We start from the raw sequence: 72089 nt of genomic DNA on the forward strand, positions 1-72089 counted from the left end.
GGTGGTCGCTGAGTACTGCCTCTTCCTTTTTTCATTAGTAGAAAAGTTGATCCAACCTACTATTTAAAATTTCCAGTTAAAAAATCACTGGAATTTGCTTTTAAGCAGGTGCTTAGAGGATGCCAGGACACGGTTCTAATTTACTGTGAAATAGTAAATTAAGTGTTAACATTTATTTAGGCTACAGAGCATTTCAAGTGTACAAAGTGTGTTATGTATGTCGCCATAGTAATCCTTAAAGCAGCCGTGCAGGTAGCCCAATATTATCCCCAAATTGCAGATGGGAGACTGAAGCTGAGAAAACAGTGGCTTGACTAAGGCCATCCAGTGAGATCATGAAAAATGAGATTTTATCTTTGCGCTTCCTGATCCTAGCAATCAAACATGCAATCTATTGTAGATTTCAGCGTATTAATCTCCCCATTTGTTTAATTAATACTTCCCAGATGGATGGTGTATATGTGATTTTAGGTCATTGTCAATCTTTGTTTATATTCCAAATAATACAGTCCTTTGCAGAAGAGCCAAGGAGCCCCCCAGATAATTGCTTTTGTTCAATTAGAAGGGTTTCAAATGGAGAGATACCTTCTAATTGATTTTACCTGCCACCATCGGGCACTTGGCAACCATAAGTATTGCAGTTCTATAGCAATATACTTACCAACAATAACAAAAGCCAAACACACTGCCAGTGATGGGGGTGGGGGGTGGGATAGCTGTTTGGTGCTAGGAGGTGTGAAAATCCATCTCTTCCTTCCACACTTACCAAGCCTACTATGAGTATGGTCTTTCAGGAAAGAGTGTATTAAGCAGATTTAGGAAACTATGCAGCAGAACTAGGGAAAACCCACAGTATTAACAATTGCTTGCCAATATTGCTGCAGATTGGGGGAAGAGCTGTTGGAGCCAACACTTCTGTGTGGAAGCATCTTAAAATCCATGTGGCTAATTAACAAACTTTTACTTTAATAGGGCAACAGCTTCAGTGGAAGGGTATATTTATTTATCTGATGCTGTCATTATTGAGCCATGTAGCTTGTGCTTAATGCAACAAGAAATATGCTTGCCGCATTAAAAATGGTGGTTGGGTGAGAACCAGCTCTTGATCAACTTTGATACAATTTTAAGCAGACGAACTCATGCAGAAAGAACTGTTGTTTATCATTACAGGAATGAGCTGGGGGATGCCCAGGTTTGTGCACTCTTGACTTTCCCTTTACACATGGCTTAATGATGAAAAATTTCTGCTTTGATGTGTAATGATAGTTTGGTTCAGAAGCAACTACACAAAAGTATAGTTTGTCTCCTCTTTCCAAATCAGGGTTTTGAATTCTCACTTCATTCTGGTTTGAAGGGGAGAGTTCTACAGGAATAGTCACAAACTGTAGTTACCTAGAAAAATGGAGCTCTCATCACTGAGTGCAAAGGGGAGGGTGGCACGCAAACCTGAATATCCCCTGACCTTGTTCCCCTAATGTCAGACTGTGACTTGTTACAGATGAACCATGTCAGGGTGTATGTGTGCTTGTGAAGCTTACTTGTAAGCTAAATTCAAGCTCTTGATGTGTTGAGAATTCTGTTGCATTTGACACATTTTGTTTCAAGACAGAGTCATATAACCTCATTCAATACTTCTTATTTCCCCCCGGGTGGGAACAGTAACCAACATTCTTTACCAGTATGAAAAGTCCTTATTCCCTCAAGTTGTCTGAAGGTATCTGAAGAAGTGAAATGTAATTCATGAAAGCTCATCCCCTGCCAGAAATTTTGTTAGTCTTTAACTACTGGATTCTTGTTCTTTTCTGCTGCTACAGACAGACTAACACGGCTACCCATCGTGATGTATCACCTGTACACATGTGGAACGTAACATGAGAATTATTGAACAAGTGTATAAAGAAAAATCAAGTGTTTAGTGTACATAGGTTGTTTGTGCATTCATTGCAACTTGGACTCACACCTTAATGTGGTGAGAGGGTTTGTGTGTGTCAGCAAAGCTGAGAGTAATACCGTAAGGGGCTTAGACTCTGTCAAGAGGCTAAACTCCTAGCAAAGTCACTCAAGGTGGAAGGGTCACAGCTGAGACACCAGACTGGTATGCAGCCACCCCCTTCAGGGATCAACAGCTACATCAGCAGAAGAGAACAGACAGTTCCAAAGGTGTTGGGGGCAGAGGAATCCTTGAAGAGTAGCCACTGGGCAGCAGCAGCAGTAGGGGAAGGTGACATTGGAGGAGGATCTATCATAGAGAATGGCAGTGCCGCTTCAGCTAACCCTGGTAAATACTAAACAGAAGAAGAAGGCAATGGTAAACACCCCTTACCTCAAAAAACCGTATGATGAGATGAGACAACCCAAAATGAACTCCCTCAAGTTGTGTTAACAGAGCTTTCTTTTCCCCTGAAGAATGTCTCTGAAACAGTTTATCCTGTCCTTCCATTCAAAATGGTCTCTGTCATCCCACACACATCTGGTGTTTGTATCTGTGAGCCTGCTTTGCAGAAGCCTGGGTATTTTTGTACTGTGATATCCACATTACAATGCAGTGCTAGGAAAATAATTTCTTGCAATGTATGAAGCCTTTTTTTAAAGGGGCAACAGTCACCGTTAAGTCTGTCTCGACTATGAGGTTCCATGAGCAGAAGTGTTACAGAATTAGGTTTGAGTCAAAATACCACAAGTTGGAGGTTCACTCACACATTAGAATTTTCCTGTCTTCTCTTTTCTACTGCAGCCCCCTGCACCTCTGGAAATGCTGTCCTTGGGGGTGCATGCTCCCCCCAGGAGCAACACTGGGTGCATTGTAGGAGTCTGCAGTGAGAGGGAGGAAATTATGAAAATCTCCCTTCCCCAGCTGCCAGTGAAAATAGCCATTGACAGGCAGAAAATTAGGTTTGGACCCAGCTATTGTCAATAGACCAGTGAACAAGTAGATAAAGCAACAACAATTTTTTTAAAAGGTGTTTGTATGTAACAGGTATCTTGAGCCACAAATATGATAAGCTAATTGCAAAAAGAAGTTTGGTATGAAACAGTAAAATAGCATTTTAAGAATTCAGCTATCCAAATGTGAACAATTCACTATGTTTCTTCTTTGGCTTTACTGTGGAGCCCACCTCTGACAAGTGGTTTGTCCACAGGAGCTGCCACCTCTGGGCATTTTTTCATCCTTACCCTCAAGTATACATTCAGAATTGATTATTTAGTATGTTAAACTGAGGTGACAGAGTTCTTGGGCATAGAGATTGATTCCGTGCAGTTATTTTTTGGTGATTTAAATAATCGCACACATTTCAGCTTACAAAGAAAACTAAGAAGGAAAACAAAGAAGAAATGCTTCCCTTAATTTGAACTATAACTGCTGTACCTAAGAATTCTGTATTCAAATGCAGACATCCTATATTCATCTACTTTTCTGGTCCATGACCGTAATGAATTGAATTGAGAGCCAGTGAGTGTCAGACCAGGATCGGGAAGACCTGGGCTTGAATCCCCACTCTGCCAGGGTCATCTAGTCCAACCCCCTGCCCAATGTAGGAATTTCACAACTACTTCCCCCACACACCGACAGTGTCCCCTACTCCATGCCCAGAAGATGGCCAAGATGGCTAACTTGCTGGATGACATTGGGCCAGTCAGATACTCTTCGCATAAACGACCTTAGGACATTGTGAGCAGGGGTCGACTGTCCATTTAGTATATAGGGAGACTTCCTGGTGGGCCACTGGAGGCAGGTGAAAGCAACAGCCAAGCATCAGCAACTCTTCCTGCGCCTCAAAAGCTACTTGGGCTCTAGTTATTGGCAAGAGTAATGTGTGTCAACTCGCCCATTGGTTCCTGGACTGCTGTCAGTTCGAAAGAGAAACCAATGAATGAGCTAACGCCTGCTGCTAATGCCGCTGAACTGCGTTGCCCTGCTGGGCTGGCTTGTAGTGCCACAAGGGCTGCTCATTTTGGCTTGTTCCTGATCCATTTTCTCTTCCCGGTCCGCTCCTGGTTGTAAGGATAAAATGGAAGAGAAGAGACTGATCGAAGCAGCTTCGAGTCCCCGTTGGGTAGAAAGGCAAGGTATAAATGAAGCAAGTAAATAAATCTGTATATAGACCATATAGTCTTTCTTCAACTGCTTTCTTTTCTAGGTCTCTTCCCCACCAATTTTTTCACTGCCTCTTCAATCTGACTCTGACTTAATAACTCTGGAATTTCTTTGAACTTCCCACCAATCTTGCCTTCGGCTTGCCTACCCGGCCAATCACAGCCCAGCCAAACGGTAACCAATCCCCTTTAAGTTCCAAACCTTTTTCAGCCAATAGGAAAATAACTGCTCTAAACCTTTTTCTTTTGAAAGCACAGCTAGGTGTGGCACAATGGGGATTCATTTTAGAGCTTCATGCAGGTGATCCCAAAAAGCACCTGGCCGTCCTCCCACCTGCCTTTTCAAATGCCAGAACAGCTGTGGGGGAGGGGGGCTCGCCGCACTTTTAAATTGCTCGTGTTAATCTACACACTGGCGGTGGCATTTCCAGGTTGGCCCTGGGAACGCTAACACGTCTACTTTGTTCCCTTAGGTCTCTTCCTAAACTGTATTTTTTCTTTTAACTTTGAAGTCTAGTATTTGAACCCAAACCTTTTTAGACACACAACCTACAAGAAAAAATGTTTTAAAAGGAAAAATCTGTATGTGTTTTACCCAGCAGAGCAAATACTGTATTTTCCCAAGAGGGAAGAGTAGAGTGTTTTTTTTTACAGGTGTGCCACCAAGAAGAAAAAGGTGTGTGTGAATGTGTCTTAGATTCAGGTACAAGTTATATACAATAATAGCTTTTGTGTGTATAATATGACACCCCCACCCCATCTCATGATCTGGGTTGTCTGTCTTTTGAGTAAATACGATACTTCCAGAAAAGGGGAAGAGATCCGGAAAAAATGGTATTGGGGAGAGGAACAGCTAGCCCAACCTTCCCAGAACCATGGCTCTAGTTCAGTTTGTGGTGCCCCCATAACTGCTTTTGCATAACATAAATGATGTCAGGAGATCTGAGGATGGGAGATCTGTTTCGTTGTGCACTTTTGTTCTAACATGAATTCTTTTGGCTAAGAACTGTGTTTTCATTTTCCTTTCTGCTTAGCAGCATTCCATGCTATCTGTTAGGTGCATTCATTTGGAAAAACTGGGAAAAGTGTTACAATTGACATACCAAGTGTGATTACTAACGTAGAAACTGCACAGTCTGCCCAAGTTCTATACTTGCCATGTGCATGTGATGTAAAGGTGGTGAGGCAGGAATTCCCTTTATAGATGCCTTGCTGATTTTCCCTTAGCAGGCTTTGTTCCTCTATCTTTGATTAGTTTCTGTAAGTGACCTGGGGACAGATGTTCGGCTGACTGGCCTGTAATTTCCTGGTACCCCTTTGGACCCTTTTTAAAAATTGGTGTGAAGCATTTACTAATGTCCAGTCCTCTGGTACAGAGGCCAATTTTTAATGACAAGTTGTGGTTGTAGAACGGTGGTTGTGGAGCGGTGGAGTCTGATCTGGAGAACCGGGTTTGATTCCCCACTCCTCCACATGAGGGGCAGAGGCTAATCTGGTGAACTGGATTTGTTTCCCCACTCCTACACACAAAGCCAACTGGGTGACCTTGGGCTAGTCACACTCTCTCAGCCCCACCTACCTCACAGGGTTTCTGTTGTGGGGAAGGGAAGGTGATTGCAAGCCGGTTTGATTCTCACTTAAGTGGCAGAGAAAGTCAGCATATAAAAACCAACTCTTCTTCTTCAAGTTACATGTACTGATTAATAGATCAACAGTTTCGCATTTAATTTTTTTAAGAGCCTTTAGGTACATGCTGTGGGCCAGGAGACTTATTGGTTTTTAATTTGCCCAGTAATCCTAGAACTTCATCTCTCATCACATAAATTTGACTCAGTTCTTCAAGACTCCCTTCCTGAGTAGCTCTGGTGACTGGCATGTAGCGGAACCAACTGAGATACATGGAATGTGGAGGTTTAGTGTGCACTATAAACATACCCAGTCACTAAGTGCAGAATGATCAATGTAAGAAAAGTTATTTGCCTCTTTTCAATTGGTGCAATAAAAGAAAAGGATTTCTAACATTTCCTATTTAAAATGTTACCCTGCTGCTTGTCTGTACGGTTGGAATCTTTCAAATGTATGAAGTTCTAGTTGTAATGATAGCAAATCAGCCTTAATGCAGCTGGCCACAGCAAAAGTCATCCAGTCATTTTAGCAGCATTCAGGAAGGATGTTAAAAGCTCTCTAACAACAGATAATAATTGTAATTTAGCAGGCCTATAAAATGAGCACCAGGATACAGCTTTGAAGCTGGCATGCTCAACAAGCGGCATGAAGTGTAGGGCGATCTTGCAATTTGGGTTTCTACTATGTTGCCCTGCAGTTGGAGTGCCATTCCTGTCCCTATGAAAGAGGCTTTAAAAGGGTGCTTTAAAAGTGGGAAATTTCAGTAGCTCACAACATGCCTTGGATATTGTCCCTACACAGAGTGTAGAATGCTATTTGCCTGTTTTAAATCAGCTCTACATGCTGTGTCTAGATGGGAGAGAGTGCGCCCCCCCCCCAAATCACATACGCCACCATCGTGGGATATTTTTGCCAGCCCAAACAGCATGGGACAGCTCTAGACTAAATATGGCTGGGGATTAGGGTTGCCAACCTCCAGGTACTTGGAGACCTCCTGCTATTACAACTGACCTCCAGCTGATAGGGATCAGTTTACCTGGAGAAAATGGCCGCTTTGGCAATTGGACTCTATGGCATTGAAGTCCCTACCCTCCCCAAACCCCACCCTCCTCAGGCGCCGCCCCCCAAAATCTCCCGCCGGTGGCGAAGAGGGAGCTGGCAACTCTACTGGGGATCCACGTGTATTTATTTATTTGTTCTGCTGTTCATTTGTGCAGCAGTTGAAGAGCAACAGTCTGCTACTGTTCTTAATTATTTTATTTATACACACACACCTCTGCATAAAATGCGGTGTGCAAATTGGGGCCTGACCCCCTCCCTGTATCTTGCTGCACTCCATTATTTTGAAACATTTCAGCTCAGGTCTGTACTAGGCTGGAAAGGGGTGTGGGGAAGGCAACAAGGCACAGAAAGGCAGGAGGAAGCCACAATTTAGATTTCCTGTAGTGTTGGTTCAAGATGTTTTGGTACCCCAAGCAGCACCGCGGAGCTTGTTACATGCCTAGTTGAATGCAGTGTGGGGTTAGGAGGCAATCACAGGTGCCGCCTGCCTGTCTCATCCTGTGCTGCTGGGAGGGACCTGAGTCTCTGCTGGGCTGCCAAGGACACTTAGGACTCAGCCGATGGCATGGGACTGAGAGTTGACGGTAGGCATAACCCATGCCTGTTAACTCATCTCATGCTGCCAGCCAGGAGCAAAGTAAGCCTCTCCAAAGTGTTGGAGGCCTTCCAATGGTGCTGCCCAAGGAACTGCTGGATTGCTTGGCTGCATAACCAGCTCTGAACACCTCAACCAGAGGCTGTTGTTTTTTTAAAAAAAAAAGAATTATACAACAGGGGTGTCAAACTCAATCGTTACGAGGGCCTGTTATGACATAAATGTCACTTGGTTGGGCCGGGTCATGCCTCGCCAGCCCAGATTCAAAGTGGGGGAGGGTGGCTGCCTCGGCTGGCTCACAGACAAGATAAGAGCTCTCAAGGGGCCAGATTGGGCCCTTGGGCCTTATGTTTGACACCCCTGTGTTACAAGGCTGATTTGTGATCTTTGGTTTTCTGTTGCAGGACCAGTAGTTCCTTCCACAAGTGGGAATGTTTTTGCAAGTGCTGATGTGGTAAGATTTTTATGTGTTTGTTAAGTCACTTCTTGGGGAAGGCACTGGCAAACCACCCCGTAAGCAAAGTCTGCCTAGTAAACGTCGGGATGTGACGTCACCCCATGGGTCAGGAATGACCTGGTGCTTGCACAGGGGACCTTTACCTAAGTCACTTCTATCTAGTCAGCATGGTGTAGTGGTTAAGAGCAGCAGACTCTAATCTGGAGAACAGAGTTCGATTCCCCACTCCTCCACATGAAGCCTGCTGGGTGACCCTGGGCCAGTCACAGTTCTCTCAGAACTCTCTCAGCTCATGAGGCAGGCGATGGCAAACCACCTCTGAACATCTCTTGCCTTGAAAACCCTACGGGGTCGCCATAAGTCAGCTCTGACTTGATGGCGCTCACCACCATCTGTCGCACCACCATCTGTCTGTCTCTGCAGACTTTACAAAGACTTTACAAAGATGGTAGAAAATGAGTAAGAGAAGGCTGCCTAATCTAGAAAATGTTTGCTATTCCCTTTAAAGAGAGTTGTGCATTTGCTAGATGAAATTTCTGCTTGGTTAGAGAGATTAAAAAAATATTCTCAGCAGGGGAGTACTAGTTGGGAAGGCCTGAAGGGTAAAAGAGCCCACATTTAAGGACTGCCACAATACATGAACATAAATCTGATGCCAGCTATCTGTAACAGGGAGCCACAACTAAATCTGGCTCTTTGAGGAATTGCAGGGTCAGCCCTGGTTAGTGTTTGGATGGGAGACCACCAAGGAATACCAGGGTTGCTGTGCAGAGGAAGGCACTGGCAAACCACCTCTGTTAGTCTCTTGCCACGAAAACCCCCCAAAAAGGGGTCTCCATAAGTCGGCTGCGACTTGACGGCACTTTAAACATACATTTGTCATATTCACTGTGTATTTTTAGGTGTACAGGAAAAGGTCCTAAGCTTCAGAACTTGGTGTGGTTTGCCAGGTTGGGTTTGGTTGGAAGGAGTCTAATGTTCAAATCCGTGTCCAGTTACAAGGTTCCTTGAGTAGGTGTAGGCAAGGTATAGTTAGGGATGTTGAGGGAATAAAATGGGGAGGGGTCTAACATCCAAATCACAAGATGTCATAGTCCTGCTGTACACCACATTGGTCAGGCCTCACCTGGAGTTCTGTGTGCAGTTCTGGAGGCCTCATTTAAAAAAGGATGTGGATAGAATGGAGTGGGTGCAGAGGAGAGTGACGAGGATGATCAGGGGCCTGGAGACCAAGCCCTACTGGCAGTCTTCAAGCAGCAGCTGGATAAACACTTTTCAGGGATGCTTTATGCTGATCCTACATTGAGCAGGGCCTTATAGCCCCTTCCAATTCTGATTCTATGTGGAAGTGCTGTAGATATAATGACTGCTGCTTTCTTCCTGCACTACTTGGGGAAAGTGTCTCACTTGTTGATATATGCAATTTCTTTACTTGCTAATATTTATTTACTAAAATATTTGTACTCCACCTTTCCCTTGTGGTGCAAAGCAGATTACCATTCTTGAATTAAGATCAAATAAGAAGATAGAAAACCACATGGCCCTTCAGCTGTTGCACACAAAACAAAAGACCATCTTCTGTATGTAAAGGAGTAGTTTACATGACATGGCAGAACAATGGCTTGTCAGGAGTTCCGAAAGGAAACATATTGGTGGCATTTTCATTGTCCCCAGCAAGGAACAAGGGCTGTTCTCTTTCCTATCCTGAATGTTTCTCCAGCTTTCTGCTCTTCAGGAACCTCTGCAGAACTTACAGATGACCTGTACTGTGCCATCAGCCAAGAGAAAAGTAGTGTTGTGTTGCAATGATACTACTTCCTTTTTCTTGCTGAATTTGCAAGTTGACTTAAGAGATTACACACTAGTTGCTGAGAACTGCCCCTTGTTTTAGTCAGTTAGTGTGAACTGTTACAGAAAAAGGCTAGATTAATTGCTTTTTAAGAATGGTGATTGGCCTTCTTATCTTGCTGTATCAGATGATCTCATATGCACTTGTTGATTGGCTATTTGCACTTATGGTACTTATCTCTTATTTCATGATAACCAATCAGATATCTAGAAATAACCACATGATTGTGATTAATCAAATTTAGAGAACAAGATTGATATTTTTCTATAAATATATACTCCTGTGACAAGTAAATCAGATTTCCTTGGCTGGAAGTCTCAGAGGAATAAGAGGAGAGATCTCTTGGTGAAATTTGGGGTACCCTGGGCTTTTTTGATAATCCTTGAAAGCAGAGAGACAAAGGCTGAAACCTGATTTGTTTTAAAACTATCAATAGCTATAATACGATTAAGCAATGCTAGGAATGCTGATAATTTTAGTACTCATTTCAACAATACTTTTTGGGTTAAATCTTTTTTGTCTTTATTTTTTCGGTCTTGCTCAATAAAAATAATCTTTTCTTTGTTCAATAAAAGATAAAAGTTTATGCAGGTGTCTTGTCTGGCTTGCTAATAATTCAAGAGAAAAGAACGGGCTCATTCCCAAAAACTTTTGTGCTGTCAGAGTTAGAGGCAGAAATTTTTCTCTAACGTGATAAACCCTGGAGAGCTCTGTGGCTAATCAGTTTTTACACAAGCAAAGCCTTGAAACTGTCTAGTACAGAATCTCTATTAGGGTACAGGGGGATAATAGTACGCTATAGTAGGATGGGTTGGTTGGGGGTGTGAGAACCTGATGATTTGAACCACAGTACACTTCTCTTTTAGATGGGATCGGTACAGACACATAGCTTGTTTGAGTCCTATGCTGCCATTTGTCCAAAGAGCTCTAGGTACTCAGTCCCTCCTTCCCCATTTTATTTTGTGAAGTATCTTAGAGTTGGAGAGTGTGACTAGCCGAGGGTTTACCAGTAGATGTTATGGGAGAGTCAAGTCATGGCAGGTTTGAAACCATGTCTCTCCAACTGTAACCCACCTCTTTGTGTGCAAGTAGTACTTTTAAAATGATGGTTAACAGTCAAACTGCATAGTTAATTCGGTTCTTATTTGATTGGTCTTTTGGATATGAAACTGACTTTCCTCCTTTCAGGACCTGTCAGTACATTTATTCTGATTTTAATAATTGGAGACTGGAATTCAATATATTTGTAGCTCAACATTAAAATAAATGCGGCTTGGACCGGATGGCTTTTGCTTAATGTCAACCAATATGCATGTTGTGGTACTTTAGCATGGGATAGGGTCATGTTACTTTATTTTCCCTTGCAAAATTTCTGGATTTCTGATTTCATCATTTGTATGCTGTTACATCATCTTGCAGAGACTTTAAAAGAGGCTGCTTTTCTGAAGTAGGTACTTGGCTTTCGTTGCTGTATTTCTTCCTGACATTTAATCATGTATTTAAGTATTGGTTTCCTTTCTAATAGTTGTTAAATCTACAAACCTTTCAGTATGAATTTGCATTTGCTACTTTGCAGTTATTTCAGGTATATAATAATACAAACACATATATACGTTGCTGAAGATATTTAAGTCTTTTGCAGGAAGGCCTGTAATCTAAACTGTCTGGTCTCATAATAGCTCTTTCTGCACTGCAATATCCTGTTCCTATGATATTTCTACAACTTGCCATCTCTGAGACAAAGCCTGTACCATAGTCCCTAGAGTTTTTGTTAGTTGCCTTTTTCCTCTAGACTGACTGGAGACTTTACCATACACTTATGTTAACACAGAATTGAATTAAGATCCCATATTATGTAAGGCTAGTGGAATTAGATAAGTTTGCCCTTTTATAATGTGCAATGTGCGAAACTGTTAAACTAAGTATAGGCAGTACATTGAATAATTTACCCAAAAAAATCAGGTGGCCTGTTCAGATACATAATAAGGGCGGCCAGAGCTATAATGGCAATGAAATGGAGAGCAGAAGAAAGCCCTACTATAGCAGAACGGGAGAGCAAACTGGCCAAATATGTACCTATGGCAAAACTCACAAATTACCGTATATACTCGGGTATAAGCTGACCCGAGTATAAGCCGAGGTGCCTAATTTCACCCCCAAAATGGGGAAAAATTAGTCACCCGCGTATAAGCCAAGGGTGGGAAAGGAGGCCCTTCTCCCCCCCCCCCCCCCCGCAGGCTTACCTTACCGGGCCACCCCCACCTGCCCACGCGCCTTCCCCGCAGGCCAGGAGCGGCCCTCGGGGCCGCCTGAAGGCGTGTGGGGGGGGAACAGATCTGCGCCTGCCAGCTGGCAGGCGCAGATCTGTTTAAAAAGCCCGCACGCCCCGCACGCCTTCAGGGAAGCCCCCTGAAGGCGCCCGGGGTGGGGTGGGGGACAGATCTGCGCCTGCCAGCTGTGGCTCTCAAGCAAAGTGGCTCTCAAGCAAAGCTAGTTGCAGGCCATGGCTGTGCTAGCATGCTTCAAGGGACAGTCTTGCTGCGTCTAAAAATGGTTCATTGTCTGTCTGCTGACTAGTTCCCTTGTGCAGCCAGCTCTGCGTTGCATCCACCAAAGCAATTTGTTGCTGGATAACCGAAGGATGAAAGTGGCATTTGTTTAGTGGTCACACAGCTGTGTGAGCTCTGTGAGAGAAAAATTAGAGGAGATTTTAGGGAAAAAGTGGAGTGAGTGTAGTCTAAAGTGGGGATGAACACCTGATTGTGAGAGAAGAAGCTCCTCACTTGGGCGTAGGTCCTTCTGAGATGATAAACCGGCATCTGGGCTATGTGGTGAAACAGACCCGGCAAAGATACATCCTGGTATGTGAGCTCATACCTGCTGACTCAAATGGTACAATCAAGATAGTTAGTGAGTATTTTTCAAAGCATTAACTTTACAAGAACTAAAAGCTCAATTGATATTATTCTATACAAAAATAAAATAATATATAAAACAATTATATTTTAAATTTAAATTTCTGTCCTGCATCTTTTGCATGCAGTGACTGTTTTGGGTCTCCCATTGGGGTGACAGTATATACTGAAAGACTACAGGCAGTGAGCAGATGGAAATAATCTATTTGACAGTTTATTGACAGCTGTAGTCACATGACTGTAAAAAGATGGTCAGAACAGGCCTGAACAGGTTGAGAATGATGACTCAGCAGCTGCCAGTTGATTGGTTAAATGACTAGGCAGAATTGTATATAACTGTACAAAGGATGTATGTATTCACTCTGCTACAAATAGAGTGTCTGGCGGAGCACTTTGTCGGAGTATGCCAGAACTTGCTTGTATGTATTTATTGCACCTGTAAGTAAATGTAAATAGCACTTATTCAAACTGTGCTGACTCTGCTGTCCTCACTTGAGCCTGGGGTGCCAGCCAACCTAAACTACAGAAGCCGTCATGGGGATGCAGAGGGGAAGGTTGGCATGAGCTCTCCTCTCCCAGAAGAGACCAGCTGGGCAAGAAAATTGAGCAAAAAAGAAATGTGGAGCAGACCTGGCAGGAATCTTAGCACTCTTCCTTTTGTACCAGGCAGCAGTGACAATGGAGACTGCCCGGGATCAATTAAGGGGACAGCGTTAGGCATGCAAAAGCTATCCCCACTATTAGTCTGTTTTCTCCATTCACTTGATGGCTCCTCTCCACAGACTCCTAAGGTGTAAGATCCTTGTGTGCTCTTTTGTTAGCTGCACGGCGATTATCAGTTACCTGTAGAAAGAAGGAGCCATACAAGAGGTAATTGTTGTGTTTTATTGTGTTTTTAGACTGTGTAAGCCGCTCTGAGCCCGACCTTCGGGTTGGGGAGAGCGGGGTAGAAATGTAATAAATAATAATTAATAATAATAATAATGACTGCTGCATGAGGAGAGGAAATTACCAGTTGTGGAGGGAGAGAAAAAAGCTCTGTGCCATGGGAACTAGAAAATATGTTGGCCCTATGTTTATGGGGTGGTTTGCCATTGCCTTCCTCAGTCATCTACACTTTACCCCCAGCAACCTGGATACTCATTTTACTGACCTCGGAAGGATGGAAGGCTGAGTCAACCTTGAGCCAGCTACCTGAAACGAACTTCCGTCTGGATCAAACTCAGGTCATGAGCAGAGCTCTTGACTGCAGTACTGCAGCTAACCACTCTACACCTTGGGGCTCTTCAAGACAAAGTTAGGTCATCCCTAATTTAATGCTGTTAATACTGTTGTTATTCAAGGACTGCATCAGCATACCCTGAGGTGGGACAACTGCTGGGGCTCAAGATTTCTGGGAGGGCCCCACCCCACCCGCATTCCTCCCCTGCCAACCATCCACAAGCCGTTCCCTCCTCCACTCATGAGTATTCTGCCCGTGTTCCTGGCTGAACATGTTGCCCAGCGCCATTAAGGAAAGGCTGGAGGTGGTGCCAGTGGCTATGAGCATGGTTGGTGGAAGGGCTTGGAAGCAGAAGGGCACAGGCTGGAGGGGCATGTGGGTGGATGGATAGCAGAAAGAGAAGGATAAACAATAGTGCGGAATGAAAGGGGGCCCCTGTGCAGCCTCTCCCCCAAGCCTACACCCATATGAACTTACCTGACCACCATAATCACCTTCAGGGGCCCTTCTTTTGGGTTCCCTCACCATCTGAGGCTAAATGGGTACCTGGAACCACTCCTGTTGGTATTATTAGAACTCTCAGATTCTGTTAGTAGTTTATTTAAATACATCACTCTTAAAAGAAAGGGAAAGTCTTTGTGATTGAATACAAATGGACTTCAGGAGTTGGTTTTCCCTCTGGGTTCTTGATATACCCTAAATGGTATTTGTATACACAGGGTATCTTTTAAATTTTGCCATAGTTAAGTGTTTTGTGAACTTACTTACAAACTTACTTGCAATGCTGAATCCCCATTGTATATTATTGCTAGTCTATACAAAATACTTGAAGTTCAGTTGAACAGATCCAGGAGGTCAAAAATAGATAGGCTATCTTAAGCTCATTCCTTGAAAGAGAATATCTATTGTCTTTGCTTTATCAGAATGGTCTGGGGACCTTAAAGGAATGCATATGTAGAAGGTTGTTTGTATTGCTAGAGCTATACAGAGGTGTGAGTGGTTTTGAGCACTTTTAACATACTTTTCTCTGATCAGTGTGGCTCAAAGTGGCTTACAATATTAAAAAAAAAAAGAGCAAGAGCAGATCAGTTCTGCAAGAAATGTAAACACAAATAACCGAACAGATCTGTCACCTACAAACTAATCTGCGGGATGGAAATGGGAGCAGAGCAGGTGGTGATAGCTCTGCCCTTGATGGAAACAGTCTTTCTGCAAACATATAGGCAGGCACTGGTGCCCTTCCAGCAAGCAGGTCATTAAGGATCACGTATGTAGTTTTTAAAAACAAGCAGTATACGCTGCAATCATATTTGCACTGATAGTCTGTTTTCATATATGCCTAAATAATGGCTGCCACATGGTTGTGTAGCTGGCTAACTTTGCCTTTCAGAAAAGAAAGAAGTGAGTTGTGGGGAGACCGCCCTCTGACCCTTTAATGGGATTCAATGCAGAGCTCACAAGGGGCCCCTTGGGAACTAAAATTTGAGTTGTAGCTTAGTAAAGTTCTGTTAATCTGTATCAGTGTGTGTGTGTGTGGGGGGGCTCCTTAGTTACCACATGGAGATTGTGCGTTTACAGTTTTCACTTGTGCCTTTCAGTCATGATTAGGCTATGGAAAGCAACCATCAGTTCTAGGCACGGCTTTATTCCTTGGAGGTGTTTTCATTGACAGATTTTATTGTCCAGTCCCAGTTTTGATGCAGTTGGTGCTTGGCAGTTCATTTATCTTTTCTTTATATTTAAACTGGGTTTTTAAATATTCGAACCGAGTGACATTTTGTAAATGAAACAGCTGCCTAGTCATTTTTCATAGGGAACCCTTCAAAGAGCAATGCAGTCTACCATAGCAGCTTCTGGAGTACGTTGGCAGTAAATCAACTATGTTTTGCGTGAATGTTATTTTGAACAAAGTTAAGCTTGACATTTGCAAAATCTAACAAATACATGCATGTGTTTGCTGCTAGCATAAGCAGAGGTCCCATAGGATTTACCCAGGATTTTATTTCCTTTGATAGTGTTTCACTTTCTTGTTTTTGTGCTTTGTTCATGTGTCCCTTAATGTGGAGGCTGTCAGTCATGTTCCTGTGTTCCCGTCTTAATGTGCCTTCCTATTTTCCTTGTACTTTTTAGGATATAACTTGCTCACATCATTTCCCCCAGCAAACTGTTTCTCAGACTTTCTGACTTCAGGAAGCCCATGTGAAGCATCTGCTAAGAAACACCTGAATCTCTGCTATGGAAATGGCAAGCATTGCAGAGGATTTTGAGGCATGTTCTAGGAGGAGCACTTGGTTTGTTGAACCTCTACTTTGACTTTGTGAATTGAGTAGGCCTTAAGAGTATATCCAGTACTTTAATAATGACATGAATGATATCACTGATCACCTCCCTGTACTTAATGCCACAGTTGTGTTAGTCGGTTCACACTTAATAGAGCTGTACTGCAGTTGCATTAAATACTTTTTTTAAAAAGCTACAAACCAGTACTGGGGAGAGGGACAGGATAACAAAGAAAGTATAGGGATGCAGTAGTTTGGGAGGGAAATAGTTTGGATTCTCAGCAATGAGTGAATAGTGTCTATCAGAGTGAGGCTAATATGAAAGCACCTGCTGTTAAGGAAGATAAGGCTCAAGGTATTATGTGAAGTGTGGTCTTGAGGCATCTGTTGTGGAAATGACTACTTGTTATGGTAGTAAACAGTGTCTAGAAAATCTGTAGGTGTGTCCCAAGAAGTGGCACTCTGGGAAATAAGGGAAGCAGATTCAATAATCTTGGAAGAAAGAGGAGACAGCGGTGGGTGAACTGGGGCCTGATGTGGGCCAGCCCCCTCAATTGTAGAGAAAAACTAAAAGAAACTGTTTGAAAGCGAGGATCTTCATAAATTCACCAGATTATTGGTTCTGCCTTCGAACTGTAACTTCAGAAGAAGAGAAGCATCCTTCTTTACATTTTAAATCCTCCTTCAGAAGCCACTTCAGTTGAAGGGAGGCTCCAAACCTTGTTAACTGGAGTACTAGGATACATCCCACCATGTACAAAATCAAACAACACATCTAGTATAACATGATTCCTCTACCACCTCTGGATGTAGGAAAGGGGGCCTTGGCTACAGCATGACCAAACTATTTTTTTTCACCTTGTAGTGTGGTGGGTGGTAAAGGTATTTAGTGGAAGCAGTCCCCACTGTTACATATGTGAGATGTGATAACAAAATCAATTTATTCTTACATGCTGTTTTGTATGTCAGCTACCACTGAGGAAAGCAGCTAGGTTTACTTAGAAGGTGATAGATAATAGAATTTTGTATTAATGTCTTAGAATCATAGTGAGAAGGAACAAAGAACTCATTCAGTTCCCGATTTTGCATATCAGTTCCACTGTATTTTTAAAATGTTATTAAAATAAACAGATACAAAAGATTTGGCTATTTTTTGTAAACAAATACATATTGCTTCATGTTATATGGTCAGTTCCATGGGGAAAAAACCCCAAAATTGTACTGACAGTTTTACAGGCCATGTAAATCTGTGTGCCCAGCAGTTCTAGCAAGTTTCATAAATAATTGCTTAAATATTGAGCTTTGTATTACGACCTTCAGTAGGTGTAACTAAGAATAATTTAGATTCCTTATCCTCAGACTGTTGGATGAGATATATGTAGTGCTTATAAACAACTAAACCAAATCCTAGATGATATTAATTTCAAATGTCTGAAACAATATCACCTTTCTGTGCATTGTTTGAACATCTGGATTGATAATACGTTCAACAGTTAAATGTTCATTCCTTTTCTACTGTCCTCGAATTTTCTTTGTAACATTTTGGTTACAACAGCCCCACTTTACATCAGTCTACCTAATCCAGGAATTAGTAAGTGAGACTTGGAGAGCAAGTTTGTCACATTATGCATGCAGGATCCTGTGCTGTAAGCAACTTGGCCAAACCACATTCTACAAGGAAAGGTAATAAAGGAAGAAAAACCCTGTTCAGTCCTTGATGTGTTAACTTGACACCTTTGATGTTAAATGGGAGGGGGGACCATATCCTTACTCAGGTGTCTGTATCTTCTTATGTTCCCCTCAAATGTTTGAAAACAAAATATCCTTTATAGACCCTCAAGCCTTGGAACTGGGATTCCATCCAGCTCAGTAGTCATGGTGTTCTGTTGTGACCAAAGTTCTGTTTCAAGAGAATGGAGGACTATTCATGACTACATTCTCAGTCATTTAGTGCTGCACTTTTCTCACTCGTTCTCTTTGGGCTCTTTCACATATGCTGAATGATGCACGTTCAATCCACTTTAACGATCATTTGCAATTGGATTTTGCCATTTCACACAGCAAAATCCAGCTGCAAAGTGGATTGAAAGTTCATTATTCAGCATGTGTGAAAGCAGCCTTTGAGATCTTCCATTTAAACCCAGATGGACGAAATAGGAAGATGGAGCTGTCATCATAGGACCCATTCCACAAATGCATAAGTAGTTTGCTTTCAATAGGCAAATTAATTCCTAGTATCTGGGACTAATGTTCCTTTTACCGATTATAGACATAACAGCTCGGTATAACGCTTTTCGCCAACATATACTGTATATGGCTACCTTTGATAACCTCATGGTGACTTTGTCATTATTCTTGTTCCACATGTGACGGTGAACACATGTCCATCATGCATGTTCATCCATATATATGTTTTTAAGGAACAGCCAGTGTATGGTCACTTTGCAACTGAGACTGGGGATCAGTAGCTGCATAAATGTGAGGTTTGTGTCACAAGTACATTTAATATAACAAAGAATTACTGGATGTATGTATTTAAAAAAAATCAAGTGTCCACTGTGTGCAGATTGTACATGTGTTCACTGTAACTTGTGAACAGGACTATTGAGTCTTAGGGAATCACTATCTCAGCCTTATCCACAGGACATGAGCTTCTTCTCTGTAGATTGGGAAAGAGTAGTGAACAATTTATTTCTAAAATCCTCTATCAGCAACAAAGACAGATGTTCTCTAATAATTGTCGGATGGAGTGATATGACTGGAAGATTATTGCTTAGTTTAGAGCTTCTTGGAAAGCTTTTGGGGGCTATTTATGGTCTGTAAAGAATTGAATCATTCCAGAAGCCTTTTCCGTGTTGTGCTACACACAAAGGCCCTATTCAGCAAATTTTGGAAATGATGGTATAACCTGTGTTCCACATGGGTGTTTGAAATATCCTGGGCTGCTGTTAAATTCTGCAGTGTTGAGCCAAATTCTTATATAGTCCTGTAGCTATCTTTTTCAGTACTGACATTCTATAGGAACTTCCCGGGGGTATTATTCTGTTCGTTCATCAACGTGACTGTTTTGCCTTTTTGACGGTAGGTAGCTTCTGCACTGTGTGAAAAATACATGTCTTTTGGGGGAGGAAAAAGCATGAATTACACTTCTTTTGTGACCATGCTGTATTTTAAAAACAGCCAAGTTTGTAAATATCTTGAAATGGGAGATAGTATTAATGATATTTTGAGAATACCAACACATTAAAATTTGAGGCTTTATTGCATCTGAAGAAGTGGGTCTAGTCCATGAAAGTTTATGCTGGAATAAAATGTTGGACACATGGACACATAAAGCTGCCATATACTGAATCAGACCACTGGCCTATCACAGTCAGTATTGTCTACTCAGACTGGCAATAACTAACTGTCCAGGGTCTCAGGCAAAAGTCTTCCACATTACCTCCTACCTGGTCTTTTCAATGGGAGATGCCAAGGATTGAACTTGGGACCTTCTGCATTCCAAGCAGATGCTCTACCACTGAGCCACAGCCCCTCCCCAATATTGTTAGGGTGCAACACAACTTGCTTTATGCAGGGCCACCCTTGAAGCTGCTCTGGAAACTCCAGCTGGTCCAGAATGTAGCGGCGAGGGCCTTACAGGGACCCCTTGGAGAGCACATGTTCAACCAATGCTCCACCAGCTGCACTGGCTCCAGTTTGAGTACCAGATCAGGTTCAAGGTTTTGGTATTAACTTTTAAAGTCCTAAATGGTCTGGGACCATCATACCTGCTTGACCACCTCTTCCAATACACCCTTCCTCAAAGAGTGTTATGCTCAACTGGTAACAACTTATTGGTGGTCCCTGGCCCAAGAAGTGTCTGGTTGTCCTCAACCAGAGCCTCAGCCTTTACAGCTTGGTGGAACTTTCTGTCAAATGAATCAGGCCCTGTGAGATTTGGCTCAATTCTGCAGGACTGAGATGTTCTGTGGTTGAGGACAGCGACGGTTTTTCATCTTAGCTGGCCTCCCTACTACCACCCTCATGCCTGTAGTTGCTCCTGTCCCTTCCCCTTTTTCTCCCCTCCCCTTTTTTTAACTGGTTGTTCTTGATTGGTCATCTCTGGAATCATAATTAAGGCTTAAAGGCGCTACCTGGAATTTTAAAATAAGGTTTTTTTTAAGTACAACTTACATAGTGTGGCGTTTTAATTTTATTGTAGTTATGGCTGTTAGCCGCCCTGAGCCTGACTGCGGTTGGGGAGGGGTGGGATAGAAATAGAAAAATAAAGAAATACATAAAACATGCTGATGCCAAGCTGTGCTGGGTTGATTTAGTGTCTGTTTAGAATTGAATGGCATCAAGGGTGTGCTGTGGGTAGAACAGGCCTTTCCAGCTCCAGAGGCAGCTTGGATACCAGCAGTGTTACACCACTGAAACTCCTGGCTTATCTTTACAACATCCCATATCTGCCAGTGGCAGTGAAAAAAGAAGTGTCCTACCCCGAAGCCTTTGGCTGCATACTTTATCAGTATCCTATCACAGTGAACATTGGTTGATTTTAACAAGGGCAGTATCTGTGATGGGAGGGGTGTATAACCACATTGGGGAAACCTTTTTTTAAGACTTGAAGCCAGCTACAGGATGACCCACCCTGGTCACTTAAATTCAAAATCTGTCTGGTGTGATGACTTTTTTGCTCTTTATGATGCTACAGATAATCCTTCCCAAGAAATCCAGATTTGTATTCCAAAGTTGCACTCAGGGCATAGAGAAAAGGTCACATGAACACATGTAGCTGACTTATACTGAATCAGACCATTGGTCCATCAAAATCAGTATTTTTTACTCAGACTGGCAGAGGCTATTCAGGGTCTTGGCTCAGTTCCTTTGCATCACCAGCCGCCTTGTCCTTTTTAAAAAATTTGAGATGCTGGGGATTGAACCAGTGACCTTTCTGCAAGGAACGTAGATGCTCTGCCACTGAGCCAAAGGCCCTCCCGAAGATCCCACTTTAAGCCAACTATGTTGTTAACATTAGCACACTTCAGTCTTCCTCATTTAAAGAAGATGTGTAAAAGCTACTAGAAATGTTATGGTAGGTTTTAATGAAAAAGCCTATCATATGCTGAGTATTGAGAATTTTTGAAGTCAAACAGCAAGCAGACTTTGTGGTGGGATGGAGTACCTGTTGCACATGTGAAGTTGTCTTCATATGATGAAGGTGGTAGCAGTGGCAGCAGCATTGCATTATTATTTACTTTGCAAAATTGTTCCTTCCTGGCATGTGAGTAGAAATAACAATGAGAAAAGAAGCAAATTGTGGGAATTTTGCTACCATACTGATGGAATATTTTAATCCTTCATAGCAAAACTGGCATCTGCTTGGAGATGCAAATTTTACATGGATTTTAAAGTTCTGGCTTTGACAGTGGATAGAAAATCTACGTTTTACTCTTTTGTGTAACCTTAATACAATCAGTGAGAACAACCCCACAAAGATATGTAAAAAAGGGATGAGCAAAAAAAGTGGTATTTTTCAGATTTGGTTATATTGGAGCTGAAAAGTATTGGTATTCCTGAATTCCAATATCAATATGGTATTCAGATTCAGTCCTCCCACCCACCCACCCACCCCCAGGAATCTGATTTTTTTCGGGTCCATTATTCCCTATGGGGAAACTTTCCAGGTGGCTGGAGGCGGTTGTTTTTGAAGGTACAGGCACCAAAGTTGCAGCAGAGCTGCAGGTGCCTGTCCTTTAAATAATCTCCAGATTTCAAGTAGATTGGACCAAGTGGCCCAGTTCTATGGCCCCCCCTGAACAGTTTGCCTCCAGCCATTCTCCATTATTTCCTATAGAGAGAAAAAACAACAACCTCCAAGCTGCTTCGAGGCAAAAGCCATGCCTGCAAGCAGCAATCATGGGTCAAATCATGCCTCCCATGGAAGAACCAACACAACCTACTCAACAGAACCATTGCAGAACCTAGTAATTCCAGTAGAACTAGCCAATTTGCCAAGCCAAACAGAACCTAATTCAAACCAGAGACTCTCTGCAGTGGAAACTCCAGGTGGCGGGCACTTTTGTAAGCCGAGCAGAATGAATGGCAGTGTACAGAATGCCCAGCAGAACCCAGTGCCAGTCTAGTAGTACAAGCTCAACAGGACTAATGTCAAACCAGAGAACAAAAAATCTGAGCAGTGAGCAACACTATAAAACCCCAGAAGGGAACACAAAACAACTCTTGCAAAGAAAAAAAACCCTCGTGTAATTGAGGGGAGGAAGGAAAAAACAGTCCCCGGGAGCCTGCAAACGCTGGCTCCCAATCTTCTTGGTAAATCCAAAATATTCCCAGGGTTTTTCTAGACCATTTTTTGGGTTTCCAGGAAAATCCTAAATATATTTGATACTCTGAATATACTCATATGTTTTCAGGTAGGATGTATCCGAATGCACACCCCTAGTGTAAAACATCAAAATGATAGAAAGTGAAATGATACGGACTTGCTGGTCACAGCATACTCTTCCTGTTTTCTAGGTGCTAAGGAGGTGGCCAGGTAGCTGTTTTTCACATTTTGGGATAATTCTGCTTCCTGATCAGCTAAAAAAACTCATCCTGCAACATTTTAGTCACCTCCCACACATTTACTGTGTGTATGTCTATTAACAATGTAGCATTCCAAAAATACAGGTATGGTGAAGCCAGGTTAACTGAATACACAATCGCATCAGTGCCATGGGATTACCTTCTGCCATTAAAAACCAGCCTAAATAAAGACATCATTTAAAAATTCTTGTGGTCTAGAGGCTGTGGTCTGCTTGATGTAGCGGCTGCCATTTTACATTGCCCCAGACTCCATCTGGGTGGCTAGCCTGTACGGTTGTCATTTATGTTTCCCCAGAACTTTAAGTTACAGATTCTATCCTTTTTTTTGAAGTCTCAAATTATTAGCAGCAGAATTGTGGACATCCCAGTCTGGTTCATGATATCAGTACTGACTTACTGGGTTATAAGGAAGCTGAAGTCTTGGAATTATGGTCTGTTATGATGGTAGGAAGGTTTTTAAGAGAGTTGGGGTGGTACCTCCCTCTCCCATGTCTGTTTACTTAACACACGGCTCAGCTGAATTTGCTCCTGAGCCCAGAGATCTTATGACCAATGCCATTTTGGTCCCTTTGAATGTCCGGGAACAAAGAACTTCCAAGATGTATGTATGTACGTGTGTGTGTGGGGGGGATATTCCTAAGTAGTGAAGAATGGTATCAGCCCAAGTAATCTTGTGTTTCTTTTTGTTTTGAACTCCCAGTGATCTCAGTATCTAAAACTTATGAAGCAATTTTTAATCTGTTCTTTAAATTGCCTCTGGGTTTGAACTTCTGTACTAGTCTATTCTTACTTTTAAAAATCTATCCTTTTGCTAAAACATATTTTGATTGTATCTGAGAAAAATGAGGCACTCTCCAAATTCCTGGAAGTTTAATGAGAAAGTAGGAAGGTACATTTAGTGCGGTGACTATTACTTAGGGAAATGATGGAAGGTACATGTTGGGGTTTGTTTTTGTTTTAAACCTATTTGGCCCTGTCTTTCTCAAACTTGGTATCTGAAGAGCCTTAGATTGTCACAGATGTAAGGGAAGTTGTGATCTTCTCACTATGTAATTCTCCAACTGCTCAGGGTCCCTGTGATTAAGCTCGGTATGGCTATAAAAACATTGACATAATCTGTTTTCTGAAAGGACAGCTGCAGTCTATACCAGCCGAAACATCTGAGTAACTTTTAGGAGTAACCTACCACAGAAGAGCCAAATCCAACAAAGAAGTCACAGCTTTTCCCACTAGCTGAAGTTGTGCATAGAGTGGTCATGGCCAGAAGCAATCTGAGCTCAGAATATCTTATGCCTGTAAACTTGAGAGGCTGCAGCAGAAGCTCATCAGTGATGGGAATCCATCTCTCTCTCTCTCTCTCTGCTTCCTTGTGAGAGAGGTGGGCTGAGAGGGAGGACTGGCAGAACAAGGCTACCCAGTAGGCTTTGTGAATGGATCTCCCATGTCTCAGGCCACCATAGCATTGGTTAACTCTTTGGCCTTCTAAGAGTTGCTGTGTTTGTTTGTTTTTTAATTATTTTTACTCTTTGCAAAATAACTTGCCACTTGAGGGGAAATATTGATGTGTATGTAGTTCTAACAGTGTAGCTAGGGATGGAGAAATTGAGCTGTGCTTAGAAAATTATATGGTGGAATTTGCAGCAGACTCTTACCTGTAGCTTATTACATAATTTATCATGTACTTCCTTCAAGCAATTCAAGCGGGCTACCTATTGTTTTCAGTAGTCTCCTACCTAGGCACAGCTCTGGCCCACACTCCTTTAACCTCAAATAACCTCAAATAGTTGAACACTCTGTGCCTTCAGACCATTCATTGGACCCTGCTTATAAGGATACTGGAAGAAATTCTGAACCTTCCTCTGAAAACGTTGGTTGAATCATGTGTGGTATATTGTCTTATGAATACGTGTGTGTGTGTGTGTGTGTGTGTGTGTAAAGTGCCATCAAGTCGCAGCCGACTTATGGCGACCCCTTTTGGGGGTTTTCATGGCAAGAGACTAACAGAGGTTGTTTGTCAGTGCCTTCCTCTGCACAGCAACCCTGGTATTCCTCGGTGGTCTCCCATCCAAATACTAACCAGGGCTGACCTTCCTTAGCTTCTGAGATCTGACGAGATCAGGCTAGCCTGGGCCATCCAGGTCAGGGCTATGAATACTTACAGCTCTGTAGATAGTTGGAAAGGTCAATACAGTTTTGGGAACCATAGAAAGAGAGTTTTAGCAAACAGGCAAAGGTTTGTAAATGTCAAACAAATGTTTACAATTGTAAGGTTGTAATTTTGTACTTTTGCAGATGTGTCACTTAAGGGCTTACTGACAGTGGCTGGTAAATCTGGAAGTTCATCCGGAAGAGCTGACTTCCTTCCAAGGCAAGCCCCCCAAGATGTGGACAGCTATTCTGTTTTTCCTGCTGATTTCCTTCTGCATATCTGAAAACAGGGATTCCATCTTAAAACAGAGCGGGGCCCAAGTTGCATGGATAAATCTACTCAGTAGTGAAAAACATTGCAAGCAAGCTTGTAGAGGCACAACGGTTTCAGGTAAGTCAGCTTGCTTTAGATGTTTTCCACTGAAGAACAGAGTTCCGTCTGCATTTTCTCGGTGTTTATAAATACAGCTTATGGAAGCAGTAGCTAAACAATTTCACAGTTTTATTTTGAACTGAAAAAAAGAGCATCAGTTTCCTAGGCACTGGCTTTATTTATACAAAGCAGTGAGCATGGAAGACTCTTTGTGCGTGCTGCCAGTATAGAAATTGTTATAGTACTGCTCCAAAACCAGGTGTCTCTACATCTGGTGATGTTCTACATTCTTGGGTGTCTTTGTTGGCTTGTGGTCTTGGAAAGTATTTAGAATCAAATTTGAAATGATCTTCAAGAGTCACATAATCCAGCCCCCTCAATTGTATAGCTTTAAATCTTCTCCCACAGAGGCCCATCCATTCCTCTCTTTGAAAGCATTCAAGGAAGGAGCTCTCGTGTTTTTTAAGCTGCAGCTTTTTACATTGCCTGGCTCAGGTCTGCATTGTTGTAACTTGGACTGACTGCTTTTTTTTTTTTTTTTGCCCAGTATTGCCAATTAGTTACTTCAGTAACTGTGCTTCATGCCACCCAGCCCCAATCTTCTTTGAGGTAAACATGCCTAGTTTTTCCTCTCTTCATCCCATGACATGAGTTTCATTCCCATCCCTTTGCCACTTTTTGTTTGTGTCATAAGATGCCTAACACAAGCCACTAGTGCCATCTAGCCCAGTGCTTCGTACTCTGGCAGGCAACAGTTCTCCAGGATCCCAGACAGTTGTCATTCCCAGCCTCACTGCTTGAGATCCCTGTAACTGGAGAATCTCCCACACACACACTGCCTCTTGCTATTTTCTCTTGAAATTTAAAACAGAAGGGTGCACCTTCTAGCTTTGCAAAATTATCTTATGGTAGATTATACTACATTGGGACCATTTTGCTGAAATGAGAAATATGATCTCCCTCCCTGTGTGGTGTTCTAGGTAATCGCTACTGCTGGTCAGTGCTTTATCAAAACCGCTGTGTCCTCCTGCGCTGTCCTCAACTGAAAGCATGTCAGAATGCCAGCACACAGGACATCAGAGAACTAATGGGAGGTAATGTGGACTCTGTGGAAGGGCTCTTGGCAATATTCAGTGGGCTCATTTCCATGGTAAACTTCTCTTTTCCTACTTGCCTTCCAGAAGTTATGTTTTAAAGGAGGCTCCAACAGAGGTTTTAGCAGAGAGATTATGGGTCCTAGAGGCTTGTGATTGCAAGATAGTTTGTGAGTAACTATACTCCCAAACATGGAGGGAGCTGAGCCAGCAGGAAAATTAATTAGTGAAGGGGTTATAGGGTTTGGAAGACAAACAAGGTACTACAAAGAGTTGCTTGTTTATCCTTGGTTATACTAAGGGTCTCTGATTAAGGGTTAAGAATGAAACATCTGGCGAACTGAACTTGCAGCAAAGGCTTCCCCTTTTAAGGCTGCAGGCTAGAGCCTGACTAAATTTTTCAATGTCAGTAATGCCTCTCTCCTCCGTGAAATGCTGCTCCTGAAGGATAGGAGACCCTGAAGAATAGCATGGGGAGAGTCTGCAGTGGGAAGGAGGGGATTGTTGGAAATCACCGATTTAGTCTGGACCCAAGCCATGTCTGGCCAACTAGTCACCCTGGAAAAGGACAGCTCAGATGAACAGCGAATCTTGTAGTGTTTATGGAAGGAATGGGGTCCTGACACTATGGTCCATGCATGTACCTGGCAAGATCTGGATCCTGCAAGGGATAATTGATGCTTGACAGGCCCACTAAACTAAGATCTTGAGGCTGTCCCATAATCTACTCTCTGGTGCTGGGAGATAAGCAGGAAGAATAGATGAATGCTTATGGCAGTGAGCTGCTGGGGAGCTGAAAGTCTATTGCATTGGAGCAGCAGTAGTTATGCATGCCTCTTGCCAAACCTGGAGGCATTCACGTCTAGCATGGGGGACTCTAGTGCCCCTTTTTTCCCCATTTGGAAATCTGTCGTGAAGAAAATGGAATTATGTGATTCTGAAAAACAATTTGGTTCAGGTTGTCCGCATTTTAAAAGTGGCTGTGCCCTTCCTCTTGTGCACTATTGTGTCTTTTTTGGTTTTGTATTTATTCTTATACCCATATCTTCCTGAAAGACGTCTAGGCATTGGTTGGCTGCCAAGACAGAAACTTAAGTTTGGATGTGAATCAGTAGGGTTTTAGCACCTGGTGCTATGGCGATGAATTTAAAAACCGCAGGGCCTTCTGTCCTAGTTAAAAGTGACCCTGTAATAAAATAGAGCAAGTTAGGGACTGTGGAAACAGACTTGTAAAGGGTGTGTGAGAAGTGAACTGTACATGTGTTTGTTTTAAAGGGCAACTTTTCATGGCGGCCCTCAAAGGCTTTTTTCAGGGATTTGGCAGTCCTGCTAAGCTGAACAGGGTCTTACAGCCATGTGTTATGTATTTATTTATATGTTTAATTACATTTCTACCCTGCCCTCCCCAGTCAAAGGCCGGGCTCAGAGCAGCTCACAAGAATACCTCATATAATGTGTGTGTTAAGTGCCGTCAAGTCGCTTCTGACTCATGGCGACCCTACCTCATATAATAAAAACAGAATAAAATTTTTTTTTAAAGGTAAATGTCCCCTGTGCAAGCACCGGGTCATTCTTGACCCATGGGGTGACGTCACATCCCGATGTTTCCTAGGCAGACTTTTGTTTATGGGGTGGTTTGCCAGTGCCTTCCCCAGTCATCTTCCCTTTACCCCCAGCAAGCTGGGTACTCATTTTACCGACCTCAGAAGGATGGAAGGCTGAGTCAACCTTGAGCCGGCCACCTGAAACCAACGTCCGTAGGGATCAAACTCAGGTAATGAGCAGAGCTTGGACTGCAGAACTGCAACTTACCACTCTGTGCTACAGGGCTCTTAAAAAAACAATAAAACTACAATTAAAATAGCCCAATACAGTCTAATAAATAAGGGCAAAAATGCCCGATGGTGCCGAAAAACTAATATCCGTCTGCAGCTGTGCGAGCAGATGAACAAGCCCCAAGATGGTATAAAACAAAAAGGGGGACTCAGCAGTCCTCAACCTTAAGCCCAGCAGAATAGTTCCGTCTCGCAGGCCCTGCAGAATTCTTGAAGATCCCACAGGGCCCTGATCTCACTGGGGAGACTATTCCACCAGGCAGGGGCCAGGGCAGAGAAAGCCCTGGCCCTGGTTGAGGCCAGCCAGATGCTCCTTGGGACCACCAGTAGATTGTTATTACATGAACGAAGATTTCTCTGGAGAACATACCAGGAGATTACCAGTATTTGTAGTACTGATGAGTAATATGTTCCAGTAATATGTTCCAGCATTCTAACTTAGTGGGGAGGTTGTTTTTTTATTTAAATATTTGAGAGAGTTGAAGTGTGTGTATGTGTGGTGGGGTGTTAAAAAGGCTTTTCAGATGTATTTTGAAGTTGGATCGCAGAGACAGGTAATTGATAGCCTGGGGCCACAATCCAGTCCCTGGGGGTTTCCTATGTAGTCTCCAGAATATACCCTGATCCCAAGCTTTCCACTGAATTACACCTCTTGATCACTGTCTATTGTACAAGTAGAGGCACAGGCTAACGGATCTTGCGTTCCTCAGGTGTGAATGGCAGACATTTTAGCAAAGCTATCCTCTTGCATACCTCAGCTGTACTTTGTGAGCGAGTGAGGTATACAGGGAGAGGAATTCCAATACTGTTGTTGTTCACACTGCAGAGGAGGCGGGTAGGAGATCCATCTTAGCTGGCATGAGGGTCAATGGGTAGAACCAATATTACTGCTTCAGCCCTTGCTGTTAAAAATGTGTTACCAGTCAGCTGTGCCCAAGTATGGTAGATTGGAACATAAGCAGCACAGGTGATGTTACAGCACTAGAGTTGTTCACTTCTATTTTGCGCAGTGGAGTTGTTGCCTCTTGTAGAGGTAGAATATAACTAGCCTGGAAGAGCTGTGTAGCCGATGCCATTCCTTTACTACAAGTGGCATACCATTGACCATGGAGTCACAAACCAGAAGCCAAGCGAAACAGCGTGTTCTCAGAAGGATGCTATATGCAAGATGGCGGTTCTAAAACAGATCAGGGGTCCCCAACCTTTTAGAGCCTGTGGGCACCTTTGAATTCTGAAACACCATGGTGGGCAGAGCCACAAAAATTTGGAAAACAAATAAATGAAATGGCTGCCGCGGGAGGCACACAAAATGGCTGCTGCAGCTTGCCTGCAGTCACACAGTGGGGATCCTTGTGCTACGATGACAGCCACTGCCAAAGTCCTGTTTTTAAAAATCTGTACGGCCAATAAAAACTCCAGTGGATAATCAGAAGCCTTACTGGTCAAAAGCCCTACTTGGCCCCATCTATTTTCTAAAGACATTTGGGAGGTGCCAACAGGTGCCACGGCGCTCACAGTTACCACTTGGAGATCCTTGAATTAGATGCTGACTGTGTAACTTTTCTTTCAATCACTGTAAGTAAATTGAAGGTTGTCCCATAACAGTAAATTGCCCTCATGGACCACTACCAGTTTTTTGAGTCCTGGTCATTATTCAGGATGGACAAAAGGAAATACTTCTTTACACACTGAAGATTAGAATGTAGAATTTGTTGCTAGATGGCCACTAGCATAGAAGGCTTTAAAAGGGGATTATACAGATTCATGGTCTAGCCATGGTGATTAAAGAAAACCTCCACGCTCATAGGCAGTATGAATCCCAGTGCCAGGAGGCAACATCAGGGGAAGGCCTCGGCCTCTATGCCCTGTTGTTGGACCTCCAGAGGAACTGTTGGCCACTGTGTGAGACAGTATGCCGAACTAGATGGACCACTGGTCTGATCCAGCAGGGCTCTTCTTATGTTCTTATCCTATCTTTGTTTTTTGTTGTTGTTTAAGAATTCGTGATCCGTAAAAGAAGAGAGACTGGAATAACCCTGCAGCCCAATAAAACAGAAGGAAAACCAGAGATGCGGACTAATAAGACATTTGTTAATACAGATTATACAGAAGTGCCTCTTTCATTAACTCAAGCAAGTAAGATATCTAATGATAGTGGGGTCATCATACCTGTAATGATTGTGAACACTACCAATGCCACCTCTCCACTTAAAACAGGAACAACAGCCCTAAGCAGAATTCATAACAATACAACCACAATTAGTAATAAATTAGACATATCTTCAGTTCCCATCATCCCTGCTCATACAACATCAGTTCCCATCATCCCTGCTCATACTACATCAGTTCCCAACCTCCCTGCTCCTACATCAGTTCCCAACCTCCCTGCTCCTACAACGTCAGCTACCACATACCACATACATCTCAGCCTTAACGTTGCGAGTACAGCAGGCTCAAAAAGAACAGGTAACAAGGAACTAACTTTGGGACCAACTGAGAAAATGACATCCATAGAACTTTCCAGGAGTACTGAACCCACAACCGTGAAACATTTAGTGCCTCCCCCATACCCAGCTGCTTCCCCCAAAATTTCTGTGCCAACTAGCTCTGTCAGAAGTCCCTCAACACCAGCAAGCTCAACTGCAGAAGCAACTACCCATGGTCCACAAACCATGGGAACCCTCTCTATAGTTATAAATACATCTCAAGCAACCCATAATCCACCGACATCGAGGCCTCGTTCAGCAGCTACAAGCATGTCTCTAGCGACTGCAAGAGCAGCCAACAGTCCACCACTACTGAGACCCAGTGCAACAATGATCAGCACAGCTCTGACAACTGCAGGAGCAAGTACACCAACAACAAAGTCAGATGATAAAACAACATTGATAGACAGGACAAAATCTAATCTGGCTAGGGTGACTCCCACAGTCTCTACAAAGGATGCTGAAACCTCCATCTCTACACATCAAACAGAGACTACCAGCCAACTTGTGATGGCACCAACTCATATTGCTCCTTCAACAGTGCTTACTGTTACAAGTTCAGCAACATCGCCCAAATCAGCAACTGTACAACACAGTCAAGATCAGCAAGGCCTGAGTAGTAAGAGTATCTATCGGCAGGTAGATATCAGTTTACTCTTAGCTCTTCTTTTTGGAGTCCTGTTTTTCATAACAGTTCTGGTTTTATTTGCCATGCAGGCATATGAGAGCTACAGGAAGAAAGACTACACTCAAGTGGACTATTTAATCAATGGGATGTATGCAGACTCAGAAATGTGAAAGCAATAGAGTGGCAAAGAGATATATGTATATATCTCTCTCTGAGGGATTTGAAAGCCCATGGTGGCTTGTTTTTCAGTTCCTTGTTTTGCCTCTAAGACCAACTGAAAGTGCTTCCAAATTACTTCTGGTGCAATGTAGGAGAAATGCCATGTATTCTATTGTAAAGTATTTTTTTAAGACCAATACAAGTTGCCATGGATATATTATTTCTGAAACTGCAGTATCACTTCTGTTGTGCCAGTTTAGTTTGCCATTAGAAAGGGGGCGTTAATGTTGCCAGCAGCCTTCATACGAGGGACTGTGTGGCTTCCTAGGCCACGTTCCTCAGGTTCTGTTAATGTTTTCCCTTTTCCTGTACCACAAGCGATGGGAAAAGCGTGATCCCAGATAGGTTTTTTGGAGTATCAGCATGCCTGATGCTGGAAGTTGCACAGGGAATGTGGTAGTAGCTATTCCAAATGGCGTGAGGAGTGACAGATCAAATTCAGGCAGCACCGCTTGATACCTCTTTGTGAAGGTACGTTTCACTTTGCTATTTGCTACAGCACTAAATCGGCCATGGGGAAGCTGACTCAAGATGTAACCTGAAAAAATGTTTGTTTACAGAATAAAGTTTTGAGGCCTCTGGATAAAAAGCTCTGTGGAATTGCTAAGCATTCCCATTACTCTCTGTGGGGGGTGATGTTGATGGATTAGCCATTTTGTTTTCCTGAGTTCCCCGATTATTTAAAGGAAAACACAACTGTTTACTAGAACCTGTTAATGCTGTGCTATTTCCTAATCATGACAGCTTTTCCCTGAGGTACTTCTGCACCTCTATATGATTTTATTTTTGTACCCACTGAATAAATGAGGGCATTTAAAAGCTCAGCGGCTCTGTTTTTTTGTGCATTCACCCTTTTTCTTCCATCCCCACCTTTGAGCACCAAACTTAGAAAGTGCATCTGTCAACAAGTGCAGGGTGGATACAGGGGAAATACGAGGACTTTGTAAAGCATGATTAGGCCCTATGGACTGTTTTCATGGAATGGTTTAAGCAGTGGTCATGTAAAAGGACACACATACACACACACACAATGCCCACTGCCCCATTTTCAAACGGTGAAAGACTGAAATATCCACAAACCTTAGGTTTTTTCTTCAGTGTGTGCATTCGTCCTTGAAGAAATGTATAGGCCAGCTGGAGCTCTTTGCTCAGCCAGGGCCCTAAAGATGGTCCTCTCTTATGTCAGGTGGCGCTTTTCTCTTTCAAACTGTATGCATTCTTATGCTTTAATCCTAGCTGAACTTTGTCTGCTGTTCTTTTTCGAAATTATTCAGATGCTTATCAAACAAACTCAAGTATGCAAACGTGGTGAATTTTTCTCATAAGAGCATGGGGTGGAAGAGCTAAAGCAACTTTCCCAAGCCATATGTCTAATTCGAAACATGGCCAAACCTGCGGTGCCTATAGCTTTAAGAAATGACTGCCCTTTCAGTGGCTATTGTGGCGGCAAGGCCCTTTCCAGGGCTATTATGGCCTTTAATGGAGGACTCGGGGCCATGCTCAGCAGCAACAAACCTAGAACCAAGCCTCACAGAAGTTCAGACACCTGATGACGGCAGCCCCATATCTGATGACACTGGAGGTGAACAAATTTAGAAGGGCTTTTACGTTAGCCAGATGTGGAGCTTTGCCATCGGCCATCCTAGAAGGCAGATACAAAAAAACTCCTCTTCCCGAGAGAGTCTGCCCATGCAATGGTGAAGAATTAGAGACCCACAAACACGTCTTCTTATACTGCCCTCTCTATCATGAGTTCAGATCTAAGACTAGAAATTTTAAGAAATAATATTGGGCTACCTGATAAAATTTGTATCCAATGACTACTGGAAGATAGTAACCCACAAACTTCGAGATGTGTGGCCAAATTTTGTGTTGCTATATATAAAGCCCGAAAGGATGCAATTTACAAATAGGTAATATTTGATAGATTAATATTTTAGAAGCTAGCTTATTTGCCTCTTCAGATATGGGATTTTATTGATATATTTTATTTTGTGGACTCTTTGTCTGACTGATACTGTTTTTATTGCAAATTTATGTTACTTCTGATTAGATGTGTTCTATTTTTGGGTCAAATGACCGTAAAATAAAAACTGGAACCTGGAACCACGTGACTTGCATGACTCACCCAATAGTGGTTGCTTACTACTGTTCAACAGCAGCCACTCTACAAAAGCCAGTGCTATGTAGTGGTTTCAGTCTAAAGTCAGGTTCAGATCACCACTTTGCCATGGGAACTCACATTCTCAACCTAACTTACCTCACAGGTTTGTTGTGAGGATAAATTGGAGGAGAGGAGAATGAGCTGCTTTGGGTCCCCATTGTGGAGAAGGGTGGGGTAAAAATGAAATCAATGTTGCTGAAGATGGGGGGCAGATAAAAGGTAGGTTGGTTAGTGGATGGGAAGGAAAGGAGCAGCGAAAAATGAGGCTATAGAGGTTTGCAGGAGGAGGAGAAAAGGAAATTGTGTGGGGAAGGGGACATAGGGCGCAGCACATGACTGGGCCCTAGGGCTGCCAGGTGCCTCTTTGCCACCGGTGGGAGATTTTTGGGGCGGAGCCTGAGGAGGGCGGGGTTTGGGGAGGGGAGGGACTGCAATGCCATAGAGTCCAATTGCCAAAGTGGCCATTTTTCTCCAGATGATCTGATCTCTATCGGCTGGAGATCAGTTGTATTAGCAGGAGATCTTCTGCTACTACCTGGCAGTGGGCAACCCTACTGGGCCCACACTGCACAACTGGGCCGTAGTTTCCCAGGTGGGGTTTGCCGGGGGAGGGAAGGCTGAAGGTGGGGCAGGTAAATATTGTTGAGCTTTCAAAGCCTCAGTTTCTATAAAGCAAAACTATGTGGAGAGCAGGTGCTGGCTTGGAGGCCAAAGCAACACTGCAAAGGGTCCTGCCCCCTTCCCCTGTCATGGTTTTTTGATTTAGGAAAACTCAGCAGGAACAGGCCCAGAGACACAACCCACACCTGGTGGCTACCACTCAACGCAGCCAGACTTTTCCTGGGGAGACGCTGCCAAGGGAAGGAGGGAAAGTTGCAGGTGGGAGCTGACAGAGGTAGGTTGGCTAGTGCATATGGGGAGAAGAGAAGGAATTAGGAAATGGGTAGAGGCTATGGAGACTACCAGGGAATGGAAAGAGGAAATAGTTGGGAGGGGATACCAGGGGAAATGAGATGCCCCCACTTGTCCCAATTTAAGTCCTGCTTGTTCCTTGACACCTTCCTTGCTGCAGCTCGAATGGAGATACCAGCTGGGTCTTTGCGGTTGAAAGAGCAAAAGTGGTCAAAAACCAGCACTGGTCGAGGAAAAGCGGGCGCAGAATCCTGGTTTCACAAAATAAACCACAGTTAAAACTAAAGCATGGTTTTGCAGTTATGTCCGGTGAAACTTACTTGCCAGATCAAATGAAACCAGCAGAGTATTAATCATGTCCTCTTTGGCTAAACAGAATTAAGGGGAATGGACCAAGGCCTCCATGAAGTTTGGAGAGCAGGACAGGAGGCAAGCCCCTCTTCCTCTTGCTTGTAAAAAATGGGGCGGATAAAGGGCTCAGCTCACATCCTTCTCTCAGCACAAAAGTAAAAAGGGAGCTAGCAAAAGCCTGTTTGTTTTTCCACTTTAATGTAGTTAGCAAAAGCCTGTTTGTTTTTCCACTTTAATGTAAGCCTGGGCAGCTTTTGGGATTCGTTTTCAGCTACTTGCACTGGCAGAGGTGAACCAAGAGGTTGTGCTGTTGGGCTGTTCATGTTATGTGCGGATTCAACCTCCAAACAGAAAACAAAAGATTCTGGGGGAAAAGCATGCTGTTTCCTATATTTCCCTGGCGGCCGCTACTCTCATTCCCTTTGCTGATGTCCCCTCCCCAATGTATATTCAAACGGTACACTAGACCCAACACTCTACTATCAGGGTAGGACTGTACACTTTTAAAAATATAAAACAAGCATTTGTCTACCTAGTTTATCTCTGGTCATGCTGGGGTAGGCTGAAGTTCTTAAGTATATGTAACAACTGTGGACGGCCAAAAAAACAAATTAGTGGGTTATAGATCAAATCAAGCCTGAACTGACCCTAGAAGCTAAAATGACTCAACTGAGGCTGTCGTATTTTGGTCGCGTCATGAGACGACAAGAGTCACTGGAAAAGACCGTCATGATAGGAAAAGTTGAGGGCAGCAGGAAAAGAGGAAGACCCAACAAGAGATGGATGGACTCAATAAAGGAAGCCACAACCTTCAATTTGCAAGATCTGAGCAAGGCTGTCAAAGATAGGACATTTTGGAGGACTTTCATTCATAGGGTCGCCATGAGTCGGAAGCGACTTGACGGCACTTAACACACACCAACAACTGTGGGGCCCTGGTGCTGCAATCCAGATTTATCTCACCACTCCCCAACTACACATGAGCAATGCAGGATCTTATTAATAATGCAAGCAATAATATAGTGTTACTGATGACCATGACCCTCTACAAAAGACAACAATATAGGTCTCTGCCTTGAAGAGTTTACAATCTGAAATTTGCTATAAGGGAAAACAACACGGGAAATGAGGAAGATAGAAATGTGCGTTTCTTCCAGTACGTGTGCTTAGGCTTAACTTCAATAGGAATGTAGACTGAAGGGTTTGTGTTTACTCTGCCCTGTGAAAAGATTGAGAAATGGACAGAAAGGTAGGGTATGAAGGGAGCTTGATAGGAGAGAATGATCAACTGTGTGGCCAAATACGCCTGCTCAGACTTGCAGTCCCTATTCCACTCCTGCCCTCTCCCAGGGATTTTCAGCCTCCCCTGGAGGGGGTTGCCTTTCTCTCTTTTCAGGTATCTGTTGCCACCACCTGATCATTGTAGGACTTGCCCACTGGGGTGGCGGTCAGGATCCCCCCCACCGAGTTTTCATTACCTTAGGGTTGCCAACCTCCAGGTACCAGCAGATGATCTGCTATTACAACCAATCTCCAGCTGATAGAGAGGCTGCAGGAGGAAACTGATAAAAGGTTTGTCATGGACAAAGAGTCTAATTGCTTCTCCAGTAGCTCAGACGATTATGATTAGGGTTGCCAACCTCCAGGTACTAGCTGGAGATCTGCTATTACAACTGATCTCCAGACGATAGAGATCAGTTCCCTGGAGAAAATGGCCGCTTTGGCAATTGGACTCTATGGCATTGAAGTCCCTCCCCTCTCCAAACCCCGCCCTCCTCAGGCTTCGCCCCAAAATCTCCACGTATTTCCCAACCCAGAGCTGGCAACCTTGATTATGATGGGCATGAGGTCATGTCAGGATGTTGCAGGACGCCTGTGATAACTTGATCAATGATTGGTGATCGTTTTAGTGTAGATTTTAAAATGTATGAGACATAAAAAAAGAGACATAGTGGCGAAAACGCATGGTCTCTTTAGCCTCCTTTATTCCCTGTTTCAGCCAGGATTCAGCCAGGATCAAGCGCACGTTCAGCAAAACACGTGTTCGATCCTGGCTGAATCCTGGTTTCAAGAGGTGTAGCAGTAGTACTTAGCCAGGTGGATCAGAAGCGGAGTTGAATTTACAATGGCAAAATCAAGCAAGAGCATGAACAGAGACAGAAATTGAAGCAAGTGAGCCAGGGCATGGAATGAGAAGTACAAATAGTTCATTGGGAAATTGGGGCAAATGAGATGTGGCAGATGGGGAAGAGGATGTGAGGTTTGTTAGTTCAACTTCTCCCACTTATCTCAGTTACATCACTGAGGAGACTGGGGTCTTTCACATTCCTACTACCTAGTTTTCCTCTGCCATCATTTACCTTTCTACACACACACACACCCCTTAGTAAATAAAACTGCCAGTAGAACTAGGATAGTGAGAACAAGAACCAAATATGGAAATATTTGTTAAATAACTGCACACTTTAAAGGGATGACACAAACGTTTAAGTGGACACTTTTACTATAAGTAAATGAAGTGACAATTCGCATGGTAGTTCTTTTTCTATAACAAATTTAAATAGCTAATTTTCCTTTCTGTATCCTCCACCTCAGATCAGCGCTCACAGAGCTTTACTTATGATGATCTGAAGATAGACCCAATGAAATCTTTAGGTGTGCCAGTCAAGGGAGAATTTTCATGGACAATTAAGCTCCCCAAGAACAAGAATTCTGAATAAATATCTGAAACCAGCTTGGGTGCAACCAAGTACAAACACTCAAAACTAGGAGATTATTGGGTGGCATAAAAGGAAAGGGGCATGGAATCTTTGATGGACCACAGACACTCTGTCTCCCTGCCCACTGAGCTATAGTGATAACCCAGAAGGACACAAGACAAATCAAATCCACCTAACTGCTCCAACCAGGTCTTGGTAATGAATACCAGGTCAGCGTCCTTACCCAGGAATAAATCCTGGATAGTTTTTCTGTTTACTTAGCACTCATCAGTAGCATTTTAAGTCTTGATGGGCACAGTAGCCAGGAAACCTCAGCTGAAAAAAGCTCCTTGATGCTTAGGATGAATAGTTGAGTATGGTTAATGGTATATTGGTCAAGACAGCAATTACAGAAAGAAACAGAGGAGGTTTGTTAGTCTTGGCATGTAAAATTGCATTTTAATGCTGCAGATTTACTTTTCAAATTTGTACTTCTGACAGACAAGCAAAATAATTTGTAGAAACCAGTTTAGTGGTGAATAATCACTTAATTGCAAAGGACAGTAATTAGTCTTTGTAGCTTGGTGTACTCATTAGTATCAGGGACACTGTGACCACCAAGATGAGGAAAATGCTGCTTATATGCAAAATTGTGGGAGAACTGGCCTAACCATAGAGCAGAACGCTGCATTAGGCATGTTCAACTCGCTTAAGGGATTGTCTACATGTGGAGTTTACTGTGGGTCAGCATGGCATTGAAGTTGATGAAACTAAATTTAGTTGTAACAGTTAAAAACATATTGGAGTTTGGGGAGGCACTGCCATAAGCTGTGTCTACTGAGTTCAAATTGCCTTACTTTAAAGAGAGACATCTGGTTCTGGTAAAACTTACCAAGACAGAAAAATGGGCAGAGAGACACTGAGCCATCTTCTTTTCCCACAGGTCCACTTGAGTCCTTCCTGCCTCTCTCCTTAGCAGAGATAGCAGAGATGAAGTACCAGCCAATACACTTGTTTTACTTTTTAAAACAACAGGTTTATGTAACTGCGCACTTCTGGGTTTTTTTAAAAACCAAACAAATTCTCAGCACTGAGAAACGAAATCATATTGTTACAACATAGCAAGAGAGCAGCCCTTTTAGCATGATCCTATTTTTTCTGTCCACTTCAAGATAAGAACAGTATAGTCTTACTATTTCAAGATGCCAATAAAGGTACTGTATTCTATTGTTGTTGAACAGTATAGTCGGGCACAAATGCTTTTTCCTAATAAAAACAAAGCCCCCCCCCCCCCCCGCATAACCCAGGGAAGAAAAAACTAAGCCAACTCTCAAAATACATCCACCAAAATACATCTACTGCACAAATCATGGGTATTGTCTCGGGGTGAACAGATCTTGATGGTTAGTGGTTGAATGGAAGTTTTAAATCCACCCCCCCCCCTTCAAGAGGGTAAGGCCTAGGTAGTTGTTAAAAGCATACCTGGGTGCAAAGGTGGCACAACCCTATGAATTCATGCGGCACAATTTGCACTGCAGTAGTCTGTGGATAAGCCCTTAGAGAGTCAGCGTTTTGCTTCTGGGCTGGGTGTAGCTGACTCAGCATGTCATGTTTCTAAAGTCTATAGTCTCCAGTGATCCTTTCTCTGACAGTAGTCTGCATAAACTTGAGCTTCATTATTAGTTGTAATTCAGCATTCTCCTGGATTGAATAGAGATCTGGGATTTCTGTCTAATTACCAATGCTGATTTCTCCACGCCTACTATCCCTCTGCATATCACACCTAATCCAACCATGCCTGCTAATGTCATTTACTTGCTTCTGACATTTACGTACGATGGCCATTGGATGTGTGAATTCACTCTTTTCTACTTAAGGACAGATGGACTCACATTCTAGCTGTATCTGAAGAAGTGAGCTGTGACTCAGGAAAGCTCCTACCCTGCCAGAAATTTTGTTAGTCTTTAAGGTGCTACTGGACTCTTGCTCTTCTACTGCTACAGACAGACGAACATGGCTACCTATTGTGATTTATACAGAAAAACCCAATGGACTTTGATGGACCAATGGTCTGATTCAGTATAAGGCAGCTTCATGTGTTCATTTGTTCAGTGCTACTATTCCCCCAACTGGTGGCTTCCCAAATGTCCACACCTCAGGTGGGCGCATTCTCGCTATGAAGCCTGGCTGAATGGAAATGCGTTCCAGAGAAGTCTGGCATGGCCACCGTTACCCCATGCTTTGATGACTTCTGGGATAGGCTTCAGGTTGCCAGCTCCAGGTTGGGAAATACTTGGAGATTTTGTGGGTGGAGCCTGAGGAGGGCAGCGTTTGGTGAGGGGGGGGACTTCAATGGGGTATAATACCATACCGTCCAATTCCAAAGAAGCAATTTTCTCCAGGTAAACTGATCTCTGTCACCTGGAGATCATTTGTAACAGCAGGAGATCTCCAGCCACCACGTGTAGGTTGGCAACCCTAGACTTTTTAAAACTCCCTCTGTGTAGAGCTGCCTGTGAAATGTTCTCAGAAATTAAACTGGCTCAAAATGCAGCTGTCTGATTCAAACACAGCAAGCCAGTATGAAGATATCACGTCTGTGCTATGAAACCAATCATTGGCTTTCAATTTGTTTCTGGGCTCAAATACAAGAGCTTTTGAAATTATTTTTATTTTTAAAGCCCTAAATGGTTTATGGTCACCTCACAGGCAACATTCATAGTCACGAACTTACTTGATTGTAGAGAACATCTTGAAATGTTCTGCTTCACGTTCTCTTATCTTCAGAGGTTTTGGCTGATAGGCATAAGGCCTTCTCAGTGGCAGACACAAATCCCTGCAGGGTCTTCCTAGCACCTACTTTATTAGTTTTTGTAAACCACTTAAGTTTTGTTTAGGTTAAGAAGATGTGGGCTTTCTGTTTCAGTCTGCTGCACCAAATGAGTTTATCAATAAAATCAGGCTAGCTCCTGATAATATTGTAAGCTGCCTTGGAGTCCATAGGACCAAAGAGGAAGTGTAAATGTTTTAATTATTTAAAAAAGCCACCCAAATGGAGTTTTTGGAGCCAAAGGGAGGTGGGTTTTGGGGAGGGGAAGGACTTCAATGCCACAGAGTCTAATTGCCGAAGAAGCAGCCATATTCCCCAGATCTCTATCAGTTGGACATCAGTTGTAATAGCAAGAGATCTCCAGCTATTACCTGGAAGTTGGCAACCCTAAGTCAGCTTCTCTCAACTAATTCTCAGGGAGCACTAGGGTTTCCAACTTCCAGGTAGTAGCTGGAGATCTCCTGCTATGACAACTGATCTTCAGCCAATAGAGATCAGTTCACCAGGAGAAAATGGCTGCTTTGGCCACTGGACTCTATGGCATTGAAGTCTCTCCCCTCCTCAAGCCCCGCCCTCTTCAGGCTCTGCCCCAGAAACCTCCCACTGGTGGCAAAGAGGGACCTGGCAACCTTAGTGAGCATACAGCCACCCTGGCATTGCCTGTTGTGGCTGCTGCTCATTGTGAGCCACTATCCCCATGTCTACTCTTATCCTTCCTTAGGCAACTGGGCAGCCAACTAATCGAGGCAGCAGAAAGGACGGTCTCCATCTAGTGCCCAATAGACCATTAGCTGCTGCAGAAGCAACCACTGAAAAGCCAGCTGTTCCTGGGGAGGGTTGCTATGCTTTTGTTTTGCAGGGTTCCTGTGCTTTTGAAAGCTGGTCAAGCAGCTTTCATTCAGAATCGAACAGCTGAAGTCGTACCCACGGTAGGGTTGCCAACTGCCCGGTAGTGGCGGGCAATTGCCCGCCAATCAACCGGGCTGCCCGTCGGCCAGCTGATGGCCAGCGGGAGGAGCAGAAAGAGGGGAACGATCCCCTGCGTGCTCCCGAGAAGGCTCCAGCCTCCTGTTCCACACTGCAAGCCCAATGGGGCTTGTAGCATGGAAAGGGAGGCTGCAGGTTTCCATCCAGCCCTGCTGTGCACGCACTCAGAGTGTGTGCACAGTGGAACTTGGAAGGCTCCAGCCTCCCCCCCCCCATGCTACAAGCCTGATTGGGCTTGTAACATGGAGAGGGAGGCTGTAGCCTTCCTCCCCGTCCCAGCCCCGCTGTGCGCGCGCTTGGAGCGTGCACACAGCAGGACTTGGAAGGCTCCAGCCTCCCCCCCAGTCCCCGCCCTCCTCAGGCCCTGCCCCCAAAACCTCCCGCCGGTGGTGAAAAGGGACCTGGCAACCCTAACCCACGGTCAGGGCATTGATAGGGGAAAGTTGGCTCTCTGACTTTCAAAGGCACATAAACGTTATAAGAGCCTCTAGAAACCTCCCACTCCTGTGATGCTGTCAGAACATTCTCTGCAATGGCTACTACTCAATACAAGTTGAGATTGTTTCAGCTGTGTGTGGGTTCTTATGATGGTTAACAGATTTGGAGCCTCCCTGCCCTTGTTACTCACCAGGGGAAGTCTCAACTACTCAATGCCTTTTTGGCTTTCTCCCATGCTCACCCCTGTAACGGGTGAGATCAACCAAGAAAAGGCCTGCATTCAATGATAGATGGGAGACCGATAAAAGGGTCTGATGGGAAAATAATCATCACCAGCTGATAGTCAACTACATGAAAGGGTGCAGAGAGATATGGCTGGATGGGATGAAAGATGCTGGGCAATGCAAAAGACACCCTGAAGCTTCCAGGAGGTAGAAATTACTTAAATGAGGACTTTGGCTCACATATCGGTCATTCTAGAACTTGAGGTATGTTTTAAACAGGTTGTTCCATTTGCACTTTCTCAGATGTGTGTTTGATTCTTCCAATGTACTTGCTTGGGAAACTATAGCAAGGACTTCCTGTATGTCAAGCCTGTGCATATCTGTTGAGCTACAACTCTGAAAATGCATCTTCAGTACTAGTCTATATGGCAGGTACTGGGTTCCATTTATGGGGAAGCATCAGGGAGAGGTTTGTTTCATGCTCTAAGAATCTAGGAGGCTATCAAGGACCAATCTTGAGCCCTTTGACATATATTCATCCCACTTCTCTGCAAAGTTCCTGAAGTGACTCACAGACATCAAATTATAATACAAACAACAATTAAAATTCAGTATAAAATGTTCCTTTGGGAACGGATTCTCAGCTGGAGCCAGATCCAGGCATGATGGATTGCAAAGGTGAATCAGTGAACTTCATGGGAGAATTGGAATTCAAACCCAGATTTCCTTGGATAAAACCCAGCACTATCAGCAACACCACAGTGGCTTTCTGATTATGAACGATTAGGTTTAGGGTTGCCAGGTCCCTCTTTGCCACCGGCAGGAGGTTTTTTGGGGGGAGCCTGAGAAGGGCAGGGTTTGAGGAGGGGAGGGACTTCAATGCCACTGAGTCCAATTGACAAAGCAGCAATTTTCTCCAGGTGAACTGATCTCTATTGGCTGGAGATCAGTTGTAACAGCAGGAGATCTTCTGCCGCTACCTGGAGGTTGGCAACCCTAATTAGGTTGCAAATGTACATGTAGCATAATGAGGTGGTACAATTCTTGCAGCGAATACTTCTTAAGCCCCACCCCCCTATAAAAAACAAAACCCATGACATACACACATCCCTTAGGTTTGCAAAAATTGAGGATGTTTTAAAAGGGTATTAGTGCGGGAGTGGGAATTTAAAAATATGCAAACATCACAATGAACTCAACCATTCTGATGTCCAAGGTCTCAGCCACCAGGCCAACCCCAAAAAACAAGGGACCTTCCCCCAAGCACTGGGTGGGATGTTGCTGAACACTGGGTGGAGGGAAGAGATGGGAAGGGAAGGATAAAGCAGGAGTCACATAGGGAAGAGGAAGAGAAGGAAGGAAATAGAGCAGGATGGGGGAAAGAAAGCTAGGGTAGAGAAAACAACCTGAAGGAGTGGAAGGGGGCAAATAAGGGAGTGAGGGACCAGCAGCAGGAACCATTAGGGAAGAAGCAGGGGCAAGGGATAGAAGTGGGAGACAGAGTGGAGAAAGCAACCCTAGAGTAGGGAGGAGGGTCAAAAAGGAGAGAGAGGAATTTCCTCTCCCTCATGGTTCCTTAGCATAGTGTAGTGGTTAAGAGTGATGGACTCTAATCTGGAGAACTGGGTTTGATTCCCCACTCCTCCACCTGAGCGGTGGACACTAATCTGGTGAACCGGGCTGGTTTCCCCACTCCTACACTTGAAGCCAGATAGGTGACTGTGGGCTAGTCACAGTTCTCTTAAAGTTCTCTCAGCCCCACCTACCTCACAGGGTGTCTGTTATGGGGAGGGGAAGGGAAGGTGATTGTAAACCAGTTTGATTCTTCCTTAAGTGGTAGAGAAAGCCAGCTTATAAAAACCAACTCCTCTTCTTCTTCTTCTTCTTCTTCTTCTCATTGTTTCTACATAGAGAAATAAGTGACAAATTTGTCAGCTGCCAGCATTTGTTATTTATAGTGAACTGGGTTCCATTTGGAATAGTGAAGATTTGCGGTCCAACTGTCGCATAAGTACAGGTAGATATAGGGTTGCCAGCTCCAGGTTGGGAAATACCTGGAAATTTTGGGGGTGGAGCCTGAGGAGGGTGGGTTTGGGGAGGGTAGGGACTTCATTGAGGTATAATGTCATAGAGTCCACCTTCCAAAGCAGCCATTTTCTCCAGGGGAACTGATCTCTGTCACCTGGAGAGCAGTTGTAATCTCCAGTCACTACCTGGAGGTTGGCAACCCTAGGTAGATAGGGAAAATGAGCTAATTGCTCTAGTGTCACAAGTGCAGATATTGAGGGATAATTTTGAAATGTGGGGTACATTCCTATCTTGGGGGTTGCATCTTTGTAACTAGAAGCCAACATTTCAGAAATGATGTTCCAGATGTATGGCAAAATAGAAAATAAGAACCATACTGCCTTAGGTAGAACACTGTTGCGTAGTGCCATTCTGTAGTCAAAGCAACCTACAAAAGGCATCTGGAATTGTTTGAAGAGAACTTATATAAAGATATTTTTAGCAGATATGGTAGAAATACAACCTTATTAAAGTGAGAGGTTTGGGGGACGTCCAAAAATATGCATACAATCAGAACTGTTAGCATTTGGAAAACACTAGATGGATGAAGATGCTTGATTAGTTAATGGCATGTCCATTTGTATTGGGGTAAGGTCTCTTTTCCCGATCTCCCATCTTGCTTTATGCTACTATCTCACTGTTATGTTAGGAAGGGGGAAATGTGCCTTTCCTTGCTGGGGAACTTTCTTAGATCAAAGGTTCCCTAGAAAATATCCTTGTATTCCACTGCCTCCTGTCAGTACTTCCTGAGAACATCTAGACTGACCCGCTGAGAAGATAGTCTTCCAGCACAGTACTAGAGCAATAGCAAAATAGTGTATAACCCACCGGGTAGCACCCGTGCAGCCTAACACATGGAGAAGAGATTAAAAGAAATATCCCAGACAAATATAGTACCAAGTGAAGCAAAAAAATGTCTTTATAAAAAGGTTTATTATAAGAGAGTGGGGGTGGGAACGGGTGATTGGATTAAAAAAGGAGTGGGAAAATGAAAAACAAAATACAGGGAAAACACATAGCAACAACAACAACACAAATGAAAAGAAATATAGTGGAACTAACTAAGCTAATCATACATTATGTTCCTCAGAGCATGTGCAGAGTTCCTTGTGGTAACAAGAAGTCCAAGGAGTTCTTAACCCTACCAACTTCCTGTGGGCCCAGTTTCCACTGAAAACTGAAGGCAAGAGGAAATCCCAAATGTTCAGATATTTATGCTACGTGGAGTTGGACTTAAACCAGCCTCCTTTCTAAGAATGACAACTGGATTTCTCCAATCCCATGCAAATGCCCATCTCTGATATCAGAGGCTACTTTCGCCGATTAGAGCCATAATACCAGATAGTCCCATCTCCATCAAGCACCTGGTAATGGCTCTGAACCTCCATGACAAATAGATGGTCCGATCTAAATCATATCATCCTTTGTCCTAAATGGATTAATTCTGCCAGGATGGTCCAATGTGGAATGGGACTGAATACTTTTATTGCAATGGAATCTAGGGTTCCAGATGCTCCAGGTGGCACTCTTGAGCTCCAGCAAATTTTAGGATTTGTCATACTGACCCCTTCACTGCCATAATCAAAACAGGTAAGGTGACAATAAGAAATTGAGAGGCAAGACTGTGGGTCAGGTCATCTGAGTGCTACAGAGCCTCCTTGCCTTCCGTCCTCTTTACAACCATGCTGGATTTGATCTGATCCTGGTGTGAGTAAGGATGGCAGGGCTGTCTTTTCCACACACAGGGCTTCCTCTAAGCCCTACCCACCACCATCCCAGCAGTTCTTTACTGCCATTATTCCATTATGTCAAAGCTCAAGCATATCTGAATTTCTTATAAATGGTTTTGGAATCAGGGCCCATGTCTTCTGAATCCAAACCACTTTACCTTCTTGCATCATGAAAAATGATGCAAATATTTTTAGGAAATTACTGCATAGAATACCTACCATGATAAGATTGATTGTATGTTTACCCCGCCCCCCAAAACTCAAGCAGCTCAGTTTTCAGTTTACAGCAGAGTCTAAGATGATTTATGTCATTTAATTCATTGTTTTAAAGTGTGCATGAGCCATGGGAGAAAGGAAGTTTGGTGACCCCATGGATGACATACCCATGGGACATGGCATGTCTGTTATGAGACATTACCCACAACACCCCTTGCAACTTGTGTGGGATTGGAGGGAAGGAAAGTCTCTTCAGATATTTATCACAGGAGCTAAGTCCTGTGGGACTTCTGGGGAATGTCAAGCGATTGCCAACAGCTATAGAATCTCCTACAGGGCAAATAGAGCAAACCACATGGGCCTAAAACAACTGTGGAAGAGAATATCTTGCCCTGGCAGTGAATGTTCTTAGTAAGCTAATATTTGTTTGCTTCCATTAATTAAAACAGAATCTGTCTAGGTGAACCAAAAGGCAAGTGGGGGTAGGAGGGGAAAGTCTGGGGAACACCTCTGCTGGTTGGGTGTAATCTGGGTTGAGTTTCTACTCCTTCCTCTATTACAGATATTTAAGAGAGTAGCCAAAGGTAACAGGCTTTTGGTAGCCTTTTGGTTACAGCCTAGGGCCCTGAGTGACAGCTCCAGATGTTTATTTGCTTGAATTCTATTCTTGTGCTTGAGTTCCCAGTGGGGGAGGAAAGTAGGGTAGAAATCCAGAAGTGTTTTTTTTAAAGGTAAGTGAGATATTGTTGAGAAGAATAGACCCTTTATCTCTTGAAATTGCATAACAGTGTACCATGGATATGCATGCAAGCCCAGAGGCCTTGGAGATCTGACTTAGGGTTGCCTGGAGGTTGGCAGCCTGGAGGTTGGCAACCCTACTCCTGCAGCTGCTTTTTGCTGCTAACTTACAAATCAAGGGGATCCAGTCACAGATCCCCAATATCACACATACATATAACTCGGGTCTGTGTTAAGCATGTATACCTCCTGACTGCTGCAGTTATTTCATTTACTTGTATGATTTTAGGCATACAGACTGTTCTTTAGCTGTGTGTGGGATCCAACAGGTGTGGCCTTTTATTATTTTTTTGAGACTTTTTGCTGACCTTAAACCACTGTGGCCTCTGTTTCCATAACCACCCAACAATTCCATACCAAAATGTTCTTTACACTCCCTAATCTTTTTTCCCGGGCATAAATATAGAAAATGACTGGCTATTATTAACCTTCACGCATCTGGTCAAACATGAAATAGGAGAGAGATTTGCTAACATGATTTGTACATTTGGCAGTACAAATTGCACCATTTTTGAAAGTGCACGTTACTGTAAACCTAATCCTCCCCAGAGCTTTCGTGGAGAAAATTCAAGACCAGTGCAAAGAACTGTGTCTATTGAGCTAGTGGAAACTTGCAGGAAATGGACTCAGTCTACTGGTTTGCTTTGATGGTCACAGACATGACCTCGCCTACTTATCAATAAATATGCTTTAAGGACTGCAGCCTATTTGGGCACTTCACAAGGAACTTTTATTTGGATCAATGTATCCAAGTTTCTTTCTGTTAAGGAATTATGGATGAGACCTCCTAGGTAGAAAACAAAATGTTTCCTGTTCCCATTTCCTGAAAATTGCCATAGATCACAAATGTCTCTTTCCAGATATAAGAAAAAGCTAGCATTACTGTCAAAGATAGGAAATTTTGGAGGACTTTCATTCATAGGGTTGCCATGAGTCGGAAGCGACTTGATGGCACTTAACACACACACACACACACACTATCTTGAGAGACAATGAATGACATCTGTAACAGACCCTGGCTGTATCATCATGCTATTGCCTACTTTGCATGAAGAGTCTATAACCAGAGCACAAAGAAAGGAAACTGTTTCCATTCGTGAGCCAGAGAGCCCAATGGCAGGAAACCAGGTGGAGGAAGTTGCATGACTCTCCAGCAGCAATCCCGGGCACGTCTATAGCTGAGTCGCCATCAGATTTAGGGGTATCTTTTGACTTTTACCAGCCCTCCCCATACTTATCTCACCTGTGTGATCCTTCTCAACGTAGAGCCATTTCTCTGGCCAGATTTAATGTTTTGCCGTGATCTGCGCTACTGTAAGGTAGATTTCAGAAAATCCCTCTGTCTGACAGGCTTGCCCTTGTGGCAACAATTATATTGAAATGGTTGCTCGTGTTTTATTTTTTTGTCGTTTCTACACAGAATCTCGTAACGAACTTTTAAGCCCCCTTTGGTTAATAGACAGAAAGTCTCAGATTCTTTTAACGTTTCCTATTTATTGAACAGGAGCCTCGTGGTGCAGAGTGGTAAGCTGCAGTACTGCAGTCCAAGCTCTCACGACCTGAGTTCGATCCCAACTGAAGTTGGTTTCAAGGTTGACTCAGCCTGCCATCCTTCCGAGGTCAGTAAAATGAGTACCCAGCTTGCTGGGGGTAAAGGGAAGATGACTGGGGAAGGCACTGGCAAACCACCCCATAAACAAAGTCTGCCTAGAAAACGTCGGGATGTGACATCACCCTATGGGTCAGGAATGACCCGATGCTTGCACAGGGGACCTTTACCTTATTTATTGAACAATCGTTCGCCCCATGTATTGGAGACGGTGGCACAGTTTTTAAAGTTTGTTTTAAAAGCCCGCCAAACAGTTAATTAGATGGCAGTAGCAACAAACGGCACTATTCGATGTAACTGTCTTTTAACTATTCTGTTTAGGACATTTTTTAATATCTCCATTCCTTTTGTACCCTTCTCTTCTGTATTATGTTTTTATGCCAATAAAGGAATGATGTTGATGAGCTGAGTCATCCATGGAACAGAAAAGGGGCTCTGGAATACCCACTAACCTTTTAGACAAGGAAGAAGAATTAAGAGGGAACTGGTTTATTTCGTTACTTTTTTTTTTTATCCTGCCCTTTCTTCAAGCAGCTCAAGTGCCACACGTGGTTCACACCCACAAACTCATTCTCAAAACTATCCTTCTAGAAGTGTTAGACTTAAAAAAATAGTGACTGGCTGAAGAAGAAATAGTGAGCTTTATGGGGTTGCTCAAGGATAGAGCTAAGCTGATGAGGAGTATGGATGAAGCAACACAGGGACTGACTGATTTTCAAAACGGAGGTGGGAAAAGTTGTTTTTAAGCATTAATAATTGTTATTGTACACTCCAGAACAAAACCATGTCCTCTTATTATCTACCAGGGTCATTTCATAGATCACCTTTTTAGGTGTTTTAGATGTGTATCTAAAATGTCAAGGGTGAATATGACAATCTTCTTCAGCTTTAGGCTAATTTTCAATATTAACTATTCATGGTCTGTACCACAATCAGCTCCTGGTCTTGTTTTAGCAGAGAGAATAGAGCTTCTCCATCTTCTGCTTCCAATGATGTAACCTATCTAATTTCTATATTGGCCATCCAGTGATTTCCACATTTACAATCGTCTGTTTGGTTGCCCAAAATGTGTTTGCAATTTTTCACAGAATTCTGTGAGTCGCTCTCTTGCTTCATTTCGTGCTCCTTGCCCAAATCTTACAACAGTGTTTGATTCTGGTTTGTTTCCTGCTTTTGCGTTCCAGGCACCTATGCTTATCAGCATTCCAGGCACATTTCGTTTTAAGTGTGTGATCAATTTCTTCCTGGACATTTGCATAAAAGCTTTCAATTTCTTCCTCATCAGCATCTGTAATTAGGGTGTAAACTAGAATGATGGTTATGTTGATAGGCTTTCCATGAACTTGGATTTATATTATTCAGTCAGACTTTGCATTATAGCCCCTGACTGCTTGTGCGACGCCTCACTATTAGAGCAACACAATTTCTTCTGTTTGTCATTTCCCAAGTAAAACGCTTTTGTAATTTTCTGACGGAAAATGCCCTAATCCAGTCCAGTTTAGCTCACTCCCTCGCAGGATTGCAATGTTTAAACATTCCATTCCTCATGTTATGATTTTAAATTTACCTTAATTCATACATCTCACATTCCATGTTCTTATTATATATATCGAACAGCTTAGGACTTTTCTTTTGCATCCATTCACATCAACAACTGAATGTCCTTTTGGGTTTAGTCCAGTTGCATCATTAAGAATAGCACTATTCCTAGTAGTCCTCAGTTCTTGCCCAGGAGCTGAGAAGTGATACCCAACCTGGGGGTTCCATCTTACAGCACTATATATTTTTCCATTTTGGGTTGTCTCATCATAGGGTTTTTGAGGTAAGGGATGATGAGGTTTACCACTGCCTTCTTCTGTTTAGTATTAACCAGTGTTAGCTGAAGCGGCACTGCCGTTATCTATGATAGATCCTTCTCCAGCGTCACCTTCCCCTACTGCTGCTGCCCAGTGGCTACTCTTCAAGGATTCCTCTGCCCCCAACACCATTGGAACTGTCCATTCTCTTCTGCTGATGTGGCTGTTGATCCCTGAAGGGGGTGGATGCATACTAGTCTCATGACTCAGCTGTGACCCTTCCACCCTGAGTGACCTGCTAGGAGTTTAGCCTCTTTACAGAGTCTAAGCCCCTTACTGTATTGCTCTCAGCTTTGCTGACACACACAGACCCCCTCACCACATTAAGGTGTGAGTCCAAAAGGGGAGGGGGGCTGTTCATATCCCTTATCTATTGTTCTTTGATCCCATTTTAGGGCTTCTTCAACATGTCCCAGGTGCCCAGGCAATGCTGTCTATCTTGCTGTGCTGCACATGTGTTTTCATTGCCTCCCAATTCTGTGTTGGCCTGCAAACTGGATCAATATATCGCCCATTAACTCTTTCCTTCTTTGTCTCCTTCATATACCCAGAAAGATCACTATCTTGGTTGACAGTAGCTCTGTTCACAAGTTGCAATGAATGCACGCACAACCTATGTACACTAAACACTTGATTTTTCTTTATACACTTGTTCAATAATTCTCATGTTACATTCAGCCCATGTACAGGTTATAGATCATGACTGGTAGCAGTGTTTGTCAATAGCAGTAGAAAAGAGCAAGAGTCCAGTAGCACCTTGAAGACTAACAAAATTTCTGGCAAGTATGAGCTTTCCTGAGTCACAGCTCATTTCCTGAGTCACAGCTCATTTCTTCAGATACAGCTGGAATGTGAGTCCATCTATCCTTAAGTAGAGTGAATTCACACACCCAATGGCAATATCATGTAAATGTCAATATCAGGCAAATGTCAATATCAGGCAAATGACATTAGCAGGCATGATTGGATCAGGTGTGATATGCAGAGGAGTAGTAGGCATGGAGAAATCAGCATTGGTAATGAGACAGGAATCACAGGTCCCTATTCAATCCAGGAGAATACATTGTCTTGAGCATTATTAGTTGGAATTCAGCAGTGTCTCTTTCTAATCTCCCTTTGAAATCCCTTTGTAAGAGAACTGCTACTCCTAAATCAGCAACTGAATGTCCTGGAAGGTTAAAATGTATTGATATTAACATGCTATTGCCATTGGGTGTGTGAATTCATTCTTCTCGATTTAAGGATAGGTGGACTCACATTCTAGCTGTATTTGAAGAAGTGAGCTGTGACTCAGGAAAGCTCATACCCTGCCAGAAATTTTGTTAGTCCTTAAGGTGATACTGGACTCTTGCTCTTTTCTACATGTGTGATCTAAACACCACATTGATCCAGGTACTGGTCCCTGGTTTTGCTTGTAAACTGAGTGTGCGAGGCTCTTTATTAAACAAGATGTACCCCTGTACATGCAAGTTATATGTACATTTACTATGACATGTGAACAGAAGAGTGGGTGATGTGGCCATCACCCCAGCCAATAGCAGAAAAGAATGCTGTACTTACAAGTTCCTCTCAAGGTCATGGTAGATAATATTGTTCAGTTATTATGGGGGAGAATGTTTTGAGGACTATAGCCTACTTCATGAGTTGCATAACAGCTGTCCTCAGTTGGGCATGGAGAAAAACACTTGTGAAGAGTGGGATCAAAAGACAATGAAGTGCAAGAGGCACAGACCAGTCCATGGCATTCCTATGCAAGGCTTCAAATGCATACAAGTCAGCACTTTTCTTCCACTTTCTCTTATGCATAAGCAACAATCATCAGACATTCATATAAGCAATGAGAGAAAGAGGCTGCAAGAGGAACCATGCCTCTTGTTTGAAAAGGTTCTGTTTGTTCTCCACAAGGTGTCCGGTTCTTTCCAGACCTGACAGCTCAAGACGAAACTGCCCAAAGGCATTTTCTTAGTCTGACATAGACCCTGTCGACTGGAACACTGAACAGATCTCTTGCAGTGGTTTGTAAGAATAACAAACTGCCTGCCAGTAAATATGTGTTTGTCTGGGAGAGGGGAGGACAACGCCATGCAAGCACATAGTAGTTTTACATGTATGATGTGCTGAGTGTTGTAACCAGCAGCTAAATAGTTAATGATAGTAACTCACTGGAGTTGAGGCTGTTGAAGACAGCTGTTATTATTTTAACTGTGGTGTTAAATCACTAGAATGATACCCTGCTAAGCCCCAACGAAAGACATACACACACACACCCAGAATAAAAGCTGAAACCTTTACTGAATAAAACTGAAGAAGAGATGAGTAGAATATGACACAAGATCCAAAATTGCAGTAACTGCATAAACAGAAGACAGAGAAGACTGAATAAAAGTTTCTAACAAATGCAGATCCTAGGAATAAGTCCCTTCCTTAGCGAGAGAGAAACAGAGTTCAACGCCCAACCTTATTTTGTATACATATAACAATCGTATTGCAAAATATAATTAAGTCAAACAGCTCATTAAAACAAAACGGAAACAGCAGTTGGTAGAGCTTCACTCTAACTTTACAGGAGCCTCATTTCGAAATGCCCAGTAAAACATTGGTGTTTTTACCAGGTCCCAGAAGAAGGTAAGTAATGAGGCTGGAGGAAGGGGAGAGCATTCCATAACATTGGGGTGACTACTGAAAATGCCCCCTTCCTAGTAGATGCTAACCTCACACACACAAAACTCATGAGTTACCTATATTCTCTGGCTTTTTTGAAATGGAAAAAATGGCACCTTTTAACAGTAGCCAGAAAATCCTGATCCTGAAAAAGTTAAGAAAACTCGGCTTTTTTCAGAATCATTTTGAGATCACCAGCTTCAAACCCTTTAAAAAGGAAAAAAACACACACACCTGTTTGGCACATTTGTGCCAAGTGCCTTAAAGTTTAAATCCCCCCTCCTTTCTGCTCCATTATAGTCTATGGGGAATCATTTTGGGGATCTTGGGCTGGCTGTTTTTTTTTTTTTTTTCCTTAAGGCAGAGGCACCAAATTTGCATCATAGCTGCTGGTGACTCTTCTTACACAAACCACCAAGTTTGGTAAAGACTGGGTCAGGGAGTCCAGTGTTATGGGGCCCCATTTTCCCTCCATTTGAGGGCAAGGGAAATTGCTCATGTCAGAGGCTGAAGAAAACATCCGGCGTGCCAACCAAAGGCATCTTGCTGAGGGCAAGTGTGTTGCGACGTTGTTTCCTACTTCATGCTGCTGCATCAATGCAGATGAAATGGCATGCTTGAAATGGGGTTCCTTACATTTTAAAAAGTTCATATAAAAAAACTTTTTTGTATGACAATAAATTTGAGTATATCTTTTTGCACTAAGAGGATTCTGCCTATCTGTACAGTTGTTAAAAATGATATGGGTTCGTTGTCATTTGGTTGGACTATTGCATTGGGCTTCCTTACACATAGCAGCGAAGATAATGTTCCTCTTAAGTGATTACCTCTACACACGGGTAATAACCGCTAGTGGGGGGGGGGAGTGGCATTGGCCATGATGGCCATTACTTCTATGTTGACTTCCATCCATGGGCCCTTCATTAAGAATGCAAGTCAAACCTTTGCATTAGCAAAAGATGTTTGATTCCAGTGGGAGAGGAAATTCTTGTTAATTTCAGCTTTCACTCGGGATAGGGTTGCCAGGTCCCTCTTCACCATCGGTGGGAGGTTTGGGGGCGGAGCCTGAGGAGGGCAGGGTTTGGGGAGGGGAGGGACTTCAATGCCATAGAGTCCAATTGCCAAAGTGGCCATTTTCTCCAGGGGAACTGATCTCTATCGGCTGGAGATCAGTTGTATTAGCAAGAACCCCTGACCGGTGCAGACCCAAATGTAAGCGAGTGAAGGGTGATTTTTTTAACAGCTTAGAACAGAGGTGGGGAACTTTTTTTCCGCCAAGGGCCATTTTGATATTTATAACATCATTCGCGGGCCATACAAAATTATCAACTTAAAAATTAGCCAAGCAAGCCCCAAGTAGGCAGCTGCCCCAGATGACCACCCCCGGCGTGGGCAAGCAGACAGGCATCCAACCAGTGGTGCACTCGCCCACCTGGTAGCACAGAATGGTCTGTTGCACCAGCCGGGTGTAGCTGTCCAGCTGCATGCTGGAGTTGCTCCTCCTCTGCATGGTCGGGGCTGGATTCTACAGCTGGCTCCTGCTACCTCCACCTGCAGGGGTGAAATGAGGACACACTGGCTAAGAACTCGCCCCCCCCCCTGTGCATTCTTGCCCTGCCCCCTTTAACCCCTCCATTGTCGCCACTTCCACCCCCAGTCCTCTTGTAGTAATTAAAACTGCTGATATCATACTGCTCTTGTACAAATCTATGGTGAGACCACACTTGGAATACTGTGTACAGTTCTGGTCACCACACCTAAAAAAGGATATTACAGAGTTTGAGAAGGTGCAGAAAAGAGCAACCAAAATGATTAAGGGACTAGAGCAACTGTCCTATGGGTAGCGGTTAGGACGCTTAGGGCTGTTTAGCTTGGAAAGAAGGCGGCTAAGGGGAGACATGATAGAGGTCTATAAAATTATGCATGGTTTGGAGAGAGTGGACAGGGAGAAGTTTTTCTCCCTCTCCCATAATACTAGAACACGGGGTCATCTGCTAAAGCTGGAGGGCGAGAGATTCAACACAGATAAAAGGAAGTATTTTTTTCACACAACGCATAGTAAAATTGTGGAACTCCCTGCCCCAGGATGTGGTGATAGCTGCCAGCCTGGAGGGCTTTAAGAGGGGAGTGGACATATTCATGGAGGAGAGGAGTATTCATGGCTATTAGAATGGATACTAGTCATGCTGCCAAGCTCGGTCGTGGGTTTTAGGTGTGTGGGGGCAAGTCTTTCCACTTAGGGGAGTGGGGTGACTATGGTTCCTAACTATAAATATTATGGAAGAGGTAAGAAAAGGATTACCTTGCTGGTGCAAATTTTGGGACATCCTGGGAACCTTCCTGGCATGCTCCTTGAACCTTCACCTCTTCCTAGCATGCTCCTTGAACTGCCTCTGCTTTAGGGAAGAAGCTTAGTTTGTTTTGTAACATATGTGTTTCTATGGGTCTTTATTAAGGGTTTCTCCACTAAAAATTCTTTGGGCTGACAGAGGAAACCTATCTCCCACGTGGAGATTCCCCTTCCTGGAAACCCTCCAAAAGGGGATTGTTTTCCAAATATTTGGGGAATGGAAATATTGTTGTGGGGGAGATTTACGGCAGTTCTAGGACTTTAGTTTGAAATTACCTTCTTGCAGCCCTAGGGAAAGACGCATCTCATTGAGGCCCTCAAATCCCCCACAGTTTGTCTCACCACTACTCATCCAAATCTGCAGGAGTGGAGCAGTGAATGTGGTCTGGGTTAGCAGTGACCCAATCATGTGAGAAAAGTTCCTTCAACCCTGCTTCTTGTTTCACTGGTGGCCTAGGAACAAATGGGACGATCTGGATGCTCAGGCTGTGAGCCACAAGCTTCAGCAACATGCTTGCATCTTCTCGCAATATCTGATCCAGCTCCCTTAAAAAAAGGCAAGTAGCAGGGGCATCCCCTGACCTGGATAGCTCAGGCTAGCCCAATCTCATCAGATCTTGGAAGCTAAGCAGGGTCAGCCATGGTTAGTATTTGGATGGGAGACCACCAAGGAAATCCAGGATTGTGACGCAGGGGAAGGCAATGGTAAACCATCTCTGAGCATCTCTTGGCTACCATAAAGGAATTTTCAGGATAAATTCCTGGAAAATTGCATTTAAACAGCGCTCTATGCTTGCAGCGATATTTTACAACAGTGCTACTGCAACCACCCCCCAAGAAAAAAAATCATAAAATAAAATCCAGCAGAATTGCTGACCAGAAAAGGAGGGGAGGGTGTGTGAAAACTGGTAGTTAACATCACATTACAGCGCCAAAATGCTATACAAAATACGCTACCAAAGCAAAATATTTAAATCAAATGTACTAGCTTTATACATTCAATTTAACACCTCTGTCACAACCAGTTTGTGGAGGAAGGGGGAGAATTATAACACAGAAATCATTTTGAGACAGCATCCACACTGTATACCCTTGAACACCAACTGCTATTAACATGATCATGGAGGAAATGGATGGAGACAGAAACGATGCCAGCATAATAATGCCATTGAAATGTTTTTTTTAAAAAAAAAAAAACAGCAAAGTAACGCTGTAAGAACTACATGTACAAAAATTAAATCGTTGGCAATCAAGGGAGGTGAATGGGCAGAGGGCTGAGAAAGGGAGGAGGGAAGGCGGGGTTTGGAGCAGGAATGGTGACATGGGAGTGTGTTTTGAAAATGGGCAGCCAAAAAACCTGAATGAGAACCTTTTCATTAGCAACAGAGCAAATTGAGATCAATAGGGGGGAAAGTCCATGCAAAAAATACAGCAGGGAAATGCGAGGAAAACCCACAGAAAATTTGAGCCTTCTGCTAGAGACACCTAACCACGTGTGGAAAACCCCACAAAAACCAAAGTAGTATGGGGCCAGACCCAATAGGAATAATGTGTGAGGAAACTCTGAGTATGCTGATGTGTGGGTCACATTTTCTATCTTACACAGGTTTTAAAACACTACCTTGAGGCTGGTCCAGTAAATGTGTGTCTTGGTCTCACATTTGATCTTGAGAATCCAAATGTTATAAAAGATGCAGATCACTGACCAATAACTAGAGACTTGCTGCCAGCCAGTAGACCAAACTAGACAAGGTGAGTCAATATTCTGACCCATCCTAGGGCTGGTTTATATGTTCATTTCTGCTTGCATATAAATAGTAGGCAAAGACCTGCAAATTTCAATGCAGTCTCTCTTTAACAACAGACACAGGACACAACCCTAAGCAGATTTACTCAAAGTAAGTCCCATGTTGTTCAATGCGACCTTCTTCTGGGAAGGTGTCCTTATGATCGCATTTACAACATACAGTTAATAATAATGGCTGGGGGAAAGTCTGGGAAAGGTTAGCAACGTTTTAAGAGTGTTGCTGAGAGTACTTTACATTTGATTCCAGGTGCTTGAGCCAGTATGAAAAATGCCAAGTTCTGTAGTGTAAACAGACCTTGGCATTATATTGCACAATAGTGTTGGAAAGTAGAGAATACTAACAGAACCCAGCTGGAATTTGAACAGAATTTTAACTAGGCGAAAAGGACTGGAAATGGTTAGAGTGGAATTTGGCCCAGGCTGCAGGCTCACACCCCTGAACTCCGGTGAGAAGAGCCACGAGTGGCTGAGATCTCGGCTTTCCGTCTCATCCACCCCAAGCTGGCTCCTGCTACAGCCAAGCAGATTCTAGCATCACCAGCAAGACCACTTCATCATAGCATTATATAAGTAATCATGTCTGGGAATCATGCCACCTATTGAATCCCCTCTTGAAGCATTAAGGCTTTCCTTCAATCCTTTTTGATTCAAGTAGTGGCTCAGCCCGACTCTGCTTAGCTTCTGAAATCTGACAAGAGGACAGCCTGAGGGAGAGTACATCTGTAGGCAGCAATAAAGATCATGAAGTAATTAAGTCACGCTTATTAAATTTTCTAATTAGAACTCCAGCAGCAACTAGGATTTTGGTTAGCAGCATTCCGCCGGTGCTTGGTTCCCGACTTCTTGCATGTTTGAAAGAAAAACAAGAACACCTTCCAAATAGTCAGGCTGTGTCTCCTTTGAGTTAACCATAGCTCTCATAAATGGATGTGGTCTTTGTACGGCTCAGACTGCACTTTGCAATACTGAAGATTAGTATTCCAAATGATAACATCAAGTTTAATGTCAAAACACTGCGTCATGACCAAAAACAAAAGATTACATAAAAAACTACCTTCAATAAAATAGTCCACCTGATTGCTCATTATTCAAGCGATATATCATATGGTTTCAAACCGTACTCGTTTCTTCTGAGTATATACAAAGAAGTTGCTCCCTTGGAAAAGAAGGGTTACCCAGCATATGTAATGTGTTTAATTCCACCCGGCTAGTGATACCAACATATAATTAGACAAGCTTATAAATCCTAGCCCAAGAAAAAGGGGATTTGGAGCCAAGCAATTCATTTTATTGGTTCTTGTAGGTTATCCGGGCTGTGTAACCGTGGTCTTGGTCCTTCAGTGTTACTACTCTGAAGATGCCTGCCACAGTTGCTGGCGAAACGTCAGGAAAGAAAATTCCAAGACCACGGTTACACAGCCCGGATAACCTACAAGAACCAATGAACTCTGACCGTGAAAGCCTTCGACAATTCATTTTATGTTGGTGATCCATTACTGTATGCTTGATATTCTTGTGAACCTAAAAAAAACCCCGCTGAGATGGTGTTCAGAGTGGATCAGGGCAACAGCACTAAGCAAGGTGGTTAAAAATTTTCCTGCCCATACAGTTTTCCTGTTGAAACTTTTGGCTGCAGTCAGCCTGCCTTCCCCTATTGGGGCTCAAAGCAGCATGGGGAGTGATTTTGATCAGGAAATTGCGACAGGAGGAAAGAGTAAACTAGTGCCATGGCCCCAATCTGAACTGGCCCTTGCATGGCTGCCCTTAGGGGTCAACAAGTATACTGGCAGTGCATTCCTGAGCAGAATGCCTGCGCCGGGCTTAGGAGGCAACCCAGCGGCGTTGCCTCCTAAGGAGGTTTCGGCACCGCTGAACCTCCGCCCGGCACCAAAAAAAACGTGCAACTCTATGGTTGCACTGGAGATACGCCTCCTAAAAGGTGGAGTATCTTGCTGGGTAAAAGGGGGCAGTCCTAGGCTGAAATGGCTCAGGAGGCCGACCAATGTTGGCCCCACCCCCACCCCCTGACCGGCGCCGTTACACCCCGGGAACACCTCCAGGTGCGCCGGAATGCTTTGCGGCTCGCCGCCGCAGCCTGCATTGGCGGCCAGATGCCAGGGGGAGGCTCTGGCGGTGTCAGGGCCCAGCGCTGCCGCGGCGGGAGCCAGGGACAGGCATCCGGGCCTGCACGCCGGCGCTGGGGCCACTCACGCCGGCGTGCGCCTTCCAGGCACCGGCGTTGTGGGCCTTGAGCCGGCGGAGGCCTTCATCGGCCTCCAAGGGCCTTTGGGACGAGCCACCAGCGCGGCTCAGGAATGGGCTGTGGGGGAGCTAACTGTGTGTGTGCAACATGCTGTCAAGCCGCAGCTGACTTATAGCAGCCCCTTGTGGGGTTTTCAAGGCAAGTGATTAAGCAGAGGTGGTTTGCCCTTGCCTTCCTCTGCAGAGTCTTCCTTGGAGGTCTCCCCAGCAACCCAGTTTAGCTTCCGAGATCTGATGAGATCGGGCTACAGCATACCATATCCATATCCAGGCCGGGGGATCCAATTACAGATCTTCAGTGAAGTGTTGTTTAGCTCTTACATAAATGTTAGCTCCATAACGCGTGTGTGTATTCAGAACCTCATAATAACTTCCAGCAGTGTTCACATCACAGGTTAAAACTAAGGTCAGAGGTCTACATGTGTGTTCAACCATTCATAAAGCTAGGAAGGTCTCTGAAAACAGTCATACAGTGGGGGGGAAAACTCTGGTTTGATTATGTGAATCCATCCTAAGCAACCATCTTCATTAGTGTACAGCATAAAAGACAGGCAGTTAACTTGTGTGACCAAGATCACATATAGCATGACGGTGCATGAGAAAAGAAATGAAAATTAATTGTACACAATTTGTCAGCGCAGGCCAGGAGGCAGGGTACTGGATGGGGGAAATGTAGAAGGGAAGCAAAGAAAGGCAGCTTCTTTTGCAATACGGGTAGATGACATTCTGACTTAAAAGTCTGCAAAGCAACAGCTACCTGTGCCCTTCTGGTGAAAGGCTCCAAGATGGCTCAGGCTGATAGGTACCCTCATGGTATCAGTGGAAAGCCTTTTGTACCCACGAGGAGATTTAATTTGACACATTCTAAATTTCAGCTGCCTAGGATGAAGATGGCCGGCCATCTCTGACATCACAACAGTTAAACCAGTGGTAGTCAAAGGAGTCATGGGTCTTTTATGCATGGGCTGGATCTCCCTGCTTGGACCTGGGTTCATTGCACATTAAAGTAACCCAGGTTGGGGGAAATTGTATGCATTGGCTTGAACGATCAGGGACGAAACTGTGTGCTAATCGAGCCATGAATACAGAAAAGCAGTCTCCCAAGCTCAAATCAAGTCCCACCCCTTTAAACGCTGCTCTGTCATTGGCTTACAGTGAGAGAATATTTCCTTCCCCCCAAACCCAACTGCCGCATAAAAAAGCATTTTAAGAACAAAAAAAGGAGCAACCTGAAAGGAGGTGGGGGAGAAATCCAACCCTCGTTTTTAAAAAGCCTTTCTTTTGCTCAGAAAGAACTCAGAGGTAACTGGAAGCAGGAAGCACTTGAATCCCCGCCTCATTACACACTTCTTCGTGATTGGCTGTGAGAGAAGCCAATCTTTTGTGATTCCCCCTAATGCAGTATGCACGCTCTGTGACTCCGGAATCAGCCAGGATCAACGGTTTAATTCGGGCCAGAAGAGGAATGGGAAAAGCCGGGTTCATTTTGCATCGAAACAACGTTGAGCTTCCAAGGAATGAGATAGCGTGCATACTGAAAAATTTGATCCTGGCTGAAACAGGGAATAGAGGTTAAAGCGACCGTGCATAAATGACCATGGTTCGCTTGCCAACGCAGGTTCACCATGACATCAAAACAGATTTGTCAAAGGAGAAGCAGAGGCTAAAGTAACTAGCTGCAACTTCACAGCATCTGTGCATTCCATAAAAAGCACATGTGTATGGTCATCCTGCATTATTTCACAAATTCCAGTGGCTTCCATGTAGGGGTTTTATAGGGACTGAAGCCAATCTCAAACCTACTTTACAAGAATCCTGTAAAATCTACATTAGATCCCTGAGGTAAAGATACGTGGAACCGAGTGTTGGTCTGTGGAGACCTGGGTTCAATGCCACTCATTGATCACGACCACTTACTGATCTTCTGCTTAAAGCTCCTCTGTATTTGTCAAAAAGGCAACGCCAGCCAGCTGCCGCCTAAACCTGGGGATCCTCTCTACCAGGGATGGGGAACGTCAGGCCCGGGGGCCGTATAAGGCCCGTGAAATCATTTGGTCTGGCCCTTCATGGGTCCTGGCTTATCTCTAGTTCAGAAGGATGCTGCCCTGCCTGAATCACTTGGGCCCAGCTGGGGATAGCAGCGCTCAAAAGCAAGTCGCTCTACGTGGCAGACACTTCAAGCCATCTCTGGTGGTGCTTCTTGGCTAAACGTTTGACCTAATATAGCAGGCTAATTTTTAAATTGATAATTTTGTATGGCCCGCAAATGATGTCATAAATATCCAAATGGCCCTTGGCAGAAAAAAGGTTCCCCACCCCTGCTCTCTACAGTCAGTGAAGGGGCTGTTTTCTGAGTATCTGCAGTTCTCCAATCTTATCACTTAACTGTCCCCTTGTGATCCCAGTCTTATACTGTAGCCATTATGGTTTGCATTGCATAGGCTTGCTTAATTAGCACACCTTGTTTTTATCTCTTTTCTTCTTCAATAAATGATTAAGAAATCAGTATCTTTTCAGCCCACTTCATAACGCTGTGTACACTGGTAAGCAGTTTCTTAATCACCTGATATAATCAAAGATAAGACATTATGCTTTTAATTTCAAAAGACTAGAACAAGATCTTCAGGCTAACCAGCACTTAACTGTTTCTCGTGATTTTTAATTGTTACAAGGGAAACACGGGGTTACAACCGCAAGATTCCCTCATAATGCTAATGTGGGGTGAGAGACATTTGCCCAGTGAATTATTCTCTTTCAGAAATACTTTGCAGGCCATTTACTTAATGTTCCCCGGCCACACTCCAAAAATGGCAGTACACCCAGTTGAGGGGAAGGGTAGCATATGAGGATCTGAAAGAGAGGAGCAGTGGGCATGAAGAAGTGAAACACCCCTCCTTCCTTCTCCATGATTCTGCCTTCACTGTCTCCCAACCATCTCAGTCTCACAGGGTTCAGAATGTGCATTTGCCAAGATAACGTACAGCGCGTCCCTGAACATCTAGTCAATCTGTTTCCAGATCGACTTAAATTTCATTCTTCCTTAATATAGAATAATTTAAAGCTTGCTATTACAGCAAGCCTTGTGTGCCCTTTGTACACAAAACACCATGCATATTTGTAATTTTTTGTAATAATTCTGCAAGTGGCACATTTCATAAAGAAAACCATTCTGATTGAGGGGTTAGGTAGGTATTTCAACAGATGGACAAGCAGAACATACAGCTGTTATCTGGAATAGTATCTATTGATTTATGATACGTAGATTGCATCATTAGGGTTGCCAATTTCCAGGTACTAGCTGGAGACCTCCTGCTATTACAACTGATCTCCAGCCGATAGAGATCAGTTCACCTGGAGAAAATGGTCGCTTTGGCAATTGGACTCTATGGCATTGAAGTCCCTCCCCTCTCCAAACCCCGTCCTCCTCAGGCTCCGCCCCAAAAACCTCCTGCCAGTGGCGAAGAGGGACCTGGCAGCCCTATGGAACATTAACATTGTCCACCACTAACCAGGCATTGCTGTTGTGCAAACCGCTCATTCCACTAGGGCTTGTCTAGCCGGCTATCCGTGAAGTAGGATTCAACTGCAATCCTCAGCAGAGTTACACCCTTCTAAGCCAATTTCAGTAGGCTTAGATGGGTGTAGCTCTGTTTAAGATAACACTGTTAATGCTCTTAGGGGTCCGTCTGTTATCTAAACTCCAGGTCAAGAATAATCTAACCTCTTCATGGATAGTCAGGCTCTATAATAAAGCTGGTATCATCTGCTGTAAAAGGTTAATGGGTGTGGTGCTCATTCATACAGAATATGTGAGATAATTGATAAGAGGGGTGAGGAACTAATGTTCCTTATATATCTTCACAATAGGCAGATGGAGAGTAGCTCATTGGTGTGCATAAAATAACAATGCAATGAATCTGGAATTTAATGTGTATTCCTTTAAAATTATACCAGGAGGAAAATGTTTTTACCAGCCTTGATTAAAAGTTTCAAATGCCCCTCGAGGATAAATGGAGGTGAGTCATAGCACCTGCCCATTTCTGTCTGACAAGCATTCTCACCTTGAAATCACAATTCATGCTTGTAAATTCCTCCCCAAAAATGTTTCGCCTTCTTGGAATGTTAAGGTCATGTTATTCTGGTGGACAGTAGCAGTCAATAGCTGTGTTTAATTTGTTGGCTTGTTTGCTTAAATAAATTGTGTAAAATTACAAGCCACTGTCTTTCTTCTGGCCTTGAGGTTTGTCTTGTTCAGTTTTAATTTTGATTTAATTATCCACTTTCAAATGGGGGAGGAAATCACCTAACCTTTGGAAGTCCGGACCATTTTATACCACTGACTGAGCAACCTTAGGCAGGTCTATCTAGAAGTTCCATTTTATTCAATGGGGCTTACTCCCAGGGAAGTGCTTTTAGGATTGCAGCTTATGCCAAATAAAAGATTGAATGCACATTCCATCATGAAAGGCTCCTACACAAGGTCCAGTTAAATGAATTGCACAACCGGAGGAAAGTAGGGTTTGGGGAGGGACTTCAATGCAATAAAGTCCAATTGCCAAAGTGACCATTTTCTCCAGGTGAATGATATCTATCGGCTGGAGATCAGTTGTAGGTTTTCCCAGGTAGAGGTAGATAAAAGTAGGGGGGTAGATAAAAGTAGGTTGGTTGGTTGGTTGGTTGGTTGGGTGGGTGGGAAGGAGAGAAGTAAATGAAAAGGGAAAGATGATGAAGGCTTTCAGGGAAGGGAAAGAAGAAACAGTGGGGGAGGGGCTGTGGTTCAGTGGTAGAGCTTCTGCTTGGCATGCAGAAGGTCCCAGGTTCAATCCCCGGCATCTCCAGTTAAACGGACTAGCAAGTAGGTGATGTGAAAGACCGCTGCCGGTCTGAGTAGACAGTACTGACTTTGATGGACCAAGGGTCTGATTCCATATAAGGCAGCTTCATATGTTCTTGTGAGATGCCCCCTCCAAGTCCTGGTAGGTCCCCTGCTTGTACCTTACTTAAATAGGTACAGAGTAGAAACTGGTTCCTTATGTTCAATGGAAATTGACTGAGCATTTGGGGGCAAAGTCACTTGTGGTGAACCACATCCTTCCTAAAATCACCACAAGAAGCTACAGTGTGTGGGTTGTGGAGGACAGTCAGCACCCAATGGCAGAATGGGAAACAGTACAAGGTGCTAGACCTGCAGCTATTCTCGCTCACTCATAGTCTCTGGCCCACCTTTGTTTTAGTGGGAGAGACAACAGAAGTATCCGTGATATCCTTGATTTTGCAATATTTGTTGAGAAGAGAAACATAACTGCGAAGAAATTTCCCCTTGAATGTAAAAGCAAGAGTCATTTACAAAAAAAATTGATTTGAGATCTGAGATGTTTAAATTCTGGGGTTTTTGTTTTTTTTTTTTTTATATAGGGGTACAAAAATAAGAAAGGCCTTATCTGTTCTGTTCTATTTGGCTACAGGCCTGCAATATGATATTGGGTGTGCCCCTTCGTTTCAACTTTTCCTTGTATTTTTTTTCTGTGTGTATCAGGGCTTGTTTCTCCCTCACTGTAAGGCATAAGTGTTTGTTACCTACTTCATAGTCCCAGTTTAAGTTTCTGTAAGAGCGTTTTCCTTATGGCATGTCTCCATGCGTAGTCTGGTGGTTTGCAGCAGTGGAGTCTGATCTGGAGAACCGGGTTTGATTCCCCACTCCTCCACACGAGGGGCAGAGGCTAATCTGGTGAACTGGATTTGTCTCCCCACTCCTACGCATGAAGCCAGCTGGGTGACCTTGGGCTAGTCACACTCTCTCAGCCCCACCTACCTCACAGGGTGTCTGTTGTGGGGAAGGCAATATGCTGTCTGAGATTCTGGGAGGGAATCTATTTGCAATAGTAAAACGGAGAAACTGATAACAGACTCGAAGCAACAGAAAAGCTGACTCACAGGGAAGTAGCCAATTTCCCCCTGGGGTTTGGACACTCCCTTAACAATAGTTCTATTCTTTGGCTTCCCGAGGGCTCATCAAAATTCAGGCCATGTAAAGACCAAGATTTGCTGGACAATAATTGACCATTTAGGACCATCCAGGAATCTGCCCTTACAATGCAGAGTTCCTTGCAAACCTAATCACTAGTAAAGCCAACATACTCATCAAAAAGCACCCTTCCTCTCTAGGTGTGCAAAAGAGCTTGCAAAACGTTGCAGATATTTTCACACTGTTTGCACTGTAGTTGGCTCCCCCCTGCCCACACCACTGTAAGGCAATCAATGAGACCAAGCAGTCAACTGAGACAGGTTTATCGAGCACCTGGTGGCCAACATACATCCCCTGAGATTAAGGTTGCCAGCGGGCCTGAAGAAAAATGTCCTGCCCGTTTAACAGAGACTTAATGGAATGTTATTTCTCCCCTCCAAGTCATGAAAAGCTTGAACTGTCCATTTCCATAGTTTAAGCCTCTATTCAAGAGATGGATTGACTCAATAAAGGAAGCCACAGCCTTCAGTTGGCAAGATCTGAGCAAGGCTGTCAGAGATAGGACATTTTGGAGGACTTTCATTCATAGGGTCGCCATGAGTCGGAAGCGACTTGACGGCAGTTAACACACACACACAAGCCTCTATTCAAGGGGTAGGACATTGTTCTCCAGTCATGTTGGCAACCCTACCAGGTCTATTACATCAGAGTATCAAACTGATACAATGCCTGCAAACCAGAATTCAATTTATTTAATTCATTTATACCCCATCGTTCTCCCCAGTGGGGACCCAAAGTGGCTTACATCATTCTCTCCTTTATTTTTTCCTCACAACAAAGTAGGTAGATTAGGCGGAGAGAATGGGACTGGTCCATGGTCACCCAGCGAGCTTCCTTGGCACAAGTGAGGATAGTCTGACACTCTTTACCACTACACCACCCTGGCTTTCCAACAGAACTAATTAGGAAATGCTATTTGCCTTCATTGCCCATCAAATCAGGTCCCTAGAGGGTCTGAAGTAAACTCATCATAGAATTATAGAGTTGGAAGGGGCCATACAGGCCATTCTAGTCCAACCACCTGCTCAATGCAGGATCAGCCTAAACCATCCCTGGCAAGTGTTCATCCAGCTGCTGCTTGAAGACTGCCAGTAAGGGGAAGCTCACCACCTCCCTAGGCAGCCAGTTCCACTGTTGAACTACTCTTTCTGTAAACATTTTCTCCCTAATATCCAACTGGTCCCTTTCTGGCCAGCCCTGACCTGGATGGCCCAGGCTAGCCTGATCTCATCAGATCTCAGAAGCTAAGAAGGGTCAGCCCTGGTTAGTATTTGGAAGGGAGACCACCAAGGAATACCAGGGTTGCTGTGCAGAGGAAGGCACTGGCAAAACCACCTCTGTTAGTCTCTTGCCATGAAAAACCCCAAAAGGGGTTGCCATAAGTCGGCTGCGACTTGATGGCACTTCATACACACACACACACACCTTTCTGCCCACAAAACCTATTATTGGAAGCCCTATCCTCTGCTGCCTTCAGGAACAGTTCCCTGCCCTACTCTTAACAGCCATTCAATCATGTCCCCTTTCATCCTCCAGACTGAACATTCCCAAGTCCCTCAGCCTTTCCCATGCAGTATGCATGTTTCTCATTTTTGTTACCCAGATATAGAAGTCTGCACTTATCCTTGTTGAACCGCATCTTGTTCACATCTTCCCATTTATCCATTGTGTTTAGATTTTGCTGAATTCCATCTCTTCTGGGGTGTCAGTAAACCCTCCATCTGTGTTCAGTATGATACTTAAGTATATTTTGCTGGATAGTATTGTCACAATAGAAATGCTCAAGTAATGGGATTGGTAATTTACATAATAATCTTAGCTCGTTGTTCACGATATCTGTCAAAGCCATTGGGCCTTCCTTTATTTTACTTTATTTTAATTATTTTATTATTGCAAATAATCAAAGAGGTGAATAAGTGTATCAAATATCAAAAACTCTTCAGTGCAAATTCATTGAATATTCTGCCACTGGAACAATATTATTGAGTGCCCAAGATGCTGCATAGGCAACTAATGCAAATCTCTGCCCCAAGGAGTTAACCTTTTCAATTAGCACAGCAAAGGATGAGAAAAACAGGTATGGGAAAGGGTATTAGAGGATCATAGCAGCAATATATTTATGCATACAAAGGGATGATGAAATAAGTTGCTTATTACTAATGGTCCTGCCAAGTCAGTTTCTTTATTATTTAGATGTGCAGGATAATGTACAAGAATGTTGGGGTGATGTCTACTCTAAGGGCTGCCAAGAGCCACCATAGGCCCTGGATCTGAACAAATCTTCCTTTTGGGGTCCCTCACAACACCCAGCTCAAGTCCATATAAAAACAACGTATATTACTTGCTTGGCTTCAAGGGCCTCCAGGGTAACCACAGGATCACTAGAATGCCGTCTCTCTGCTCCCTGCCTCTACTTGGGTTGCCAGGTTGGGAAATTCCTGGAGATTTAGGAGGCGAAGTCTGTGCAAGGTGGACCTGGGGATGTGGGGCATCTTTAGATATTATTCTTTAAATTATATCAGGGGAGGGGAGAGAAGCAAAAATGGCCAGAAGGGAAGAATTAAGTCCTGTTTTCCTGCTCCTCTGTTCAAAACTACAGCCCCTTGAAGCTGGTTTAAACAAAAATTACAGTTTCATTAGACACACTTGTGTAATGCCCAGATATAAGGGCTGGTTTAGAACACTATGTATTCATACGCACACACATGGAAGCTTTGGGAAGTTGCCATCCGGGAGCCATGAACCAACAAATCATGCTCTCTGTGCCTGGTACGGCCTCTCACCAGTAGAGAGCTCTGAATTACCTTCATCCTTAGGAATGTGTTTTCTAGTTACTAAGATCACAAGACCTAGAACTTGCTTAGAGACAGCCTTCGGCCAATAGCTATAAGTTATGCTAGTTAGAGTAGACACTTAATGTGCATTGGTGCTTTTGTGTATCAATCTGCTTGTCAGCAGCCATGGGCCTGCCCCATGCGAATGCATAAATGATACTGACTTTCCTTTGTTTCTCGGGTGAGTAACTCTGCACATCTTATTTGTGGGTTATTTCACCCCCAGGTCTGTGTTTAGCTAAATAAAGAACTGTTGCTCTTTTTAACCTCCTCCTAGTTGTCTTCATTGGACTCTATAAGACAACATGGACTCTATAAGACTCTATAAGACATCACTTGCATGTTTAGGTTTTTTTAAATTTTGCAAAATCAAATATCCAAATACAACAAAGCATCTAGACCCATTTAAATCAGGATTATTTTGTTATTTACTGTCAGTAATTAAATTAATAAGTTAACCAATTGAAATATTTATACCCTTTACCTTTTGGCTCAAAGCAGCTTACATATTGCCTTTGAACACATAAAGTTCTCTATGGAAACCATAGAGCTTTTGGAGGAATGTGCTAGAGCATCCCCGTCATTCTGGGGTAAACCCGCAAGTGATGTTAATCGCCCCCCTTCAGCTGGTGTGCTTCTGCCCAGTGGCCCGCCATTACCTGGTATCTGGCAACCCTACTCATAGGGTTTCTGTGAAGATAAAATGCAGGACGGAACTGCCTTGAGCTCTTTGGAGGAAGGGTGAGAAAAAAAATGTACTAAATAAATAAATATTAATAAGAGGTCAGACACCTGCAACAAAATATTTTATAATGGTTCTTCTTACATGTAAGGGGATACCAAAGGAATGAGACCGAATTGTTGGCATCGTAATGCAAAAGAGGGGTGGTTCTCACATTTGTGGTGGGAGTGCCCAAGGGTAATAGAATTTTGGAACAAAATACTTAGTAAAATTAGAGAATTGTTTAAGAGTAGACTTCAAGTAACTGTAGACCTGATGTTTATGGGAATAATGGGTTGTGAGAAGGTAGAAAAGAGTGAACAAGAGATGTTTAAAGCGATTATATTAGCGGCTCAGCTTTTGGATGGAAAGATAAAACAAAGTGGACTATGGACAGGTGGAATAATTATGTGTTCGAATACGTGCAAACAGATGTATTGGGATACTTAAAACAACAGACGATGGGAGAAACAGAAGAAATGGAACTGAAGACTAAGTGGAACCCATACATTAATTGGGTGAAAAGAGGAGAAGCCAACGAAGAGACTTTAGTAAAACTAAAAAGGCTATGCTCATGGCTGAAAATATGAAAATATGATATTAAAAAAAAACATGTAAGGGGATACTGCTGGAACAGCTTATGGTCGTTCCCCTTTGTAATTTCCAGTTCCAATAACCGGGTATATATTTTGGACCAAAGACACACACTTGTAAATAATGTGCTGCTTGCCCTTCAGGGTCTCCCACTTGCTTTCAGCACTGTGTTCTGCAGCTTTCTGTTGAAATTAACAGGATTTTAAAAAGCACTGAAACCCACATGCAGTCGTTTGTTTCGAACACCCACATCTCTTCTTTCATAATCATTGTGTGTGGCGGTCTAGGAATAAAAGATAACATCTTCCTTGTTACACTTAGCAAGAATGAATTTGGTGTGGAAGTGTGTAAGGCACCGCTATCACCCCTCTAATAAAGGGAAGAAGAGTTTGCGCGTCAGGCAAATGTCAGTGTGGATCTCTGCTCCAGGCCGCTTCTCTTATTTGTAGGTTCATTTCTTGTACCAGCAACCACCTTTAATGGAGGCAGCTGTCACACAGTTCCTTAATCTTGGGATATTATAATCCCTATTCGTTCAGTTGCAATAATTAATTTTATGGCATGTCGAAGAAAAAAGGGCTGTCAAAAGCAATATGTCGAGTATCCATTCTTAAGTGTAATGGAGCAGGTAGGTTTTATTCCCTCTCGTTCTTGTTCTGGATAGCTGCTACTAGGAAGAGGAAAATAATTACCCAGAGGGGCCTGAATGGGGGTTTGATTACTTGAGGAATGGAAATATTTGGAACTCATATTAGTAAACTATAAAGTCAGTGCACAGAATATTGGAAGGTGGGATGGAGAATAAAACTGGTCAGGAAATACCACTGGATCTTGTGCAGATTGTATGTGGACTGATGTAATTGCTAGCTGATGGTCAGATGCTCGGCTAGACACATGTGCTCAGTAGGACCACCCACTAAATGGTTAGAGGGAGCCAATGGAACGGTGGTGTTACCATAGCAAATAGGCTAGCAACCAGCCCTCTGAGTCAGAAGGAGCGAATTTTCCTAGTGAGACGGAATCATGATCTAAAAAGCTGGTTTAAGCTGAATCAGACCGTTGATTTCCCTTATTATAATAGTTAGCATTTACATAAATGCAACACTTTCTCCTAATGCTCACAATGCATGACCTTGGTAATCCTGTCAACAATGCTGTACAGTAAACCCACCTTCCTGGTGGCAGGTGTGGCTGAATGATGGTGGCTTTCCAAAGTGGGTTCATGACTTGGTTGGGATTTGAACCAAGGATTAGATAATTGATGCCCATTATCAGGTAAACAAGCAAAAACCGGGTTAATTGTCCTTAGTAGATCACCATACATGGCAGGTGGGTTCCATTCTGCTTAGTGGATCACCAGCTGTGCATGTCTGTTTCATCTAAAATGTTTTGAAATGCCATAGAGCATTTTGCATAAAAATATTGCATATTCAAAATAATTTCTAGTTCGTCACACATTCTGTCAAAACATAGGGCAGTCTTGTACTTTAAAGAAGTTATTTCACTTTTGCTAAATTATCCCTTGACTCCCCTCCCCCTTTCTGACTAAAAAATATACTGCCTCTGTGCTGTGTAAGTGACACAATAGGACTGATCTGCTGGAAACTCATCAGCCACACAGATCTGTAGGCCAGCGGGAAAAGAAAGGGTGTAGTTAAGAATAGTACTACATCCAATCTTAAATTTGACAGGCCTGTCTGGGAGGAAAATTACAGCGTTAAGGCAGGAAAGTGACTGTGATTTCAATGTTCTGTAGTAAATATAAGTCCAGGGGTTTTGGTGGTAAGGAGGCTGTTTCACCAGGAATGTGTAAGGCTTTGTTTGAGCCATGGCTGCCTCAGCTGCTTTCCATTATGTTACGAAGAAAGAGCACCAAAAAGACTTGGTGACAAGGGAGCCTTGTGTCAATATCCCAGAAGTTCAGAACCCAGAGGAAGCCGAGAAGGAAAGGGAGTGACAAAGTGAAAACTATTAAAGAGAGTTTCATTTAAACATCACCTGCATAAAATACAAGACTCAAATTGAAGCAATGTTACCCTTTCTCTTCTGACCTTTACAGAAATGAACTACTGATTTCATTCCATCTAGAATTATTTGTAATGCATTTCCCAGATATTCCAAATCCCCGGGGGAAATTCTGCTGCTTACAGTTATTTTTAATAATCAAAATTAATGCACACAGCAGAATTATCCCCAATTAACCCCTGGTGCAGGCCATTCCAGATGCTAGTCACTTTTCCTCTTATGGCTTGGCAGTTATTTCAAGTAAACTTGTATGTGGCTTGTTACAGAAATTGCATTTGCATCCCTTCTGGGCTAAGATATACTTTTCTGCTGTGAGAGCCTTGGAGTTACATTGGACCCAACATTATTGCTGGAGAAGCAAGTTAATGCAGTTGGGAAAAAAGCTTCCTTCCAACTCAGCCTAGCTCGAAAAATGGCCCCTCGCCTTGAGAAGGCTGATTTGGCTACCTAGATGC

The 72089-nt window shown here is 43.4% G+C and overlaps 1 protein-coding gene and 1 non-coding gene across 2 annotated transcripts; one reads left to right on the forward strand and one right to left on the reverse strand.

The window, feature by feature from the left end:
- Positions 1-19563: 19563 nt before the first annotated feature.
- TRNAS-GGA (transfer RNA serine (anticodon GGA)) lies at positions 19564-19635 on the reverse strand. Its single transcript has one exon. It is a non-coding gene; the product is annotated as a tRNA-Ser (tRNA).
- Positions 19636-25059: 5424 nt separating this feature from the next.
- Positions 25060-31438, forward strand: C6H11orf24 (chromosome 6 C11orf24 homolog). The gene is made up of 3 exons (XM_056851971.1): positions 25060-25230; positions 26193-26306; positions 30140-31438. The coding sequence occupies exons 1-3, from the start codon at positions 25074-25076 to the stop codon at positions 31423-31425; spliced, it is 1557 nt and encodes a 518-aa protein (XP_056707949.1). The 5' UTR covers positions 25060-25073; the 3' UTR covers positions 31426-31438.
- Positions 31439-72089: the final 40651 nt, after the last annotated feature.

Source organism: Euleptes europaea, chromosome 6 (genome assembly GCF_029931775.1).
Source record: "Euleptes europaea isolate rEulEur1 chromosome 6, rEulEur1.hap1, whole genome shotgun sequence".
NCBI classification, from domain to species: domain Eukaryota; kingdom Metazoa; phylum Chordata; class Lepidosauria; order Squamata; family Sphaerodactylidae; genus Euleptes; species Euleptes europaea.

Excerpts from the sequence above, each read along its gene's own strand:
- C6H11orf24 (XM_056851971.1), top strand. The coding sequence starts at position 25,074 with ATGTGGACAGCTATTCTGTTTTTCCTGCTGATTTCCTTCTGCATATCT. Across the intron at positions 25,231-26,192 it reads TAGAGGCACAACGGTTTCAG|GTAATCGCTACTGCTGGTCA; the intron begins GTAAGTCAGCTT and ends GTGGTGTTCTAG. Across the intron at positions 26,307-30,139 it reads CATCAGAGAACTAATGGGAG|AATTCGTGATCCGTAAAAGA; the intron begins GTAATGTGGACT and ends TTGTTGTTTAAG.